Source organism: Orcinus orca, chromosome 7 (assembly GCF_937001465.1).
Source record: "Orcinus orca chromosome 7, mOrcOrc1.1, whole genome shotgun sequence".
NCBI classification, from domain to species: domain Eukaryota; kingdom Metazoa; phylum Chordata; class Mammalia; order Artiodactyla; family Delphinidae; genus Orcinus; species Orcinus orca.
In genome coordinates, this window is record NC_064565.1 from 100,896,552 (window position 1) to 100,968,640 (window position 72,089).

The 72,089-nt window shown below is 45.1% G+C and overlaps 1 pseudogene; it reads left to right on the forward strand.

The window, feature by feature from the left end:
• The first annotated feature begins 29,457 nt into the window (after window positions 1-29,457).
• LOC101283117 (potassium-transporting ATPase alpha chain 2-like) lies at window positions 29,458-32,531 on the forward strand (annotated as a pseudogene).
• Window positions 32,532-72,089: the final 39,558 nt, after the last annotated feature.

Consider the following 72,089-nt stretch of genomic DNA (forward strand, 5'->3'; position numbering starts at 1 on the left):
GCATTTACCACCTGGATGGTAGCTTAGGCTAAAGAGGTCATTGTGATTGTGAGTAGACGGTCCCTTGCTGTACTGTACAAAGGGGATAGATACTTTTTGATGCAGTCAGTAGCTGGTACTTGCGTGCCTGCTACTCTCTCAGATTCTTGGCACATAAACGCTGAAGATCAGCCCAGACTCTTTTGTTCTCAAATGCATGAATCAACAGCACATTGGCCACAGAGACTGCCTAAATGCTATCTTCCAGCTGTGCCTGGCTGTGTCACATGGACTGAAATGCTGTGCTTTTTCATGGTGAGGAAAGTTTTCTTAGGCTCTTTCTGCTGGCATGTGGCTCATTTTCACTCTCCTTATACCAGCCGCTTGAGATCTAGTTCACATTTGCAATGGAAACACGTGGATTCCGGGAGAAAAACAGACTTCAGTTGAAATCTGACTACCCATTGTACCAGCTGTGTGCCCACACCAGCTACTTCATTTTGCATCCATCTCCTTCTTTTGTAATAATCTGTCTTTCAGAGTGGGGTAAGGATTAGTTGAGGCGACACATGTACAGTGCCTTAGCACAAGGAATGGCATATACTAGGTGTCAATAAAAACTCCCTTTCTTTCCATTCCTTCTCCTGGAACACTCTAATCCTGTATTTTCTAGAATGAAGAAGTGGTATATGATAAATAGGGCAGAACCTGGAGTCAGATGGCCTGGGCTTGTCCCAGTGCTGTCACTTACTATCTGTATGTCTTTGGGCAATTTACTTAACCTTTATGCACCTCAATTTTCTATTCTATAAAATGCGGATGATAATAGTACCTACCTTATTGATGATTGTCATGTTTAACTCACGGCACATATAAAACCTGGCGTATCTATTTCACTCTGGATGTCAGCTGCTATTATCCGTTATTAATAATATTATTATTGTGTATTCTAAGTGAAAAACTGAGATGCAAATGCTATCGGGGGAGATCAGCAAATAGGGACAGTGGGGCAGAATATTTGCAATTGGGACAGCGTTAATGTGCCTCTTTGTATCTTGCCCATCTCCAATGTTTGGGAAGAAATTAATATGTATCTTGAGTAAGAGTTTAGGACATTAGAGGCAAGAAGACCAGCAAAGAAAGGGTGAAGAATCTGGAAATTAGAGGAAGAGAGCCTGGATTGGGCTGGTGGTAAGAGAAATGGCAGAACTGGGCCAGATCCAAGGATGGGGTCTTTGAAAGGTCTTTGTCACAGGACACTTCCCATTGGTGAGTTTTTCCATTGCCTAGGGAAGAACCAGTCTGTTTTCCTTCTCTGGGTCCCTGCAGAGTTGCTGTCACCACCAGCCACTTTGTTCATGCCCCTCCCTACCTTGTAAAGTCGTTCCTTCCTTCTTCCCCTTCTACACCCTTCTGGACCCAGCTCCATTCCCACTTCCTCTGGGACACTCCCTAATGGATTCATTCTCCTCTTACCTCCTCCTTGTCCATAGACCCCTATGTGGGCTGTGGTCAGCTCCAGGCCACTTAGCACAAATTTGTCTTCATTCCTAGCCAGTTTGCTGTGGTTTCACACAGGCAAGTCTTCTTGCCCAAACCATCATATGATTCTTCCTGAGGGCAAGGACCACATCTTCCATTGCTTCTGGACCAAGACTCTGAAAGAGGTTAGACTGAGCCCCCAAGGAAACATAAGAGGTCCATGTGAAAGCTTTGAATAACAATAGGATCCTTTGCACAAGGTCTTTCCATTCGGATCTCCATCCCTGGAGGCTTCCTTGTTCTCAGATTCCTGGGACAAGTGAAAATGGAAAAGGAAAATACAACACAGTGTTATTTTTCCAGTGTAGGGACTCGCTGTCAGCATATTTGCCTGGACCCTAACCTCACTGTGACCCCCACTCCCCAGGAAGCTCCGATGCCATTGAAGGTCTTCCTCCAGCCTCAGAACAGCAATGGACAGAGGCGCCAACTAAGAGGACTTTCTCTTCAGTGCCCCTCCATTTTCTCCCCTAGCCACAAATCAGCAGCAAGATGTAGATGGCAGAATCAGGTTGAAATATGGGTTATATAACAAAGATATACGTTAATAAGAATTAATATAAAATTCTAAATTTCAAATCCAAAAACCAAGTGCAGAAGTATAACGTGGTAAGACCTAATGTAAGTTGACTTCAGTCTCAATATAAAATAATAAATGTTATTACAAAAGTTAATGCAACCTAGATACACTGATACATACCTAATTTCCAAAACAATGGAAGTGATACTTCCACTCTACTAAATGCATTAGTCAGAGCAGAACTAGAACACTTGGGATTTTTTTAAGAAGGGCATCCACCATAGACAGGGGAAGACAAAGCCAACAAAGGGTCTATAAGCTGAATCACAAAAAGAATGCTAGAAGGAACTGGAAGCATTTAGCCTGGAGAAGAAATGTCTCATGGGGATATTATCCCTGTTTGCAAATATTTGAAAAGTGTTCATGTAAGAAAGAGGTTATTCTTTCTGTTACTCCAGAATAAGGGAAAGCAGATTTCAATTCAAGCAGAAATTTCCTTTTATGTTCTTAAAAGGATAATGGATTACTTGGTGAGGTGGTGAGTTTCTCACCACTGGAAATATTAAAGAAACACGGTTCCTTTCAGAAACCTGTTACTTTCTCCAGGAGTCCACTGTCTTCTTGCTGTTCTTGGACTGTTCAGGATACCCCCACGGGGACACCCAGGGACAGGAGAGCAAGGTTGCTTCAGCAGAAGTGACTTACCCAGCTCTCCATCCCTTGGCCCATGAGGATGCAGAGTTGCTAGATAAATCAGACAGAATTAGGCTTGCTGATTGACAAGCTGATGAAGACACACACACTTCTGCCCCCAGGAAACAAAGAAGCATAGACGAGGAAAAATATTTCATGGTGACCTGAAAAAGATTTCACATTTGGGAAGAACTCCAGGCAACGAGCAAGGTGATGGTAGAGACTTTCAGAGGTCTGAGATGTCCACTTTGGTCTGATGAATCACACCAGGAGTAGTTACCTAGTCCCCCTTCCATGAGAGAGATAGTAAGGTCAAAGCTTAAGCAAGTCAAGCAGTGGCTACATCAGCTCAAACTCCTGCTCTGCAAACCACTGCTGTGTGACGTTGTGCACAAGACTTCACCCATCCATGCCTCCCTGCCTCTTCTACAAAATAAGGATGCCGACGCTCTTGGTACTTGTGATGGTTAACTCTACGTGTCAGCTTCGCTGGGCTACAGGGCGCCCAGGTATTTGGGCAAACTTTATTCTGGGTGTTTGTGTGAGGGCGTTTTTAGAGGAGATTAACATTTAAACCAGTAGACTGAGGAAATCGGAATGCCCTTCATTATGTAGATGGGCCTCATCCAGTCAGTGGAAGGCCCGAGTAGGACAAAAGCCTGACCCTCCTGCAAATAAGAGAGAAGTTTCCTGCCTGATGGTCTTTGAACTGGGACTTCAACTCTTTCTGATTCTATAGCAGCCTGCTGGCCTTGGGACTTGAACTGGGGCATCAGCTTTGCAGATTTTAGACTTGCCAGCCTCCATAATTGCATGAGCCAATTCCTTATAATAAATCTTTATTGTTACATGATAGATAGATAGACAGATAGACAGATAGACAGATAGATGAGAGAGACCTTATTGGTTCTCTTTCTCTAGAGAACCCTGGCTAATACGGTACCTATCTCAAGAGGTTATATTAAGATTAAATAAGATAATGTAACTGAAGCTCTTTTGATATATATCTGGTATATAAATGCTCAATAAATGCAAGCTTTTTTCTATAAGCCCACTCTTCAAGAGCAAAATCATCCAATCTGGTTTTTTGTTGGTTTGTTCTTCTTTTTTTTTTTTTTTTTTTTTTTTGAGGGAAAGAGAAAGACTTGTAGACAGGGCTGTAAAGACTGTGGACACTTGTGATCCCTCCCCTAGGAAGGGAATGGCTGCAGTCTGGACATCAGCAGTGTCCTCCAGAGCTCCTAAACTCTCCTGTCCAAGGACTTTCCTCAATGGCAAATGTACCCACCAGGTCTCTGGGGAGTTGCAGCCACAGGCCCTGGTCTGGAGAAGGTCCCTCTTTGAGAAAGATAACAACACAGCCCTGAGACAAGGAGGAGATGAGAGGTTCCCCAGCAATGCCTGGCATCCATCTACTACATTTCCCAAAAGACTGCCAGCTGTGCCCATCCTCCCTGACTCCAACACCAAAGCCTTGGTCCAAACTCTGAATACATCACACCTTTACCCCATAACCTCCTCCTCCTTTGGTTGAGTCCCTCCCCACTGAAATCATACCCATCATTCCAGAAGGGCTCACATCTACCTCACCCCTCCCCTGACAGGTTCTGACCATCCCAACCACTATAATCACTTATTTGCCACTTACAAGACCCTCGTGTATGACTTACACAGTCAATTCTCTTTGAATTTGCACCCACCGCCTTTTATGAACCCCTTTACAAGCCCCTTAAGGATAGAGACCCCTGTGTCTTACACCTTTCCCAACACCTAGTGTAGTTCCAAATCTAGTCAATTTCTTTGACTGAATGATCAGTATCCTTGCTACTCCACAGCCATCGGCACCTCCTCAGTTTTTTCTAATCTGGGACACTGATACCTAAACCTGGATGAGTATCAGAATCACTGGGGAACTCTTGTGAACTGAAGATTCTTGGACCTTACCCCAAACCTATAGAATCAGAACCTCCAGGGATGGGGCCTTGGAATCTGAATATTTTAAGGGGCTCAGATGATTGTGATGGTGGCTACGTTTGGGAACCACTGCTCTTAGAGATATAGAAACATTTTCCTATAGCTATGGACCTCCTCTCCAAATGACTCAACTCATCCAAGACTGTGTTGTTAAGCCAGCCTCCTTGTGGCACCCACACACCATTCTCCTGTCCCTTGCCTTTTTCAATTCACCAAACAACCTTTTCTTTTTACCCTCCTTCCTTCTACTTCCCCTCCTTGCCATGAACTTGCACATCCCTCCCCTCCCCAGCACCCCAGCTCCAGCTCCTCCTGAATGGACCCTCATGTGGGTACTGTCTCTGCTTTAGCCTTCTAACTAGCATGCTTCAGAGGAGCTACAGAAAATTCCTTAGTTTATATGCTGACTATTTAAGGATGGTTCATCCATGTGTTTGTTCCAAGATAAACACTCAAGAATATGGCTGATTAGGTAGAATATGCCTAAAATTCTACTTGTAGTCTGTCTCTTATCTTGCAATAAATCCTCAAATGGGATTTTTAAAATCCTCATTTAAAGAACTTTAGTTCCTTTGAGAGCATGAGAAGAGTTTCATAAAGATGTAATCTTCCTAAATTAGGTCTCCCATCCAAAGAGCCAGCAGCCTTAATCCTTGCCTTTCAAGAAATATTTACTGGGCACTAAGTTCTAGAATACCAGATTTGGAAGGAAACTTCAATGCCATCTTCTCTGAGGGCTGACAGAGTCACAAAAAGTTCTTAGAACACAAACCAAGTGTTTGCAACTTTCTTTAAAATGTCTGTTGTCAAAGGCCACACCCCTTGTCTGTCCACTCAGACGTGGAAACATTTAATGCTCTTCCCAGACTGCATTAACCCTTCACACATTTGCGTCAGCTGTTGGAGGAATTTGACCACAGGTTATTGACCCTCTATGGCAGGTCCCTCAACAGTGGCACTATTGATATTTGGGGCCCAAAAAGTATTTATTGTCCTGGGTGTTGTAGGATATTTAACAACATCTCTGAAATCTTCCTACTAGAGGCCACTAGCGCTCCACCTCTCCCCCTCAGGGGGTAGGGGAAAAAATGGTCCCCAGTGAGAGTCATTGCCCTTTAGTGTTCTATACAGTCCCCATCCTCCAGGAGCTCACAGTCTAGCTGGGACATCAAATCCCTACACCATTACCCACCAAAACCCAGGACAAGCTCTCTAACAGGCCCAGGAACAGAAAAGAGGGAGAACCAGCTCTGCAAGGAGAGCCAGAAAAAGCTTCACAGTGGGGGTGACTTTGGGGGCAAGTCTCAGAAACATAAGGCATTTCCAGAGGAAGGGTGTTTCAGGCTAAACGAACAGCTTGCACCAAAGGCATGGAAGAGCGTGGTGTATTCAAAGAACAGAAAAAGGTTCGGAGGACCTGGAGTTCAGAGCCCCTGGTGAAAACTGACAAAGCTTGAAAGGCTTAACCGGATTGCTGCCAAGCCCTCTGACCCTTATGTTATCCTCCCACACCTGATTTTTAAAGTGAATTTGTTTTGGAGCAAATGGAGCATGAGTACTAACGACAGTAAGTGGAGATCAGCGGGGCTGCATCACACGCTATTAAGTCAAGCCTTAGAGTTTCCATCCCTCAGCCTCCTCCAAACCAAAGAGGTTGGAACCACTATACTGGGTGTTAGAATGCTGACCTTAAACAACATCACAGTGAACACCAGCTCCATTCAAATACCTTTCCAGGTATTTCTGTCAATTCTTGGGGGTTGGGAGTGAAGTCTGGGACAGACAGGCATTGCTGCTGCTTGACACTGATGGGGAGGTTAAGGAGGCAGCAGCGGCACAGCAGGAAAGATGGGCATGAGCAAAGGAGGCTGGGCTGAGAGCCAGGCTACCAAATCTAAGCCTGGCTCTGCTGCTGGCTGTCTGAGTCACTAGAATTCCCCAGGCCTGTTTCATTGTCCGTAAATGGAAAAAATTACAATAACTCTCTACAAGGCCTTAGTTAAGCCACATCACCTTGCTGGTCCTCAGTTCCTCCAGATGGTCAATCTAGGGGCTGAACTGGACCAGTGGTTTGAGAATATCTGGATCAGAGTCTCTTTCAGGAGTGATGAAGGCTATACCTTTTCCCCACGCCCCAGAAAAAAATGAACACTGATGTCATTTCTTTCATTTAAGGGCATTCTCAGAACTCTCAGAAACTCCAGCTTAAGACCCCAGAACTAGATCATCTTTTCTAGGATCCCAGCGAACTCTGGAATTCCAAAGAGCTTGCATCCAGGTATGCTTGCGTGGGGCAGTTACCTGCTGATAAAAGGATGGAGCTACCCTGATGGAAGGTACTAAAGGTTTTTCCAAAAAAGAGAAGCTCCCTGTGAGTAGCCATTGCCACTGCCCTTCCCAGCATCCCTGTGCTCCTTGCTATCAAACCATCCCTGCCCTCTTCACAGCCCCTTCTACCAGCCTAGCGGGCCGGCCTCTGTGCCCCTTCCTCTCATCACCCACTCACTCTGTGTCCCCCTGCTCAGGACAGATCACAGTGAAATAACTGCATATCTGTATCTGTACATTTTCTCCATGTGTTTAACTCTCCTTTTCTTTGTCTCCTCCCTAACCCCTCACTCAGTCCCTACGCAGCTCGGGCCCATTGGCCATGTGTCCAGGGCAGAGAGAGGTGACCTCTGGAAGACACCATCCAACTGACACATCTGATTCTATGTCACTGAGGAAACCTAAGACAGGAAAATGTTTATTAAAATCAGTGCAATCTAACAAGGGGGTGGGGACAGCGAGAATGCCTAAATTCCAGCACTCTCCCCATGGACAGAGGATGGAAAAACCCAGGCCTTCCTGCCTGGACGTCCTCAGATCCCACCCTCCCCAGAGCCAGAAATCAGTGGAAATGTATATATATTTTAATACACCCTCATTACAAATAAAAATAGTGTTACATCAATTCAGGGGTTGGTTGAAATGCATTCCAACTTTGCTAAGCAGGGAATGCATCAAAACGCCTATAATAATAACAAGCAAGGCAGTCCCTCTGCCAAACTCGGACGGAAGGGAATTCACACAGCCAGGGAAAATCTGTTCTTCATCAATGTTTCAATATTTGAGGAAGCCGGGGACATTTTTCTGCGATTGAAGCAGATTGCCAGCTGCCAATACTATGATTTAATTCCTTCTTTTCTTCCCTCTCACTTGAAAAAATTGCCGCAAGCATTTGGTGGGCCATCGAGGACCTTGTGTAGCACAGATCGTACCTAGATGGGGGGATGGGATGTGGGGGGAATAAGGAAGAGAAAGAGAGGAGAAGAAAGAAGAAGCAATGGGGGGCATTGAGAGAGTGGGGAGGAGAGGGAACGAGGGTGAACGTGGAGGAAGAATGAGGAGGGGGAGGGGAAAGTACCAGCAAAGTAGACAAATGAGAGAGGGAAGGACTGAGGGAAATAAGAAGGATGTGGGCTGAGGGAAGGCGAGCAGAGGAAAAGGCACGTACAGAGAAGGGAGAACAAAGTCTTAAAGATCATAGAAGTCAACTTCCTCTTAGGTGGCAGGTAGGATGTGCAGGGGTGAAGTTATTTGCCCTGTTGAAGTACCAGGCCCTCCTGACTCCAGCCTGATTCTCTCCACTCTTCAGCAGGTAGAAAGCAGAGTGAAGAGAGGGGAATTAAGAAGACCAAGATGAGAACTTGCATGTATGTACACCTGCATGGGGTGTTTGGCTTCTTCAAACACCCACATTATCTAATATAATCTAATACTCTAAAATCTAACAGGATCTGATATTCATAGAGCCCTGATTCTTAGACCCTGGGAGCTTCTCATGAAACGTACCTCAGACCTAGAGGACACTGCTTGCTCCCTCATCAGATCATAAATTGTAGAATCGGAGAGCTGAAGTTTATCAGGTTGTCACCGAGCTAAGGCCTGGCCTCTGGGTGAACCTCCAAGCCTCAGGTCCAAGCCTCTGGTTTCCCAGGATGGTAAATATGCTGACAAGATGCACCCCTTGGGTGCCTGGAAATCCCAAACTCCAGGGTGCCAGTTCTAGCTTTGGAAGATGCAGTCACCCCCTCAGAGATGAGGGACTTTCTAGCTTAGGCATTAATTACCAGTTTTCAGTCTGTCATTTAGTTAATAGTATTGCCCAATGTTGATTTATTTTGTTAATGGTATTGCAGTCGTGTAAGACATTAATATTCAGGACAACTGAGTCAAAGATATACAAGATCTCTCTGTACAATTTTTGTAAGTCTTGTAAAATTCTCTCAAAATTTAAAAAAAACCTTCATAATGATCTCAAAAGCCAGGTTTGAATTGAGAAGTATCTATCAGTATCTGGGCCCTCAGCCTCTGGACTCTGGTCAGTGACTCACCTCTCTCCTCTTCCCTCCCCAGTTCCTTCCCATACAACAAGGAGACCTACACAGACACATGTGGACGCTCAGGGCTTCTCTTTCAAGCTCAGGCCACAGCCCCCTGACCCTACATATAGCCTCTCCTTGGCCACCCTGGGGTCAAGGAATGTGCACAATGGCTGTGCCACCCCTGGGAGAACAGAAAGTCTCAGGGTCGTTTGGGCAGGGAATTTCAGAGTCTTGGGTGCCAGGAACAGAAGCAGACTCACAGGCTCCACGGAGGCACATTTTTAGCCTCAGTCCCTGAGAAGGGGCACAGGAAAAGACCCTGGAGGTTAAGGATGGCTTATCGGCTTTCTCTGTCTCCATAAAGACAGAGTCTCCGCATGCGGTGTGAGGGGGTAAGTCCCGTACCCTTCAGACCCTGCCCAGACATTCCCCCTCCACCCCATCTGCTTTTGGGAAGCATCCCCGGTTTCACTCCATCCCCAAACACAGAGGTCCATGCCCTTCCGATTCCACATCAACTCCTTGAACTCCTATTGATGCCCTGATTAGAATTATTTGTGTTCCAGTCTGTGTCTCATTCACTAAACTGAGAACTTCTCAAAGGCAGGGACTCTATCTCATTCATTCCCGTGCTACCAGCCCCACATTTAGCACATAGGTAACCGATGGTTAAATTGTTACATCCTCAGAGAGTCAGGAGAGCACAGCAAAGAGGTCAGATTACATTGTCTGGAATCAGGCAATCCTGAGTTCAAATTCTGACCCACACACTTAATCGCGATGTGACTGTGAAGAGTTATTTAATCTCTCTGAGGCTTATCTTCCTCCTCGGGGTCATCATCAGAATTGAATGAAATATTGCTGTTGAACCACTTGTCAGAACATTCAGTAAGCACTCAATAAATGTGCTGAAAAGGCAAGATCAGGCTGCCAGTATCATGGGCCAGTCCACGGATGAGCCGGTCTGCTCACACCTCAATGGCTGTCTCACTGTTATCTTTTTTAGGTACACGGAGAGCCTCAGCAGATAGATGAGGTAAATCCATCCAAGTGACCAGAAAAACTAGAAAATCAGCCCCCTACCCACTCCCAGAAGAAATAACCCAGAGTATGTCCCAGCCCCAGCAGCTGCTCAGCGGTCTCTCTCTGTAAACTCAGGCTAGCACAATGCCGCAGGCCCTCCAAGCCCGCTGCTGACTGATGGGGCCCCAGACACTTTCTAGAGAGCTGACACTCCATAATCTCTGGCTGAGGCCCCCATATCTCAGGGTGGCTGGTGACAATGGGGAGATACATCGGGGAGCTGACAAGGAAGAAAAAATTGTTTTCAAGAGATCAACACATCAACACCTGCTAGTCAAAGCTAGCTAACTCTGGCAGCCTGGAATGCCAAACAAGAAAAAGGCATGAAAGATGGATCCCAGGATGGCAATCACAAAGACTGAGGTCTCAGAGCAGATGGCCCTGTGTGGTCACAGAAGGAGAAGGTGTGACAGTTCAAGTCTGGACCAAATCCATCCCAAATGCGATTAAAATGACAAAAAGCAGAAGGAGTAAGAAAGTAAGAGGTAAAAATCCAATCAAATTCAAACCCTAAAGCCAAAAAAAAGTTTTTTAAGAGAAAAACATCTAAGCAAATTAAATTTACATGCAAGAATGTAACAGGATAAAGAGTATTTCTGAAATGTAAAGTTGAAAGATTACAGACGTAACTAAGCATAGACAGTCAGGGTCTAGTTCTGGGAGAGTAAAGCAGTGGTGTTCTAAAAAATTTGTTCTCCCTCCAGGCTTCCTTCTTCTGGGCCCCATTCGCACATTTGTCAATGTGCTAGTCTACTGCGACCATATATCTTCTAGAACAAGTTCTGATTTCAAATATTCTATCCTTTTTTGTCCATGGGTACCAAATATTTCATGGGATCCTGATTTGGGAGTCCAGAAAATGTATCCAATATGATATAATACTGATCACATTATAGATTGACATTTATATACAAATCTGTCTCCTCCTTTAGGTCATGAGCCCCTTGAAGGCAAGGATATATGCTAGTCTCCTTTTTATCCCCAGTTCTTAGCCTGGAACCCAACATACGGTGGGTTCTCAATAGACATTAACTGAAGAATAAATGAATGAATGAATGAACCATTTTGTCCCTGTAACAGGATATTAGTGGATAGACAAGACACTTTGGGATCAGATAAACCTGGATTTGAACTCTGATTCTGTCTGGCATTGGCCCAACTACTAAGTAAAATAGTATATCTGTAAAATGAGATAATAATTTTTGACTCATGGGATTGTTGTGAAAATAATGAGAGTGTTGTATGTAAAGCACTCTGCAGAGATTTTAAATTGCAGTGTAACTTACATAAAGTGGGCAGATCTCAAGTATACGGCTCAATCATTTTCTACACACTCGTAACCACCATACCACCCAGATCAAACTATAGAAGATTCCCATCAGCCCCAGAAAGTTCCTAGGGCAGTTTTAAAACATGGTTGCAAATCCTTTGACACTTCTGCCTTTGAGAGGTGGGATACATGTTGCTCTCTCTGAATCTGGGCAGGCTCGTGATTGCCTTGATGTGGAATCCAGCAGAAGTGATACTGTGTGACTGCCAAGGCTACACCAGTTAAAGGCCATGGAGCTTCTGCCTTAGTCTCCGAACACCCATTCTCAACGTCCTAAGCCCAAGTAAGAAGTTTGACTGCCTGAAGTCACCGACTGCCTGAAGCCACCGACTGCCTGAAGTCACCGTGGTGATCCAGTTAAGAGTTCAGCTGAGCCCCGCCTTCTAACCAGCTCTGCAGGTGTCAGATATACCAGGAATCTGTCTGGGACCCTCAAGGCCAGCCTACGCATCAGTGCCACATGGAAAAGAAGAATCTCTCCATCAAACCCTGCCTGAATTCCTGACCCACAAAACTGTGGGTTAGAATGAGCCAGTCGTTGCTTTAAGCCATTAGTTTAGGGGGAGTTTGTTACTTGACAACAGACCACTGGAGTTTATACGTGCCCCTGCCCGGTCAATAACATCTTCCCTCCCTCTCTGAGATAATCATGTTTCTAACACTTACCATCATAAATTCATTCTGGCTGCTCTCAAACTTCATATAAATAGAATCATCCAACATGAAGTCTTTGTGACTGGTTTCTTTCACTCAATATACTGCTTCTGAGAATCCTCTGTGCTGTTGTTTGTATCAGCGACTTTTCATTGCTAAATAGTATTCCATGTTATTAATATACTATAACTTGTTTACCTGATCTCCTGTTGAGAGACATTTGCATTGTTTCCAGTTTAGGGATTTTACTAATAAACCTGCTATTGAACATTCCTAGGCAAGTCTTCCTTAAACATATATTTCCATCTCTCTTGGATAAACGCTTAGGAGTGGAATTGTTGGGTCATAGAGTAAGTGTATGTTGATATTTATTAGAAAATTCCAGTTTTCCAAATGGATTCCAGCATTCTGTACTACCACCAGCAGTGTATGAGAGTTCCAGATGTTCCACACTCTGACCAGCACTTCATATTGTCAGTCATTTTAATCTTAGCCATTCTAACATGTACACTGTAATACCTCTCTTAATTTATTTTGCGCTTCCTGATGTCTAATAATATTGAGCAGCTTGTTGGCCACTTGGATATCTTTGTGGAAATCCTGTTCAATCTTGCGCACATGTTTTTAAATTTTTATTGGCGTATAGTTGATTGTGTGTGTGTGTGTGTGCACATTTTTTAACTGGGTGATTTGTTTTGTTATAAATGAGCTGTAAGAGTTCTTTGTACATTCTGGATACTAGTCTTTTGGCAAATATTTTCTCCCATACAACTTGCCTTTTTTACTTTCTTAATATTATCTTGTGATGAACAGAAATTCGTTTCTGAGTTTTGATGAGATCCAATTTATCAGTTTTTTTTTGAGGTTTGTAAATTTGTGGCCAAGAAGTCTTTGTTCACCCCACAGTTACAAAGATATTCTTCTATGTTATCTACTAGAAGTTTTAACGTTTTTGCTTCTGCATTTAAGTCTATGACTCATTTCAAATTAACTTGTATGTATGCTGTGAGGTAGGGGCTAGAGTTTCTTTTTTTTATACTCCATATTAATATCCAGTTGTTCTAGTACCACTCACTGAAAAAAGCTTCCTTTCCCCATTGAACAGCATTGGTGCCTTTGTTGAAAAACAAGTGACCATATATATGTGGGTCACATATATATGGTCACTTGTCCATCATTCGAGATAATTATCTCTGTAATTTGCATGATTTGAGTCTTTAAAATCCCAAATATCTGTCCATGATATAACAAATTAAACTCTGTTCTCAATTTATACCTTGGGGTTCTGGAGTTCATTAAGTCTTGATAGCAGAAATGCCCTGGGCTAGAAGTCAAGAGACCTGGGTTACAGATAATTTCAGTTCAACAAACATCTGCTAAGGGCCTTCTCTTTGCCAGGCAGGATGTGAGGGTGTGTTAGAGGAGGGGAGAGTGTAGAAAAGAAGACACGTTCCTTGTCCTTAAGGACTTCACAGCTGGACTGCAGATTGAATGACCTGAGACCACTTTTACTGATCCCATGTTGCACAAAGAACCCTGGAACCCAGAGTGGGGAATTTGGAGGATTTTTTACTCCTCAGTAGTTACAGAAATTTTAAGACACTAGTCAGTTCTCTATCAGTTGATGTTGATCAATATGTGCCTTAAATTTCCCTGTTGTTGAAGAGGGATTAAGAATAGCCTCACTCCTGCGGTAATTCATGTAAATGCCTAGCTCTGAAGTTGATATCTAGTAAGTGCTTAATATGTCAGCTGTTATTATCATTATGATTCTTCGCAGGGCTGTGATGAGGATAAAATCATAGCATCACATAATCTCAGGGTTGGAAGGAATCTTCCAACTGGAAATAAGCAGTTAATTATCAGAATTGCCTGGAAATATTGTTTAAAAATACCAGGCCCCAAGGATTCCCTTCTTTTGTCCCCTGGTGAGGCGTGTATTTGGAACAAAAATCTCTGGATATTCTGTGACCAGCCAAGTTTACAGATCACCAACTTCTGGCACAACTGAAAAGAAGTGGAGATGGGAAGATGCCTAAATTGTCTTAGAAATGCTGTTATTGTACAAGTGTAATAGGTCTAATCAGATAACGTGGTTATATTGGTAAATACTTCCAAGAGAAATAGCTAGCACTGGACAAAGCTAGGGAAGGAAAAGGTATGAGATAGGAAGGGGCTGGAAAAGGAGGTGGTTGGGTGCCAGAGACACATTTCAACAATTTCACAATTACTTAAGGCCCAAAACCAATTTACATCAAGCTAGTGATGGAGGAAACCAACAGGTCTGTTAGCCAGTTCAAATTTCAATATGAAAAAAAAAAAAAAATCAGAGCCAGAAACAAATTGAGTGCAAGATAAGTCAAGCTGACAGGGCAAACCCCTAGAAAAAATGATTTTAAGAAGAATGGCAAATTTCAAATTCTGACTGAGGCATGGCAACCCAGCAGGACTGCTGGGAGTCAGGGCAATTCCAATGTTGGGAAAACCTGCAGAGGACAAGCCAAAGAAAACTGCCTTCGAGATTGCTAATGGAACAAAGCGGGGAGGGGGGGGGTTGGGGCTGGTTTTGTCTGCAGTGAAATTTTCCATGGGTCACACAGATTTCTCTTTTCTTTTCTGAGTTTCAGGGTGGCTGAGCAGATGGCTGGAGCACCGAAAGAGAGCGAGTAAAGAAGGGTCTGGCTGAGAAAAGCAAAGCGGTGTGAAAGTCTCTAGGTCAAGACTGAGACCAGGAGCCAGAAGGACTCCACCCCAAAATCTCCAGAGGACATTCCACAAGCACACAGGCTCATGGTGTAGGAAGAGAAGTCCAGGGCTGGAAGGTGGGAGGCCTTGCTTCTGCCGCTGGCCACCAGAGTGACCTTGGGCAAGCCAGCTCCATTCCCTCGGCCTCTCCTTTCACCTCATCACTGGCCACGTGTCATTAGATCCTATAGTCATGGCCTAGAAGTTCCCTTGAGTACTAGACGGCGTTTTATGGCTCCCCAAGTCTTACTGAGAGATCAGGGGGCCCACTGGGGTCACTAAAAAATGCTTTGTCCACAAAGCTTCACCCACTTTTCCTCATATCCAGCTGCGCCTCTCAGAATGGCTAGCTGAGCCCACAGTGGGAGCTGGGGAGGGACGGTAGGGCCTCCCCAGGTCTTCCCCCAGCAGCAAGGCTTCTCTATGTCTGAGTATCAGAGGACCTTGGAAACACAGGTGGAGTCTCTGCTAACATTTCCCCTCCTCCAGTCCCACCCTCAGTCCCCAGCATCACCTCCTCACCTGGGCTGGGGAAAATGAAGACTTATCCACCAGGGGCACTTCTGCTCTGGAAAAGTCAAAGAAAGCACTGTCCTGCGTGTCCAGAAAGCCAGTAACATAAAGTGTATTTCATCTGACAGTCTGAAAATGCTTAGGCAGGTACTAGAACGGCAAATCCACAGTTACGGGAAACTAGAGTATTTGGGAGATAACTCCCAATCCTATTCTTTTGGGATTCACATTAAGAATGAGAGTTATCTCTAAGAGACAAAACTTGGCACTGCTGTTCTCTCTCTTTCTCTTACACACACACACACACACACACACACACACACATACATTGTTGACACCATGCCTCACCACAGCCACAAAGTCCAACAAGACTCCCCCAGCACCCAGTAAAGGCTGAGGAAAAAGTTGATTTTGTTCTTTTGAGCGTTTTCTCTGCCTTGATTTAATGGCTTCATGGTGAGGTGACATACATCTTAAAGAGTCCAATTACTGACTAGGCTGCCCGGGGGACTTCCTAAACCCTATCAGCTTTATGAAAAGTGGCAAGACCAACTTGCTCAGTCAAAATCTCTGGACATGGTGATGCCTCTTCATTCTCCCTTCCCATAAAAAGCGTGCCACCATTTTGGAGGCCTAGAGTTGAAGATCAAATGAAACGTAATAATAGTGACCGTGATCGTGATGTTATGGATGATTCATTTAACCCAGCGTTTCAGAAGAAACACTCTCTGGACCCCCTTTCACCCTTGAAAATGTTCCTGTATTTCCCTGGATCAAGCCCACTGTCATATGTTGGGTGGGACACAAGGCAGAGCAGTTGCATACTTTGAGCTTCAGGGCCCTCTATTGGCAGGTCACCAATTTGACTCAACTTAGAGAGACCTGAGGTCGTATCGATCCCTGTTTTCAGCACCTGGCGCAATGTAGGCAGACAATTGTTTGTGGAACCGATTTTCAAGTTCAAGTTGATGGCCAATGTTTTTGGACACATCAGTGCAATGTAATTTCAGAAGACATTAAGACACAGACAAATTTAACCTGTATGGAATAGACACAAAGGCTACCAAACCAAGAATAGATTTCTAGCAGAGTCATCTTTTGTGCTTTTGTCCCTCTCTTAAGAACAAAGTTACAGTATTTTTCCTTGTTTTTAATTTGAATATTCTGACTATCATAAAAGCCCACTTTCTCCTTTTGAGGGAAGGGAGGGGGTTTCCTAGTAAACAGAGAATAACCCAACAAAACCCATAACATGAAATAATTCATAACCTAGAAAGACATACTGAATTCCTCAGACTATATTGCCTATAACTTGCAAAATATCTATAGGTTCAATCTTCTAAAATTACTTCTTTTCCCATGTTTTGAGAGATCAATCCCCCAAATGCCTTTTTATAGTCACAACCATGTCCAACGTGTTCCTGAGGTCTCAAAACCTCAAATCTAATATTGTTGGTAGTGAACCCAAAGGTTCTTCTTCCTCTACCATGAGAAGGTCTACACAGACCAGTTCCACCAAACAAGCATTCTTATCCAGGAAGGACAGGATTCACTGTACACCAACAGGGAGCACTGAGTATTTTAAACATTTGCCATTTTTCCAGACAAGAATTCAACCAGCTGATTTCATACCACACCCAGTCTTCTTCATGCAATAACAACCAAATGGTATATAGGCATCTAAACTGTTGGCACTTGGTACAAGATGCCCCACCCAATGGAGATCGTGTGTGTGGGGGTGGGTATGTGTGTGTGTGTGTGTGTGTGTGTAATGGTGAAGACAGAGAGGGGAATTTTTGCCATCCTAGACTTTCTGGAAATGCTGTGATTTGTTTTGTCCTCATCTTAAGTAAACTGAATTACAAGCTGGAAATATGTCAGTTCCTTGAAGAAGGAGGTGTACAAGGTACATTCCATCCCCAGATCAAATTAAACAATTTACTCCAAAGAGATCCACTTTCACACACACTGAAGCTCATCTGAACTTCCCTGCAGTAAGCAAGGACTTTGCTGGGCAGAGAAAGCCGTATTTTCCAAACACCCAGTCCCTCCTCTGAATCATGTTCATTTTTCCCTGAATATTTTGCCCATTCTTACAATTGAGGGATTATTAAACTAATATTTTCTCCTGCTTCTTTTTCCCCCTCACTCTACTTCTTTTCTAAACCACAAAGGAGAAATTTATTCTCAAAGTTCAGAGAAACTGGGCAATCTGAGGAAAGTTCTTCTGACTTTGAAAAGTATGCCAAGCCCAGGAGAGTTCTAGAGAATTTTCACCACAGTTGAATTCACATGTGGCTAGAGCTGAGTGCTCCAGTTGGCTTCACTTGCCTTCACTCTGGGTTTCCCACATTTGAGCTACTATCGGAGTGTAAGAGACCTCTCCCAGCCTTTTTGAAAACCAGTTCTGAGAGCTGGGTGACTTATAGGACTGCTTTAGACAGCCGCACCAGGACATGAAAGCTCCCTTGGCCATGTGCGATTGGCTCCACCATTTTCATCCATTTGATGGTTTTTAAATCCATGTTCAAACATCTTTCCAACCTACCAGTTTCTAAAGTTGTAAATTTCAGCATTAAAGATTCAATTATTTTCAACAAATCATGTACATACAGTTTGATGCCTTAGCCTCAGAGAACTTCTCTGCTGGACTATGAACAGTCTGAAGATTGAGAGCATGGCTTTTATCTCTGTATCACCAGAGCTTCGCCCAGTGACTGGTACATAGTAGGTGCTTATTAAAGACAGTTTAGTGAAAGAATAAAGCAATGAGTGAAGGCTCAACGTAGACCCAGCACTAGCTAGGCAGACCCTGTAGAAGGAAGTAGAAAGGAAGAGAGAAAGGAAGAAAAAGAGGGAAAAAGGGAAAAAAGGAAAGGAAAGAAGTAGCAGCAAAATATACAACACTGGTTCTCCAGAAAGATAAGATTTTCCTGCATGAAATAATTGGGGAACAATGAAATTCAGCATATATAGTTCCCTGAGCTGAAAGATAAATAAATCAAATGAGACAGTATAACTGAGTTTTTGCAGGCATGTGTGTGTGTGTGTGTGTGTGTGTGTGTGTGTGTGTGTGTGTGTGTGTTTTAGGGGAGGGATGGGTTGGGGAAGGAAGGTAAAGACCACATAGGCTACTGACAAAGGGTTGCTGATCTGATTTTGCCAGGTCAGCTATATCTATTCATCACACTCAGTTAATTGCTATAGTCTGGACTCCTTTTTGCCTGAGTAAACAAAACCTAAAAGATTTTTAAAGTTTATACCTTTGTTTTCTTAGCTCTTCTGAATGTGCTGTCAGCCAAAGGCATTGGCCGCAACCCTCTCTTTCAACACTCCCCAGGGCTTTGCTCTGTTTATCAAGCAAATAACTGGTGTGCAGCAAAGACTGTCTCCAGCTCTGGGGAAGCTGTTCTGTTGACTTGCTAACCTGTTTGAGAAACTGACAAAATCAATCTTCTCTGTAGGAATCCACAGAGGTGATGGAAGCTCCTCAAGTCTCCCTCACTCTTTGTCTCTTTGAATGGATTAATCCAGCCCCTCTCCAGGTGAAGGACACAACTGATGAGTCTCCCTTCGCCATTTCTTTTTTGGTCTCCTCACTGTCATTGCCATGCTGTCAATTTAATTCCATCCCTAGATCCTGAAAATGTTGCTGCGTGCTCACGGCAAACCCATCTATTTGACTTGCATTTCTTACACAAGTGTTGGGTGTAAGGGCATTTCACTTAAACATCTAGAAACCCATCAAATGTCACAAGTGCAGGCACACACACACATACAAACAACCTGAAAAATCCCATTCTTAACAGAATTCTGAAGTCCTGCTTCTCCCCAAGAAACCCTTACACACTACAGAGGGCTTCTGCCTCTATGCCCTAGAAATCGCTTTGAAAGAAACTGCTTTGAAAATTGAGCAAACCAAGAAGATGCTGGTAAGGAGGAAGGTCCCCTTGTACTATAGACTAAAAGAGAATGTGTGTTCCAATGAAATGCCAACATAGTTTGTCATTGTCTAGATTTATGATGACATTCCAGTAACACAAATATATCTTTGAGTTCTGCACAATGTATATATAAATCTTACACATTTTTTCAACATTTACTGCCATTATTTATAATGGTCTGAGTACTGCAGATGTTAAGACCATGCTACCTGTTTTACATCAGAAACTTCTGGAAGATAAGGACCCCACTCTGAGCAATGTCTTCAGACATAGAGGTTTGTAACCCCAATCACACATCAGATTCATCAGGAAAGCTTTTTTTTTAATATTGACTGACAGCCCACCCCCAAATTTCTGAATCAGGAGGTCTGGGAGGGGGAGGTCTTAGGATCTTTGCTTTTAACCACATCCCTCAGTAATCTTCAGCACCCAGCTCAGCCTTCGTGCAGGGAGTAGAGTCAGGACTCACAAGCCAGCTAATGCAGCTGGGGTTGTCATGAGGGTCTTCTACATGGCAAAACGTCTGCCAGCCTCCAGATGTCTCTGAACGCAGTACTCCCCACAGTACTTATGAGGACTAGGTGAGGGAAACCCCACATTCCCAGGGAGTGGAAAAGATCTCAAAGAAGGCATTTCCTGAGTTAAGAATCCAAAAGATATCCATCGTAGAGATCAGCGTACCTTCTCCTTCCAGCAATGTCAACCCCTTCTCCCACCCACACTTCCCCCCACTGTCTTTCCACCTGTGGGCTTCCTGTGGACACTAAGGGGGAAATGCAATTCTGAAAGGTTGTTCAGGATTGCGCCAACGACCCACCCAGTTTCCAAAATTACCCCTGCTGATGTTTGCTCCTATCCAATATCTACTCAAGCTCTAGCTTCTCACCTCTTCTCCATCCCCAAAAGAGACGTTGCACCAGCTCGTGCCATACACAGTGAGGATAATCTTGAGCTGCACACAAGTCTCTTCCCTTATTTCATTCTATGTTATAGAACCCAGGGGAACCCTGGAGGCTAAAACCACTCATCCCCCACCCTCTATATCACCCTCCTCCTGGACCTTGAAAGAGAATAGACATGATGGGCTCTGAGAATCCTTCTAATTCTCACTTCTTTATCCTCTACTCTGGCAACATTAGTCTCTCTTTTGCTGCCTTGGTTTTTTTCTGCAGTTTTCCCTTTTTATGCTGTGCAGACCCCCAGCAAATCCTAAAATGCTATCCTTTAGCAAAGCAAAAAGACCTCAGTCATGATGCTAAACTGACATCATGCTGGGCTTTCAGACCCTTTCCTCTTTGAAACTCTTCCAGAATCTATCACTCCAGGGACATGAACTCTTGTCTCTAAGTTCTTTACTGCTATAGTCTCATTAGCGTCTACAAGAAGATCACTTACTGCCCTTCCCCATGACCTCAGCTACATTTGTCTGCAGCCCTAAATAGTACTGGCTTCTCCTTCTCCTTCGCCCACCCACCATTCCTCATCCCTCAGCCCTGGGTCAGCCAGTGGTAAGTCAAGGGCAAGTACGAAACAAATTGACAGTCCGCCCCTCCTGCCCCAGGTCTCTCTTAGTGCTAATTTTTTCCAGCTTTCTCCCTACTGTTTGCATATTTGTATTTGGGATTCTTGTCTCACAGATGTATTTGTTTGTCCAGTTCCGGGCTGGACTTTGTTAAGTTCCTGTCTCTTCCCACCAAGGAAGGATCTTTAAATTTGGAAAGTTCTGTCCTGGAATCTTTGCTGCTGTCCACCAACACCTCCTGTTCCGGAATCCATACATGGCTTGGAAAGGAGGTTGGAGAGAGGTGAAGCTCTGCTCTCCAATGGTTCAGTCTGCAAGTAACCAGCCAGTCCCCTCCACCACACACACCAATATTGGTGACCAACGTTGCAGCTGCTACGATCACTCCTCCTGGCCTCTGGCCATTTCTCCGGCAGGGAACTGGCTGCAGTGCCTCCCAAAATAATCTGTCCACATAGCAAATTGAAATTTACAAGGAGTCCTATCACATTTTTCCGAAAATATCAAACCTATAACATCTACAGAACTCCTTTCATCCTATTATTGAGTAATTCTGCAAATAGAAAAAGAATAATGGAAAAGAAAACCAACCCATCCTCCACCCACCCATTGAGGTTTCAAAATTTACTCTTTAGTTTGTCTGCAGGACTGGCCTACTGGCCAGGCCTGCCTCTCTCCCTACAGAGGCCTTTGCACTTTCCCCTTTGTGATCCCAGTTGTGTTTTCCATGGTGCTCTGGTGCATATAGCAGAGATCATGTTTGATTAGAGCTCTAAACATTCACCATGCTCTTGAGAATTTATGACACCTCCAGGTTTCCACACTCCCCACCAGCTAGGGTCTTGGTGCCTAATGTATTTATCCATTAGGTATTCTCTGAAATGTGGCACTTAAGGCGTGGCCTGTGGGTCTGGGGGTGTGAGTGTGGGCCTCTGAAAAGGTGGCTGCAAACTGCACTGACTCCCGAGCTCTCCCTTGTGACATCTGTGGGGTTCCAAGTTCTTTTGTACTAATCCTTTTAGCTAAGAAAATAAAATACAGCAGTTTTAGAGGAGAGAAAGCACAATGAATCCAGTCTCTACCATTTCACAAATTCGGAAATTTGGGGAATTTCTGTTCTCTGGAATGTCAGTGGACCAAGCTGACAAATGGATTGTTCTCTGCCATCTGGGTAGTTGGCATCCTGGGGACATAATTGGTATCTGATTCTACTGTCTTGACAAGTACTGAAACTATGCAGATCAAATCCTATTATAGCATCCTCCAAGGCCTGTCCATATATATATATCATGTTGAATTTTGCTGCATTAAAGGCTTTATGAAAGAGGCCAATTGCTTTGAATTCTTGCTGCTGCCCAGAGAGTTTCTAGGAGAGCAGGGAGGGTCCCCTGAGAAGCTAGACTCCTGGTGCCGCTTACCCTCATGGGCAGACCTACGAGGCCTTCAGAGGAGCAGCACATGCCAGCCACATTTTCCAGCCCACGAGAGAGAGAGAGACAGAGAGATGGAGAAACAGACAGAGAGATTAAACGCGAGGCATTCAGACCCTGGGCTCAATCGTCCCACCCCAGTTACCTGGAGCAGAGTTTAACAGGCTATTCCCTGACCCAAGTATTCTGGTCTAAATTCCATGGGTTACCTAATTTTCTTATGCTTAACTAGAAATCCCAAACTCATCCCAAGCTGGAACTCTAGATTCTGGGCCTGTGTGAGGCCTGGTGACTGGTGAGCACCTCTGGCCTGGAGCGACCCCCACCTTTCTAGTTTGGATCCTAAATCTTGCCTGTCTCTTCCAACTTGACAGCTTTCCACCTTGTCCTCAGGACTCAAGGCGCCCATGCAAATCCAGACTGTCCAGGGCTCCCAGGCCTGAGGCTGCCTCAGTTCAGTGACCTGGAACTGGTTATTTTTGATGAAGGCCTTAAGTTGTGTCATATCTTTCCTGTATTCCAGCCCAAACTCTTGTTTTTAGAAGCTCAGTGACAAAGAATACACAACTGGAGAAAAGTATCTCCTTTCTTCATGTTTTATAATTTCCAAATTAAAAATTGCAAGTCACAGTTCCAGTGAGGTATCTTGGCCTCTTGACAGGGACACACACACACACACACACACACACACACACACACACTGTCCATTGTGAGATGCAGTAGAAAAAATGCAAATGTTTCTAGATGTCTAGAAACCTGGGTTCCACTACTGGCAGTACCTTGCTAGGTGAACTTGGGAAAATCACTTCACCTCTCTGGGCCCAGGCATTCTCTTTCAACTTTACTATATAAGCCTGTGAAACCCAAGAAGTTATAGCCTTGCCAACCTGACCACTCATTTAGCCTAAAAGCATGATCATGATTTGCATAAAATTACTCTTATAGTCCCTGTAACAGTGAATTTGTGTGTCAACTTGAAGGGCATGGTTGTTGTTGTTTGTTTTTTTTTTTTTTTTTGGACAGGTTTTATTCATTGAATGCAGCTTTACACAGTATTTCTTATGTGCCAGACACCACTCCAAGTGCCTTAGAAATATTTGACCCATTAACTCCTTATAACAATTGAAGGGTGCTTCTAGATGAGATTAACATTTAAATTTGAGTAAGCAGATTGCCCTCCATAATATAGGTGGGCCACATCCAATCCCTTGAAGGCCTGCATAGAACAAAAAGAGCTGCCTCCCCAAGTAAGAGGGAATTCTTCAGCAGACTGCCTTCAGAATTCATCTGCACCATCAGTTCTTCCTGGGTCTCCAGCCTGCAAGCCCACACTGCAGATTTTGGACTTGCCAGCCTCCATAATTGCCTGAGCCAATTCCTTACAAAGATCTCTTTCTATATAGACACATCTTATTTGTTCTGTTTCTCTGTAGAAGGCTGACAAACACAGTCCCCAAGGACTGAGCATCTGCCATGTACTTAGCCCCATGGCAGTCACTGAGACAAATTGTTCTGCCACCAATAAGCACAGCACCTAGTTGGAAAGACAAGACTAACTTGGATAAAATAATTCATAGCAACATACACAAGTGGCAAAGGCTATGGGCTAGTTCCTGGTGTTATGGTTCAGAGGAGGGTTCAGAGGGAAAGTCAAGAAGGAGACGGCACTTAGTCTCTAGGGCAGTTGGAATTTCCCAAGGGAAAGAGAAAAGAAAGGGTGGCTCAAAGGTGGTGACATACTTGGTATGTCTCCTCCCCCTGGCTCTCCCATCTCCATGAATGCCATCACCACCCACACAGATGCCCAAGTAAAATGGGCCTCATCCTTATCTCTACCAAAGCCTCACTAAGCACTCCAGCAGTCCACTTTCCCTCGTAGTCAATCATCTATCTTTAGACCCTGCTCCTAAATATTAATGAACCATTCCTATGCTCTTCATACCCAAAGCTACCTTCCTAGCCCAGGCTGCCATCTTTGCTCTCCTGGGCCACCAATATACCCTTATATGTTTACCCTTTCTTTAGTCTTGCTCCTCCAATCCCTTGCTCCCCACAAAGCAGAGTGATCCTTCAAAAGTGAACATCAACTCATGCCTCTCTCTGCTTATAACTCTTCAGTAGCTCTCCATGTCCTACAGAATAAAATCCAAATCTAGTATAGCTTCACCATGCTGTGCTCTCGGCACTGCTGTGTCTCCATCCTCATCTCTTGCTGCTAGCCCTCTTATACCTACTAAACTTCCAGGTCCTCAATAGTGCCATCATTTTTCCCACCCCAAGGCCTTTGCACATGCTATCCCTTCTGCCAGAACTCTTTCTCTCTTTCTTTGGTTAATTTCTACTTTCTTTGGGTCTCAGTGCTTCTATTTTCCAGGAGGAAGCCTCCTCTAACTTCTGCAGACTTGTCTGGGTGTTTCTCCAGCAGCTCCCTGTACTCCCTCTCTCAAAGCACTTATCACAAGTGCTACTGACAAATTTTCTGTCTTCCCAACTAGACCTTAAGTTTAAGAGTCTGGGTCCAACTCACATCCCCAGAAATTACGAAAGTACTGAAGTGTGCATGATAGACTTAAATATTCTAATTATAATAGGTTGGTCCTGTACCCTGAAAATACAGCAGTGAACAAGACAGGCTTGCCCTCATAGAGCTCACACTTTGAGGACAACAAACAAGTGAATAACGCATAAATGCAATTAGAGTTGTGAAGAGGGTCAGAAAAGAAAGAACTAGAGGGCTGTCCTAGAACATATAGGGGGAGGTAGAGCTGAACACCTACTTTAGACATTGAGTGGTCAGGGAAGGCTTCTTTGAGAAGCTGACCTTGAGCAGGGACTTGAAGAATAAAAACGAGTCAGTCGTGCAATGACCAGGGCAGTGGAGTGTGTAGGCAGGAAAAATCCTGGTATATTCTAGGGATGTCAGAAAGTTAAGATGGCTGAGCAAAGAGGGTAAATAACATATTCTTCATAGTATCAAGCTTACTGCACCAGAAACTTAGACCACAGCCACTTTGTCACCTGCAGGATGAGTCACTTTCGAGGAGTGGTTTCGTTCCCTCCAGTGGGAATGGCATTTGGTAATAGAGGAGCCCTTACGACAATGCCTTTTCTACAAAACTTTTCAAAGTCCTAAGGTCCTGCCTTTCAAGCCCAAATTCCAATTCAGTGAGGTGAACCTGTTCTTATTAAAAATTTTCCATAAGCTAAAATTAATTAACAATCAGCAAGGGAAAAGGAATGAGATTATTCGTGGTCCTTCTTTGCCTGGATGGGGAAAGGCTGGGATGGGGAGAAAACAGGACTTCTAGTGTCCTTCTAATCATCAAATTAGGATGTGTCTCTTTGCGAAGATGGGCCCTGAAGGTATCCTTGGGATGAACATATCTCTTTCCAAAGATTAAATTTAGGGACCTCCTATAAAGTTATGGCATCCCCAGCCATGTCCACTGTATTCCAAGGTCAAGTTTATACCTATGTACCAGATCTGGAATGTGCCTTGTCATTTGCTCCTGGTTTGGCTCCACTCTTTCCCTGCCCTAGAACAATACCCACGATACGTTAACTGTGAGTAACTGTGGATAACAGCAAGGATGCTGGATTCAAGGACTGCTTACATGTCCTTCTAGACGACCTGTTCGCTTGTTCCACCACCGGAATCAGAACTCCCTCCCTCTATTACCCTCTTCCTCCAGCCCTCAGAGACAGTCCATATTCCTAGCTTAGGCAATGCATTCTTGCTGCCCTGACACATATCACCAGAGTGGGCCAAGCAAGCCATTGAGAGAGCCAAGCTACCCACCCAACACTTGGCTTTGGCTGAGGGCATCAAGCCAGGCCATGGTGTCATAGTAGCTAAGGGCCCTTGATAAGCCACATCAGCTCAACTCTTAAAATGTATCATGGCCTGTTGATGAAGTTGATGAGGGTTACATCAGACTGTGTCCCTCCAGAGCCCAGATTGAATGACTTTTAATTAGAACAAATCAGATGTTTAACCCTCTCTTCCCTGTGGAGGCAGCTGCTGGATCCAAATCTGGAACGGGTTCAGTGGGCACAAGTTTGTTGGTTACAGGATACATCATAACATAATGAGAACTTCCCCATATGGAAAGGTCTCTAAGGAAGTTTTGGGGTTCAATTCCATCACTTCTAAATCACCACTGATTCTGAATTATTTTGAACCAATGTTCAGTATCAATGCCTTCCATGAATAGGATTCATTCATTCATTCAAAAGTGTATTTAGGGTTGTCTTTTGGTCTTGTTTATGGTTTCCTTTGCTGTGCAAAAGCTTTTAACTTTCATTAGGTCCCATTTGTTTATTTTTATTTTATTTCCCTTTCTCTAGGAGGTGGGTCAAAAAGGATCTTGCTGTGGGGCTTCCCTGGTGGCGCAGTGGTTGAGAGTCCGCCTGCTGATGCAGGGGACACGGGTTCGTGCCCCGGTCCGGGAAGATCCCACATGCCGCAGAGCGGCTGGGCCTGTGAGCCATGGCCGCTGAGCCTGCGCGTCCGGAGCCTGTGCTCTGCAATGGGAGAGGCCACAACAGTGAGAGGCCTGCGTACTGCAAAAAAAAAAAAGAAAAAAAAGGATCTTGCTGTGATTTATGTCATAGAGTGTTCTGCCTATGTTTTCCTCTAAGAGTTTCATAGTTTCTGGCCTTAATTTAGGGCTTTAATCCATTTTGAGCTTATTTTTGTGTATGGTGTTAGGGAGTGTTCTAATCTCATACTTTTACATGTAGCTGTCTAGTTTTCCCAGCACCACTTATTGAAGAGGCTGTCTTTTCTCCACTATATATTCTTGCCTCCTTTATCAAAGATAAGGTGACCATATGTGCGTGGGTTTATCTCTGGGCTTTCTATACTGTTCCATTGATCTATATTTCTGTTTTTGTGCCAGTACCATACTGTCCGGATTACTGTAGCCCCTCAGAATGGGAGAAAATATTTGCAAATGAAGCAACTGACAAAGGATTAATCTCCAAAATTTACAAGCAGCTCATGCAGCTCAATAACAAAAAAACAAACAACCCAATCCAAAAATGGACAGAAGACTTAAATAGACATTTCTCCAAAGAAGATATACAGATTGCCAACAAACACATGACAGAATGCTCAACGTCATTAATCAATAGAGAAATGCAAATCAAAACTACAATGAGATATCATCTCACACTGGTCAGAATGGCCATCATGAAAAAATCTAGAAACAATAAATGCTGGAGAGGGTGTGGAGAAAAGGGAACACTCTTGCACTGCTGGTGGGAATGTGAATTGGTACAGCCACTATGAAGAACACTATGGAGGTTCCTTAAAAAACTACAAATAGAACTACCATATGACCCAGCAATCCCACTACTGGGCATATACCCTGAGAAAACCATAATTCAAAAAGAGTCATGTACCAAAATGTTCATTGCAGCTCTATTTACAATAGCCAGGAGATGGAAGCAACCTAAGTGTCCATCATTGGATGAATGGATAAAGAAGATGTGGCACATATATACAATGGAATATTACTCAGCCATAAAAAGAAATGAAATTGAGTTATTTGTAGTGAGGTGGATGGACCTAGAGTCTGTCATACAGAGTGAAGTAAGTCAGAAAGAGACTAAGACAAATACCGTATGCTAACACATATATATGGAACCTAAGAAGAAAAAAAATGTCATGAAGAATCTAGGGGTAAGACAGGAATAAAGACACAGACCTACTAGAGAATGGACTTGAGGATATGGGGAGGGGGAAGGGTAAGCTGTGACAAAGTGAGAGAGTGGCATGGACATATATACACTACCAAACGTAAAATAGATAGCTAGTGGGAAGTAGCCGCATAGCATAGGGAGATCAGCTCGGTGCTTTGTCACCACCTAGAGTAGGGGCATAGGGAAGGTGGGAGGGAGGGAGATGCAAGAGAGAAGAGATATGGGAACATATGTGTATGTATAACTGATTCCGTTTGTTATAAAGCAGAAACTAACACACCATTGTAAAGCAATTATACCCCAATAAAGATGTTTAAAAAAAAAAAGCAGAAACTAACACACCATTGTAAAGCAATTATACTCCAATAAAGATGTTACCAAAAAAAAGTGTATTTAGCATCTCCTGTGTGTTCTAGGTGTGCAGGATAATGAGATGAAGGGAACATGTTCCCTTCCTTCAAAGAGCTCCATAAAGGGTGATGCATATATTTGTTTCTCTTGAGAAGTGTCTGAAAGACCACCATATGAACCTTCCAAAGTCAATAACTACCAAAAATGTCATCGTGAGCTAGAATGAGCACTCTATCTGCAGGGACAAAGATGGTGCTGCTGGTGGCTAACCATCTCTGGGTTAGTAAGTTATGGTAAATCAGACAAATGTTTGTCCTCCTCCACAATTTCTCATGTGTCATAGGCAGTTAATAGTTGACAAATAGAATAAAATAGAGCTACAGGATCTAGAGTCCCTACAAGACATTACTTTTTTATTATGATCATGTATTGTAATATTAACATTAATAACTAAATTTGAGTGCTTACTAAGTACAAGGAATAGTTCTAAGTGCTCTATGTGCATTATCTCATTTAATTCTAACAACCCCAAGAGGTAAATATTGCCTTTCCCCTATTTTCATCCTGACTTTACAGATGCAGAAACTGAGACTCAGATTGACTTGTGTACCTCATTCCCTGCAAAGATTTCCAGAGGCTTCAGCTGAGAAATGCTGACCTAGTTCAAGTTCCTCTCTTTATGAAGCACATTCGTCCAGGCTTTATCTCTTCTAGTCAGAGGCTAATATTACTTTGTCAAGAGATGGCCAAAACCCACAGGTCCCCAATTATGAGATCATTTAGTCATTCAACAAATATCTATTTTGAATCCCCATGTGTTGAGAATACAATGGTAAACAAACACAGGCTCTGCTCTCAGGAGGATTTCAACCTGGTAGAGTAGATTTTTAAATGAGCAGAAATAAGATAGAAAACTATGAGCAGGCACTGAACCCACTGGGCTTCAGCAGCGCAGGGTCCAGTCTGAGACTGGCCCTTCAGGTCTCCCACCTCAAACTACTGCAGCTGGACCCCTGAGTTCCAGGCCCTTAGTACAGCTCACACCCTGGAACTGTGCCCTTCTGTGACCAACTTCATTCCACAAGCACCCATGTCATCAGCATCATGGGCAAAACAACACCAAAAACTTACTCTGTGAAGCTCAGTGGAACTAAAGACATAGAGAAAACACCCAGTAGGGATGGCCAGGAGAAGTACCAGATCCTGAAGTACAACTGCTAGGAACTCATAAAGAATCACTAGAAAGAGGAACCCAAGAAAGAATTCACCTAGATGATCAGAAATTGAGCAATAAGGAATTGGAAGAGAACTATGGTCCAAATGAGATACAGTGCTGTCCAGCATGAGAGCTGAAGAGCTTTTGGTTCAGGACAGCCCCAGTACACTCAGGCCTTTCAAAGATACATGAGGGATTGTCAAATTTCTCAGTAGATGGTGTGGGGCTTCCCCATCCTTCTATGGACAGGAGCTGTTCCATGCTGGCTTGCATTTGGAATTCAGTACTCCAATGATAAGTGTGCATGCTTAGATAGTGTGTACTTGGGTTCTGTGCTTGCTCTGGTTGGGGTGATATTTGCTTATTTCCAATAAGTGAAAAGCACCAACATCATGTTAAGATTCAGTAAATTATTCCTCTCCAAGTTTTTGTCATCTGGGATGCAAGGGAGAGTACAATCCCTGAAGAGCAGCTAATGGTCCGGAACATGGTGGAGATTAAGGGTGGAGACCAAATTCCTAGGGATATCAGGTGGCTGGCTTCTCAGTGAGCTAAAACAGATAATTTATCTCTCACTAGGAGGTCTGAGCCCCACTCCTGTTCCCGTGACTTTACTCATGGCAATCCCCTTGAAACAAAGAACACTGGCTTCTCTTCTACAACTTATTTTAAAGGTGTGGCAACTGGCACAATCACCAACACAGACAGATTGCCTCAATGGCTTCAGGAATTGGCAATAGGAAGACAGCCATTGCCACTGAGATTGAGCACTTCGTTTGTTTGTATTGTGGCAGAAGTGACCACTTCACCAGCATCCTTTTCTTTGTTATCACAGTGTCCATGAAGTATGCCCTGGACTCCACCACCTTCTTCATTGGTGTCACTGTGGCCCATGAACCTGAGGACCTCCTGGTGATTGTCACTGTCACTCCATTAATGACAGAAAAACAAGTGGCCAAGAACTGCCTGGAGATGAACCTGGAAGCAGTGAAGACCTCAGTTCCGCCTCTATCATTTGCTCTGACAAGATCAACCCTCAGACTCACAACAGAACTCATGTGCGGTGTGACAAGCTGATCTATGTGGCTGACACATGACGAACAGAAAAACCAACTCCTTGCCTGAAGCTCTGGAATCTGGGCCTCCTTATTCAAGATAATAACACTGCATAACCAAGTTGAGTTCAAACAAGGACACGAGAAACCATCATGGAGAAAGTTGTGGTTGGAGGTCATTTTCAGAGGTCATTTTGGGGGATGTGATAGAAATTAGGAAATGAGACTGCAAAGTGCCTGGAATCCCTTTTGATTCTACCAACAAATTTCAGCCCCCATACATGAGATGGATGACCCCAGTGACAGATGCTGCCTCACGATGATGCAGGGGCCCCTGAGAAGATCCTAGAGAAGTGCAGCACCATCATTATTGATGTCCTAGAGCAGCCTCGGGTCGAGAGCACAGCTAAGGCCTTCCACACCATGTACGTGGAGTTAGGGGTTCCGGAGGAGCCCCATTCTGGGTTTCTGTCACCTCTTCCTGCCAGCAATCAAGTTCCCAGAAGCCTACTCATTTGACAGATGTCATGACCTTTCCCACCTCCAGTTTCTGATTTGTGGGCTCTTGTCAAGGACTGATCCCCTTCGGTCCACTGTGCCTGAGATACTTACCAAATACCAGAGTGCTGGGGTCAAAGTTGTTATGGTCACAAGTGATCATCCCTTCACAGCCAACACTATTGCCACGTATCATTTCAGCCAACAGTGAGATAGATGGTGAAAGACATTGAAAAAGCCTCAACCTTGCTATGGAGCAAGTACACAGATAGGGTAAAGCCACTGTGATGTCCAGTATGGAGCTGAAGGACATAAATCAAGAGCACCTTGGATGAGCTCTTAACCAAGTACTTGGAAACCACCTTTGCTCAGACATCCCTCCAGCAGAAGCCAATCACTGATGTGGGCTGTCAGAGACAGATGCACTTGTTCCCGTGACAGAGGATGGACTTAACGCTTCTCCAGCTCTAAAGAATGCAGATGTTGGGATTGCCATGAGGGTAGCAGGTTCTAATGGATCCAAAAATGCAGGCCACACAGGCTTACTGGATGACAGTGATGTCTTTGCATCTCTAACCACAGGGTAGAGGAAGGCCACCTCATCTTTGACAACCTAAAGAAGATTATTGCTTATACTCTGACCCAGAACATTGCCAAGCTTTGCATTTTTTTGATTTACCCTATTGTCGGGCTTTCCCTGATCACTGGCATCATTACTATCTCGTTCATCAATCTGGGCACAGACTTAACTCCCTTATTGCTCTATCCTATGGGAAAGCTGAAAGTGTCATTTTGAACCAGAAACCCCACCATAAGAAAATGGACAGATTGGTGAACAAGTCACTTGCCATGTAGTCCTGCCAACACACTGGCCTCATGCAAGCCCAGGAGCTTTCGTTGTCTATGTCACCATGTATGCACGGAGGAGATTTAGGCCCAGCACTCTCATTAACCTCTGGAGCAATGGAGGAATAACAGCATGAACGATGGGGACGATTGCTATGGACAAGAATGGACGAGGTATCAGAGGAAATACCTATAATGTACAGGCTACACAGCTGCTCTCCCTGGCATCATGAACTACCAAATAGCATATCTGATCATGAAGAAAACCTGGAGCAATTTCATCTTCCAACAAGGTCTTTCCAGAAATAAAGCCATCTGGCTAGGGATTGTCTCACAGCTTATCATAGCAGTAATTCTCTCCTATGGCACTGGAAGTGTCACAGCCCTAGATTTCACCAGGCTCCTGGCTCAGGATTGGTTTGTAGATATGCCACATCCATATTCTGCTTTGGGTGTATAATGAGGTGTGAAAACTTTTTATCAGACTTTACTGTGGAACCTGTTGGGATAATATATCACTAACACCATCTTTTTGCCCAAGTGTCCCCACTTCACATTGGTGATGATCTTCAGTTCTCTTGTGTAATAATGACATCATCCAAATTTATACCAGAGAAAGACAAAAACTATATGAAAGGCACTCAATTGATGTTTTGTACTTTACAGCTGAGATTTGACTATTTATGTATAAATTTTATCTCTATCTCCGGTTTTTAAATATGTAAATTTCAAGGTGATGATGTAGAGAAGAAACACTTATTTGTATATACATAGATTTCCAAGATATTAAGTAATCTTGCGTAACTCAGATATCTGCTGGGGTCTCCCTGCTTTTAAGCTCTAGGTAGGATTTCTCATACCTCTATTGTACATCCTGTTGAAGATCAATGCCTTTCTCAAGATGTCTATGAGTTCCTGGGGAAACTGTCCACTTTGCTCAAAAATCCAACTCAAGGTTTGCAGGAAATGGAGAAGGGGGCAAGGTTACATCATGAGAACATGGACATGCCCCACTTTGACTCTCAGATGTTGCCAGAGGATGCTTTCCCTGCCATGTCACCCCTCACCCCCAACTCTCAGCATCTCACTGGTCCATCCATTTTTGCCTCACCTCTTCTCCTCCCTCCCAGACGGCCCTTCAACCCTACTACTGGAACGCCAGTTGGACTTCTTCCAATTCCTGCTCCAAATCTGAACTCCAAGTCCACTTTGCATATTCTAACTCAAGGGGCTGTACTGAACAAAAGGGTCTTTCATTCACCAGGAAGCCATATTGGTTTGAAATAGTAATATCTATTTCTTGTAAAACATTTGCAAAGCACTTTCCAGCACCAACGTTATGCCAATCATGTTTCATGCTTTCAACTTAGGTTTATTCATGTGTGGAACAACATCTATGTTGACAGGCCCAGAGAGACCTCATTTTAAAGTAAAAGGGAGATCAGCTCAGTGCTTTGTGACTGCCTGGAGGAGTAGGATAGGGAGGGTGGGAGGGAGGGAGACGCAAGAGGGAAGAGATATGGAAACATATGTATATGTATAACTGATTCACTTTGTTATAAAGCAGAAACTAACACACCATTGTAAAGCAATTATACTCCAATAAAGATGTAAAAAAAAGTAAAATAAAATAAAAAATAAAGTAAAAGACATTTTAGAAAACAAACCAACTAAGATAGAAAGTATTAAGTGACATAAGAAAGATCCAGGAATCAGATTATCTGTAAGTGAATTTTTTTTTTTAATATATAGTGAACTTTTTTTAAAATTTATTTATGGATGCATTGGGTCTTCATTGCTGTGTACGGGCTTCCTCTAGTTGCAGCAAGCGGGGGCTACTCTTCGTTTCGGTACGTGGGCTTCTCATTGCAGTGGCTTCTCTTGTTGCAGAGCACGGGCTCTAGGCGTGCGGGCTTCAGTAGTTGTGGCACATGGGCTTAGTTGCTCCGCAGCATGTGGGATCTTCCCAGACCAGGGCTCGAACCCGTGTCCCCTGCATTAGCAGACAAATTCTTAACCACTGCACCACCAGGGAAGTCCCTGTAAGTGACTTCTAATGTCCCTTCTCAATCCTAATTTTCCGTGATTCTAGGTCATGTACCATGATGTCCAGTCAGGGACATAGAAGAGGCTTCAAGGAGCAGGTGCCTCTGGGCTGGACTTAAAGAAGAGACAGTGTCAAGATAAAAGAGACAATGTTTTAAGAGAAGTTTAACAGATCCCATTTTCCTTTGAATGAATCAGAAAGCTTTACAAGAAATCAATATTGAGACTTTGAAGTTTCTGAGACAGTCTCAATTATCTTTGAAGTTTCTGAGACAGTCTCAATTATCTTTTACTCTTTATTACTTGCAAAATTAGAAGATTTTACTTCCTATCTTTCCATCCTTCTTTCTTTTAAACAACATTGATTGAGGGCCTTTTATATTTCAGGCAGTGTGCTAGGCACTGGAAATACAAAGGTGGAGCCACCAGAGGAAGGAGTTCAAGTTCAATGGGTGAAATAAACAAAGAAACAAATGTAACTCAGGTTCAGACTGATAGTTCCTGCATCCCTGCCACAGTCTCTGGCCTCTACCCCTCAAGTTTAGGCACAATATTCAGCCCTTCTCTAGTCTACTCATCCCTAAGTCCATAATGTGAGTTTAATAACTTACTTATACATTAAACCTTCCAGGAGTTAGGAGCACCCTCCAGGTCTCTTCCATATCCTGGCTTCTCTCTCACCTCTTTCTACTCTTTTCTCTCCTCTCTCTCCTCCCAGGAACACCACAAATCCCCCTCCATGTCCTACACGCACGAGTTCCGAAGGCCTCTTTTGTTACTTGAGCATACCCTTGGGTGTCACCCTGCACCCATAGTGACTCAAAATATTTCTTCCAAATACACACAGGGCCCTCTCCAGGAAAGAATTTTGAAGAGGGAGGAAAGGGGGTCTCCATCTGTGCTCAGACAACTTTGCTGTGCTCAGAATAGGGTCGGTCTTGTCCAATAAAGACAGAAGAGGCAGCCTGGGTGGTAAAGACTAAGAGGAATTCTGATCCATAAAGTGTATTTCTAATTCTCAGTGAGACATTCCAGAAATGTAGGGAGTTGGCCCCTGGACTCACCAACGTTTGGGTTATATTTCAACCTTGATTGAGCACCAGAATTGCACACACAGTGCCAACTCCCAGGTGCTTTGAGGAGGGCTGGGTACACTACACCTCTCTGTTTTAGTTTTTGGGTCTTTTCCCCACATGTCTGGGGTGTTTCTTCCATTAAAGCCAGGACTTTTCCTCCTTCTAAGCCTCTACCCCAAATCCAGCCTAAGCTGATACTCCTAGGAGATGCTAAATTCACTTTGAGGCCAAAAAGTAAAAATAATTTATTCGAAAACATGCCAATAACTCCATGGAAAACTTTCAGGGGTAGTATCATTTCACTCCAGATTCTCTGATGGGAAGGAGATTTTTTGCTTAGTAATGACGTGGCAAGGACAGGTTGTTCCTGCATAGGAAGCAAAGGTGGGTCCAGGGCTGTCCCTCTTCCGGGGCTGCTGGCGTGGGTGCCTCTGCTTGTCCTTTGCTGAGCCACCTCTCCCTCTCTTTTTCTCTATTTTCTTCTCTCATCCAGGGTCCACGTCTTAGTTCAGGGCTCCAGATGAAGTCTTCTCAACAGACATGGCCTTCTTGCTAAGCCAGCCTGGATAGAAGAGTCCAGAAAAACATGACCATTGTCTTCAAGTAGCTGAAGCCCTGTCACCAGAAGAGGCATTAGATTTGCTCAGCTCAGCAGAAGAGGAGAAGAATGGGGACAATACACAGAAGATGCTAGAGGCAAAAACATCTTCACTATAATAATAAAAAAAAAAGGTTTTAGCCAAAATTAGAATTGAACTATCACAAACATCTGAAGTTAGGTATACTCCTCCAAGCCCAAAATTTATTTACAACACTAATTTGCATAGAGTGTTAGAATATTCTGGGGAAAGAACTTGAGCCGTAGAAAAACTTGGTGTTCAGACATAGAAAAGGGCATGCTGAATTTCGGGTGTGCGTGAAGCACATGCCAAGAGAAGCTAAATTTGAAAGGAAGAAGCAAAGGAGAATCTGCAACGAGGGTAGAAAAACCCTGGAGTGCTGGACATCGCCCCAGGGTCTGGGCGTCAAGGGTGAGAGTGGAGGTACTGGGAATAGCATGGTGGTGGCCTTGCTTTAATCTGCCTCAGTCCCAGGCACCCTGGTGACATGTGTATAAAGAGTAAAGTGTCTTGTGTAAACATTAAAAAAGCCATGAGATTTAAGGACACAAGCAATTCTTCAGAGAGAACCGCAAAGGAGTAGACAACCAAGAAAAAGAAACCATTCATCTTGGCAGGAAAAAAAAAATTACAATCAAGAAGCTTGGGGCTTCCCTGGTGGCGCAGTGGTTGAGAGTCCGCCTGCCGATGCAGGGGACACGGGTTCGTGCCCTGGTCCGGGAAGATCCCACATGCAGCAGAGTGGCTGGGCCCGTGAGCCATGGCTGATGAGCCTGCGCGTCCGGAGCCTGTGCTCCGCAACGGGAGAGGCCACAACAGTGAGAGGCCCGTGTACCGCAAAAAAAAAAAAGAAGCTTGGAGCACAGGGAGCACATCAGCAGCCTGGGGTGGAAAGGCCTTGACAGACTTCAGACCAAATGCAGCTTCAGAGATAGAGCCCCGGACAGAGCTGCTGGAACATCAGAATTATTGGCCCATCAGAGAGTAGAGAGTAGTGGCCAGGTTTTGGCAGCGGCTCCGTGGATTCAGGCCCTCGTGGACGGGAGCCCTTGTAGATTTCCAGAGCAGGGGTCCTCTCATTACCATTCTCACCATGAGGACCAAGCTTCTGCAGCCACACAGATGGAGGCCATCCAGTGATTCAGTTTTGTATCTGTATCTTCTTTTAATATTATCCTTAAGTCAGACTTAAAATTAGCTTTTTAAGATGTACAATTTAATAAATGTTCACAAGCGCATAAAGTTGTAAAATCGCCTGCACAGTCAAGATACAGAGCATCTCCATCCCCCGAAACATCCCCTCAAGCCTCTGTGAAGTCAGTACCTCGCTTGCGTCCCCAGCCCCTGACAACCACCCATGTCTTTTGTCCCAATATATGTATACGTTCTGTTTGTTGTCTCTTCCAGGATGTCATATAAATGAAATCATAGCATATGTAGCCTTTGAGTGTGATTTCTTTCCCTTAGGTAAGGCTCTTGGGATTTATTCATGACATTGTACCTATCAGTCCTGTGTTCTTTTTTTCTTGCTATGCTAGTACTATCCCAGGTATGGGCACACCACAGTTTGTTTATCCATCTGCCAATCGGTGGACTACTGTTGTTGATGTTTCGTTGTTTCCAATTTTGGATGATGAAGAATGAAGCATTCGCATACAACTTTTAGTGTGGACAAATGTTGTCGTCGGGGAAATACCTAAGAGTGGGACCACTGGGCCCTATGGTAAGCATATATTTAACTTTATAAGAAATGGCCAACCTGTATTCCCAAGTGGCTAGACCATTTGGCATTCCCAAAGGGTCCCAAAGTGTTTGACCCTTATGGTGGCCTCATTTGCATCTAAAGGAACTCAGGCTGAGAATACTGAAGTTCTACTTCTATTGACCAGAAGTCAGAATGTCCAGAAGCAGAATTCACAGGCCCTGAAAATGTGAATTCCCTTTCACTGTGCGTATTGGGCAGGAGCTGGGCGATGGCTTGGCAGGGATGCAGTAAGGGCTAGGCCCTCTGACTTTCCAGATCCCTCCCTACTCTGGAATCTGTGATCCTATGAATAGGAGCATCACCCAGGCCAGCATTCAAAGACGTCACCCACCCACATTTCTTACACTTGACTCACTAGACAAACATGTGTCTTGATGTTTGACATCTTTATCAGTTTGACTGACGTGTTTCCCTGAGTTGATATTTTTCATGCAATCGATTGGATCTCTTGGCAGTTTTTGCAAAGAGGGAATGAATTAATGGACCACCCACATCTTGCTTTATTCTGTTGACCTGTTTGGGACCGTAGATATTTCACTCAAAATCTCTATGCTCTAGCTTCTCCACCTGGGGCTAACAGCACCCAGCGCTCAGAATCCCACAGATCACACCAAGCACAGGGATAACTGAGCAGTGATGTTGGTATTCATGACTAGAAAGACCACTTCTACTCTGTCCTCTTTGCTGTGGGTTCTGGAACCCATCAGACCTGAATTTGGATTCTGACTCTGTTCCTAGCTATGTGACCCTGAGTAAGTCGCTTAACCTCTCTGAATCTTGGTACTGTAAAATGGACGTTCATTCTCTGCAGAGGGTTAGAGTTAATGTACATAAAGCACTTTGCATGCCTGGTGCGGAGTCCACCCTCTGGGGAGCATTATTTTTGTTTTGACTGTCCTTGAAACTTCTCTCCCTGTCACCACTACTTAAGGGGACTGTGGTCATCTCAGGCTAGTACAATGGGGAGACTGGGGCCGTGAGGTAGCACGAGTCGTAAAGCAGAAGGCAGGGTTGGGAGTGGGGAAAGTGGCAGACAGGGCTGGACAGGGGAGTGTCCAACGTGCTGACCCATCAGCAAGCATTGAAGATTTTGTCCCTCGTGGTGAAGTTGGCCCCAGGTTCCAAATCTGCAGCCATTTCCTATCACTGTCTCTGAGCTCCTGGCTCAGGACATCTTTCTGGTTAATGGCTTTACATTTCTTCCCAGGGCTCCTTGACTCCTCCCAACCATATGGGGCCTTTGGGAGATTTCCCCCAAATTCTCTGGGGACACCAGAACCACTGATGGTGGCTAAAAGGGCAGCTGCACAGTCCTAAAATGCTCTTACAACCCTGAGATATAAGTGAATCTGACCGAGCCCTGCTGACCAGCCTTCATCAGAGAAATCAGAAACCTTTAATACCTGTAAATTTTGTTTTTAAAGAGAATTCCCTCCATCATCTCCGAGAACACAGGAAAGACCGAGTGAACATGCCCCTCACCTTGAGAAATATCTGTAAACAGTCCTCTAAACCAACACAGCCAATTTCTCACCTCCCATCTCCACCCCTGGTTCCTCCCTTGGCATCCCTCTGCCCAACCACCTCTACCTTTCTGAGGTTTGGAAGACAAATTAATCCATTTCCTCTCCCAGCCAAGCGGTAGACCAGGACAATGGATTCCAGCCAAGAGTTGTACACTGAAGAAGCCAAGAGCTGGGTGAGCAGTGGACGTCTCTCTTCCCTGATCCTGACCTGTCCTGGATCTGGGGGAAGATGGAGATCGTGAGTCTGCCCAGAGCACCATGGGGAAAAGCACTCCTGACTTGGAGTGAAAATATGTCCACCTGGATCCCAGTCTCAACATTTCTGAGTCATGTAAATTTGGGCAAGTGACAACTTCTTCTAGACTCTTTGTTCAGACCCTTCGTCTATAAAATGAGGGTAATGACAACTCCCTCGCAAGAGTGTTTGGGGATTAGAGATTATATGTATAAAGCATCTGGTGCGTAGTAGGTGTTTAATAAACCATAGATCCTCCTGTTGTTATTGTCTTTCTTCTTGTGGTAAGAATTAAACAAGACAATCCATTTGAAATTCTAGCACCAATTTCCCCAGATTCTCAGATGTACACCTGGAAGGAAGGGTAAGGGCTGGACTCTCTCTCCTGTCTCTATTGCCTGAAGAGGGGCAGAAACATTCTTTGCTTCTCATCAGCTCTGTCCTTGGAGGGCAACCTCAAAGTGATGGACGAGTTAGAACTGAAATCGTTTGAATGTCACTTTTCAGCTACTTGACTTTAGAAACATCTTATTCAGGGGGAAGTTAAGGCAGGTGGCTGAGTTTTCATAACCATTATTAATTCTGGGTTACAGACATCATTTTTCTGGGCTCTTCACATGTTCCCTCACCCTCCCACACCCACCCCAAACTGTACAAAATCAGGAGTTGGCCTTGGACACCGTGTTCTGCGTCTGCTTGCAATCCACAGGCAATACCTGTTTGTGGGACAAACAGAGGAATCCGGTTTCCAAGGCTGTCAATCTGGAAGCCAATCCACTTGCTAAAATGATTGGAAATGGCGTCTCAACAACCTGCAGCTAAGCACAAAGGCCTCGGCCTCCAGAGAAGCTCTCACATTACAAAACTTGACAGAAACCACTTGCATGGAGGCTTGGACAGACAAGGACCAGGTCACTTTGTTCCCGCTGCAGAAATCTGGATGGGAGACAGACTTGTGTCCAGATCCCAGCCTCAGATACCACCCCAGGCAGCAGACTGGCCCAGCAGAACTGGCTGCTTTTCCTGAATCAGCCACCTCCCTCTTCCCCAACTCCCCACTGCATCTCTGTTTCCAATCACCACATTAGAAATCCAGCTCAGCTCCCCGTCGGGTCACCAGGAGTCGGCCCCAGTAGAACAGCATGCTTTGAGTGCAAAATAGGGGGAAAGGGCAAGATGGTAGCAAGAGCTTAGATGGATCTCAGGGAATGCCATCTCCCTCTGCCCCACGTTCTAGGGTCAGGATCATAAGAACCCAGGCCCTTGGAGACTCCCTGATGGTCTCAAGATGGACGAGGAGGGACAGACCATAGCAGAATGCAGGGGGACACTTGAAAGGAGACTCAGATATGGGAGTCACTGAAGTGGACATGCTTTCAGACCACTGAGGATGCCTTTTAGACCAAACCGTCACAAACAAAAAAACAAAACTGGAAGGAGCAGGCTGACGAGAGTGTTGACCCTCTGAAATCAGACACGCCTGACGCACACTCCACCACATCATTCCCAGGAACACGATCCAATACCTCTGCTGATGAAGGCGGTTTGAGTTGGGATTCTGTCACTTGCAAACGCGAAAGCTCCAGCTATACCCTAAGTCACTTTCCAAAGTCACAGTGTGAGTTAGAAAAATCTAGCCTGTTAACTGAGCAACTCTAGGCCTGTCTGATCCAAAGTCATGACTTTTTTTTTCTGTTTTCCATATTGCCTTCCATGTCCATCTTTCCCAATGCCAAGTTCATCAGCTTCTCCATCAGGGGCAGGGGGAAGAAAAATTAAGTTCAAGTATTTTGTTTAATAACCAACTGCCAAGAATTGCTCTAGTGTTGGGACTATAATGAGAGGACCACATCGAAAAACATAGGTGGGGCTTCCCTGGTGGTGCAGTGGTTGAGAGTCCGCCTGCAGATGCAGGGGATGTGGGTTCGTGCCCCGGTCCAGGAAGATCCTACATGCTGCAGAGCGGCTGGGCCTGTGAGCCATGGCCGCTGAGCCTGCGCGTCCGGAGCCTGTGCTCCGCAACAGGAGAGGCTGCAACAGTGAGAGGCCCGCGTACCACAAAAAAAAAAAAAAAAAAAAAAAAGTAACTACTGTTCCATGCCTACCGCTCTCCCAGATCTGATGAGAGAGCAGACTAAACAGAGGTCTGAAAAGCTAACAGCCCCACATAAATGCAAGATGGTATTATTCAAGGAGGTGGAGCTGATATATCTCTGGTTGAATCATCTTTTTGCTATAGTCTGGGTGGAATCTGGGACTGAATGATACATGGCTGATTTCTATAAATCTTTGTTTGGTCAGTAGCGGTGACAAGTTAAGATTAGCCTATCTCTGTTACATAAACCCTCTCAACAACCAGGAAAACCCCAGGAATCCTAAAACTCACAGCTCAAAATACCTAGACTCTCCAAAGCCCACCTTACAATTGGGGCATAGGATAGAATCAGGGCCTCCAGTGAGAAGTCGTCCCAGCGGGACACCTGGAAGGAAGGAAGAAAAGGGTTATGATATATTCTCATTTGGGAATGCAAGTTTCTGTTCTTGAAAAGATTAACATCTTCAAGAATATACCAGTCCAGTTTCTTGGTTACAAATTATAGAAATGAGCTAAAGGTGATTCTGCTTGTTTCATCCTCAGGAAAGAAGCTAATGGAACAACATTGGGTAACTCAAAGAATCAACAGGAAGGACAGATAATTCCGCTCTTCAGGGAGAATAGCCAAGTTTATGCCTCAGAAACCATCTGCTTAAGGTGCCATTCTTACTGTCACTTGTCCTGGGACACCACCACCATTGCACCACCACCATTGCACTATCACTACCACTAGACCCTGGACTCTGGGAGTCACCACCACCAGAACGAGTTCTACGCTGTCCCTGCTTCTTTCTGTCAAGCTTCTTGAGACTTTAGTCCTCCAGTGGGAGCACTGAACATTGCATAACCTCCAGGGTCACAGGGGAATAGGGTTCTGATTCTTTGAGCTTCCTATGGGGGGACAAGAGCCACGCTTCATACCTAAGACTCACACAGTGGTAAATTCTCCTAGCAGAGGAGAGGGTTGGGATGAAAAGCAGCCAGGGTGGTAACTAGTGTTCCCTCCCCGTGTGTCTTCTTGTTAATCACTCTACATCTCTGCAAAGCTACAACCAAACCAGTCCTGCCAGGACCACCTCTTTCCTTCTGAAAAATAAATTCTCCAGGAGAGAAAATTCCACTGGATACTGATTGCCATGTCTCGTGATTTTCTTCCTGGTGTCTTATTCTGTTCTCTTCTGCAGATGGAGACTGCAAGTAAGGAACACACCACCAGCAGCAATCCTTCACTGGGGTCCATCCAATCTCCTCTGGCAATTTAGAGGACCACTGCTCAGTTGGGTCCATGCCACCCGACCCCCAGTTGTATCTTATGCTATCCTGTTAGCTTACCCTAATCCTTCAAATTTCTCACCCCAACCTCTCAGCTTGCTGTCCCATCCTGCTCTTCTCCTGCACATAGCCAAGCCCTAAATGAAACCCAGAATTTAACAAGTGCTCTGATAATGAATTCACACATTGGTGTGAGGCCAGGATTGCAGGGGAGAAAGGGTCCGGTCTCACGCCAGCCCAGAAACCCCATACCAGTGTATCTTCCTGTTTTTAACAAAATCGCTCTGCCTTCTCTAGAGAACATGCCTACCCAAGCCAGAAACCAAATGCTCCATCCTTTAGGCCTTTAGCCTTTACCCTTCAGGACTTTCTTGACTGTCAGGAAGATTCCAGATCTCAGAACAGAAGTGTCTCACACCTCCAGGCTCTGCATGCTAACTCGTTTCTCATGGACAAATTAAGTTCCTCTGGAAAAGAGAATTAAGCTACAGGTACCCTAAACTCAGTTCCAAAAGCCCTCCAGGAACAAGGCTCAGAGAAAGTCAAGAAAAGTGGAGACAGGGTGGCAGGGCTGGGAGGACGGGAAATGAGCTTCTGCCCTTGGGTCAGTTCCCAAGAGTGATTCCTTCCAGGCAGACTGATTGGGATGGGTACAGCTGCCTCCCTGCTGGGGTTTCAATGTTTCCTCTCCAAAGCTGCAGCTGGAAAGGACAGTCATGCAAAAATGAAAACAGGACTAAGAATCCCTCTTCAGCTTCCTTCAGCCCAAATGAAGTAGAAATGCCATAAACGAAAAACAGCGGAAAACAGTATCATTGGCAAATTAGTAAATTCAGCACAAGATTACTCAATAATATTGCTGAAGAACTAATTGTTTGTGTTTTACATTCCTAGAATCCTGGGAAGCAAATCTATTCTAAAGAGAAAGAAAGATAGAGACTTTGGGATTCTGATGGAAATGTCAGCTGGACACTATTTAAGTCTGTGTTAATGGTCATGATTCTATTTAAACTATTGTGATTTCTTTATTAAAGAAGTAATATATGTTTATTATAGGAAAAAAAATCAAAATTCAATTGAACAGAAAATTTTCCTTTAAATTAAATCCCGCTTAATTTCCTCTCCCACAAAATCTGCATAACTTACAGATTTTTTTTCTATGCACTTATTAGTGCTTCGTTTACATAAAAATTACACATATTTTGTAGTCTCTTCTCTTCTCAGTTTTAACAATAACATCCAATCCAGACCATCATTCTAATTGGCTATGTAGTGTACTATCATATGGCTATTCTATAATCTAGTCAACAAATCCCTATTATTGAATATTTACTGTGTTTCCAATTTTTGATATTTATAAACAACACTGTAATAAGCTCCCCATCTTGCATATACAACTATGTGAATTTGCCTGGTCACTTCTTCAGAATACATTCCTAGATGCAAAATCATCATGTAAGAGTTTATTAATTTTTGATACCTATGCCAAATTGCCTTCTAGTATGGTTGGACCAAACTACGTTTCCACCAGTTCATGAGTGCCTGCCCCCCACACTCTCAATATCATGAGTATTGTCATTCTTTTCCTTATTTCTTAACTATACCCAAGTTTACTGTTTTCATTGGCTTTGATAAGAGTATTATGAGAATTCCTTTTCTTTTGGTTGCATTTGCAACATAGATCAAACTTAATCATTGTCAATTAGTAGAAAAAAGAGAGTAGGAAGGAAACAAGGTGGAGGCCACTCAGGTAAATGAGCAAGAATTAGAAGTAACATGGAAAGACCAAAAATCCCCCCAAGGGAAGAAAAGGAGGTATCAAAAGATGCCTTTGGTTCAGACAGTTTCCTGTGCCTTTGCCAGGTAGCATGTGGGACCGAGAACTCTTTCAGTGTCATCCAAAGTGGCAGGAGGCCCTGTGCCAGTGATTAGCCTTATAACTCCATTTTAAATTGATGTGTCCAATTCAAGTGATGTGTATATTCAACCTACAGATAATGGGCACTTGAGCAGAGTTGTATTTGCTTGGTCTGCAGAAAAAGACAACCCAAGAAACATGATGAAGGTCCTAAGGGGGTGATGGAACTGGGCTGCATCCTCACCAAATACAGGACCCCAGCCCCTCCATTGATTAGAACTCCCTTAATGACACAACTAGAACTCTCAGCCCCAAAATACTAAAGACTTGTTGGAACCCGGGTGAAAGAAACAACGCCATCTTTAAAGTGCTTCTCCTATGCTTATGATTTCCTTTCTTTTACATTTCACATTCATCATCTCTTTTAATTCTCACAACAAACTTTTGAGGTAGATTTCATTATTTTTCCCATTCACAGGGAAATAAACTGAAGCCCAGAACACTGTGACAAAGCCAGAATTTGAATGCACGTTCTCTAACTGCAATCTTAAACCCTTTATGCTATCAGCACCTGGTAGGGTTTGCAGTAACAATACTTACCTCTAGTACAGTTGGAGTGAAGTCTCAAACAGGAGTCCAAAGATGGCTAAACTTCCTGTTGCGCCAGAAAGGAAAGAAAACAGCAGGGATGTGACAATACCCAAAGTCCCTTTCAAGTTCTGGGCACAAGCGAAGAGTATCTTCCTCCACAGGGGAAGAGACTGCAATGCTTACAGGCCTTCTGAAAAGTGTTAAGAAGTCAATCTCTTGAAATAATAAATGCTGGAGAGAATGTGGAGAAAAGGGAATCCTCCTCCACTCTTGGTGGGCATATAAATTCGTGCAACCACTATGGAAAACTGTATGGAAGTTCCTTAAAAAACTATAATAGAGTTACCATATGATTGAGCAATCTCACTCCTGGGCATATATCTGGAGAAAACTCTAATCCAAAAAGATACATGCACCCCAATGTTCATAGCAGCACTATTTAACTTAAATGTCCATTGACAGAAGAATGGATAAAGAAGATGTGGTGTATATATACACATATACAGTGGAATATTACTCAGCCATAAAAAAGAATGAAATAAGGTCATTTACAGCAACATGGATGGACCTACAGATTATCAAACTAAATGAAGTAAGTCAGGCAGAAAGACAAATATATATCACTTATATGTGGAATCTAAATAAAATGATACAAATGAACTTATTTACAAAACAGAAACGACACAGAAAACAAACTTATGGTTACCAAAGGGGAAAGGGGGGTGAGGGATAAATTAGGTGTTAGGGATTAACAGATACAAACTACTCTATATAAAATAGATAAACAACAAAGTCCTACTATATAATACAGGGAACTATATTCAATACCCAGTAATAAACTATAATGGAAAAGAATCTGAAAAATATATATATATGTGTGTGTGTGTATATATATATATATATATATATGTATGTGTATATATATATATATACACATACATATATAACTGAATCACTGTGCTGTACACCTGAAACTAACACAACATTGTAAATCAACTATACTTCAGTTCTTTTAAAAAGTCAATATCTTTTAGACAGTTAAATCTAAATGAATAACACCTAATCTGCTTCTCCCTGGAAAAGCCTATCCCAGGCTCACATGGCTTAGAATGAGTTGCTTAGAAATTGTGAAGATCACTCAGGGACACAGGATGCTAACGCAAGACACCAATCATTTGGTCTCCTCCTTTCCATAGCAGCTTTTCTCCAGGAGACTGTGAGAAGGTCATGGCCACCAGATGCTGCCGAGGGTAAGAAGGCGAGCTTTGCCAGAAGCCTACCCCTGACCGTGCCACACCCATGGGGCTCTCTGATGATCTCCATGGTGCTCACATCAAGAGCAGCTTCTCAAGTGCTTTGGATTGCCCATTTGCCTGGGCCGCAGGGCTCAGAGGGGGTGTGACATGGAGACACAGATCATCTGGAACTAAGTGTTCGCTGAGGCTAAGTTGAGTCTGGTAGGCAGCTTTGAGGGCTGCTGTCTGAAACATCAAAGCAATGAAAAAATTAAACAAATAAGCCATTTTAAGATGTTCTCCGAGGTGGGTGTGCTCTCATAAGCAAAAGCTGGTAGAATTCCAGCATCCCATCCACCTCCCCTTTCACTCCACCCTCCCCATATTTTGTTGAATTCTCTACCGTTAGCCAAAGCCTCTTTCAGCCTAAATTAAACCTTCTACGGATGGAGCTTCAAAGCATTCCATCTTCTGGCCTCCCCTACCTTCTTGAATTTCTTTTAAAGGGCCATAAAACACCACCTCTACCCCTACAAAGACAAATGCCACACAACTCCATTCTCCAGCCTTCCAGCACTTTCTCAAACCATCTCACATGGTGAATTAGCTCTCCAGCTTCCCTCTTCCTAAGATGCTAGAATCATATTGAATCCCCAGTGCCGGGAGACCTTCTCAGATACCTCCTTTACCCCACACACCCACTCCAAATGCCATCATCAGCGCGCACTCAAGCTCACATTCCAGGACAGGTACTGACCACAAGTGCCCCCAAGCCACATCTGCTAATCCACAGATTCACATGTCACGTTGGAAGAACTCAATTACTCTGTGACTAAAATCAAGTTGAAAAATCTGGTCTTCTCCACATTCCATAGATTCTCTCTTCCTCACTCACCAAACTGCCTCATTCCAGCAGATTCTGAGACTCTCTACGTTCTAAGAACTTACAGGTCCTCCTGAGATCTTGGTAACAACTAGATGAGTTAGATATCATTATCCCCATCTTACAGGAGAATAAGTTGAGGTTCAGAAAGATTGGGTGATTTACCCAGGTTCATGCAGCTGGCTGGAGCCTGCCTGCAGAGATTGGAGCTCAGCTCTAGTCATTACAGCCTGAAACACACAAGACATGCCCAAAATCACACAGGTGTTCATAGGGGTTAGAAAATAGAAACACGAGGAAGATCGAGGCCTGAGAAAGGGAGCGGCAGGGATGAGATAAGAAGGTAGCCTTACTGGCAAGGTAAATAGTTGAAGTTTTACATTATAGACATTTAACCATGGCAGTTTTTAAAGCAGAAAAGTAAAACTAGTCAGAAGAAGGAAAAACTTAAGCAGAAAATAATCTCTAAAATCATTCGGTCCCGCTGCCTCCAGAAAAGACTTTCCTTAAGCCACCCAGACTGGGTGGAACCATTTCTCAGAAATCTAAGCCACACAGTGCATCTGGGGCATGAAACCCCGTGCAAATGCCGTTCAGCCCTCACCCAAGTCTCCCTCCTGTGGGCTTGTCTCCGTCTCCAGCTGCCCCAGGACAGCCCAGCGGCAGCACTGGCTTGGTGGGGGCAGCTCTGGTTGGAAGCACAAAGCTCGGCACGTCCACCTGACTCTCAGCCCTGACACGGCTTATAGGAAAGCCCATGCCTCCCCACATCAGAACTCAGGTGCAGGATAAATCCCGCAAAACCTCCCACCCAAACCTGCATCTGGACCGAAATCCTGTGCTGTTCCTGTCAAAGGCAGAGCTGAACTTCTGGGTGCATATTTGCACAGAACTCCCAGGAGCTCAAAGTACCCAGAGGCAGAAACCCTATGGCTGGGAAGCCAGCATCCCCCAGTCTCACTGGCCAAGCCAACACTCTGTCCCCAGGACACCTGTGGTCAACAGGACACTATGACTGGGAATCAGGAGATCTTGGTTCTTACCCCAGGACAGTCACCAACTACCTGTGGGTCCTTGAACAAGTCACTGACCTTCGCCAGGTCTCAGCTCCCTCATCTCAGGATGATGAGGGAGCTGAGACCCTCCCCACACTGCAGAGCTATCCAAAGAACAATGATACAGAAGCCACAACAAGCTTCAGGTCTTTTTATACTTCCTGCTTGGTGGGGGAGGAGAGGGAAGATAGGTAGATAAGTAGATAGATAGATAGATAGATAATAAATCGATACACAGACAAATAATAATCCAGATTTCTGGCAACAGTGTGGATAACAGATGTTCTTCCTCAGATGCCTCATTAGCACATTCATCCATTTAAAATGGCATCTCGTAATTTCTTGTCCAGAGAATAGGGAAGATAACCCTCTCTCTCTCTCTCCCAGAGAGACCGTCACAGCCCAGAGTGGTGATGAAGGATGTGTGCTTTGCAGTCCTAACTCTACCTCTGGTGAGCTCTATGACCTTGGACTAGTTATTCAACCTCTCCGGGCCTCAATTTCTTCATCTGTAAAGTGGAGACGGTAACAGCATCAACTGGTTGACTCAGTCCGCAAGTAATGGCGACTGGTGATGTTATAAAGGAATTCTGACTTGAAGGCTCTGGCCTTCCACTCCTCCTCATGCCACACGCCCCAGTTATGTCTTGTACGTCTGACCCTGGTTGTGCCTTGGAGAGTTTGCCTCTTTGTCCACTGTGCACCCCTTGGAAAAGAGCAGACCTCCTGAGGCAGCCTTAGAGGTAGCTTTGTGCTGCCTCCAAACTGCTGGGACTGTAAATGGCTGCTGGAGAGACTGCCCAGAAAAAGCAAGACCCCCGGAGGGACAGGCTGCTTCCCCAGCATCTCCCAGCAAGCTTCTGAGTGTGCAGCTCCACTGGGCTCAGTCACCGACCATCATCCGTGTTCACTGCCACCATTGTCTGTGTCACTTGTCAGCATGAGAGACTCCCCGTGTGGCTTTGTCTGACTCTCCTAAGCCCTGAGAGGCAAAGGTTGCATCCAACGTGTGGAAACAACCAGTTGAAATGCAAGAGTTTGGTCAGACTCATAATTTGAACTCACATAGCGACTCCACCCATCACAACCTTCGAGAGTTTTATTCTTCATTTAGATCAGCTAACTTGTAATTGGTCCTACAGCCCAAACACGGAACCACAAACAGTCAAGATCCCAAGCCACCGTAAACACCATCTGATCCAAAACCCTCATTTTCCTGATGGAGAAAGAAAGTCCCAGAGAGGGGAAGTAACTTGCCCAAGATTATACAGTTGACCAGAGAGTAGCATGAGAATCTAGAAGGGTAGAGATGTCTTCACAACTCTCTTTTGGGAGAAAATGCAACCACAAAGAGGGGGAAGGGGTTGGGGGATAAGGATGGTGCTGGTTGAATTTCAGGGGCACCGGGGCAGGGTGCAGTGGGCAGCGGAACAAGGGTTAGAAGACAGCACCCCAACTTGGCTCTGCCTCTTACCAGTTGAGCCCCTCTGTGCTGTCACTGCACCGCTCCCACACCTCTCATAACTGTTGAGGAGCCCATGAGAAGGTGTCTTGAAAACCATAAAGCTCTACATATGTACAAGCAAGTTCTGCACATCTACGCAGCTGCCTTTAGGACTGGGGGAGAGTTAGGCGTCCTCTCTGAGCATAGCCAAGGATGGGGGTGCTTCTCTCAGCAAAGGGAGCCCAGAACACCAGGTTAAATCCATGTCATTCAAGCAGGGCTCAGGTTGTGTGTGTCTAAGCAGCTTTGGTTTGAAAAGATTAGGAGGGCAGTGGAGTGGAAAGAAAAGCTCATGAGGCAGCGGAGTCCTGCCCACGGTACCACACTGCCCTCTGCAGGGCACCAGGGAGATGTACCCAGGCTGGGCTGGGGCAGGTGAATGTAATTCAGACCTCCCAGGGTCATGGGATCTATACCCCTGCCTCCATGCAGGGCAAGCCCCCTCCAAGTTGAAGCAGGGACAGGGACTGCCCTCACCCCAGGCAATCTGTTCCGCCTGGCCTGAATCTTCCACCTGCCCTGATGTTCACATTCTCCAATCAGCCCTCGGAGGAGCCGGCAGACAGGCCTGGGCGTTTCTCACTTTGTAGCCAGAATCCAGACTGTTCTGGGAAACGCAGCAGCCCCCAGCTCCTGCCCGACTCACTGTATCCTCTCTGCTGCAGAATGGGGTGTCTTCTCCATACTCTGGACGCTCTCCAGTCCATGGGGAAAGCTGCCTCAGCGGAAGGAGTCTTGACCTGCCTGCATCAAGGAACGAGCCAAGATCCTGCAGGCTTCAGGGATGAAGCAGACGTTCTGTGACTCGAGACCATCAGACACAGTCCCTGCAACTGATCTGGGATTTGGAGAGAGATGTCCAGGGTCCCAGAGCCCGCACCGTGGCACCAATGTCCTCAAGGGCCTTGCTGGGCCAGGCTTTCCCCCACCCCCAGCCCATTCCCTGTCCTTTCCCTGGCTGTTCGGTTCAGAGCAGGGCACCCTGCAGCTGGTTCACCAGCCTCCAGGCGTGGGCTCAAATCATGCTCCCCTAGTGCCCTTGTGTGTCCCCAGGGAGCCGCTGCAGCAGGCCCAGCCACGTGACATGAGTGATTCACACGTGCAGACGTCCAACCAGCTTCTCCAGTCTTCCTCTCCCAGGCCATCACAAAAGGCACAGTCTTGGCTGCTCGGGCTGAAAACCCTTCAGCACAGAGCTGCTTTGTTCCCAGGGTCAGCAGGGGCTGGAGGCTGAAGGGAATTAGGAAGACAGGGAGCCTGGGCCCAGGGTGGTTTTCCATGTGGCATATGCCCCTCGTGCAGGCCAAGCCCACTTCCTGTCCTGGCCCCAGTTCCAGAGCTCAAGTTCACATCGCCCTCCTTTAGAAGTGACTTTGGGTTGGGTTATTGGTTTCTTTTATTTTCCACTCCCTGCATGTGTGCTTTTCTTTGAAAAATATGTACATGCTCTTTCCTTTCTCCTCTCCAATACACCTCTTTCTTTAGAGACCATAGCGTAAATTTGGAGCCCAGCAGTCTTGGTCTTTGGAAGCATGTTTTATCCTCTCTCTTCTGCCCTATCCCTCACCAAACAGAGCCCGGGCAGGTGCATGGGACTAGAAGGTATAATTATGGGTGAAAGGGAAAGAGAGGAATCCGGTCAGCATTTGGCAGGGGGAGGGTAAGGAGAGGAGGGATGGGGTCAAGATTGGGGCTATCAGGGATTTGGGAAATTATTCCAGGTCTTCTGATTCTCAGGTTATGAAAATATTCTACTCCAGGTTGTTGAAAATAAGGTCCTAGTAAAGAAACACTTGGAATTAAAGGGCTCCTAGAAGCTACCTGGTCCCATTCTGATCACCTGAGAGGTAGTCCTTCCTCCAGAGCAAGCCCGTGGTGGGCGAGTCTGTCTGTCCCACCACTGAGCAGCTCTAGATCGTTTAGAAAGTGCTTCTGAATGTCAAGTCAGAATCTGTACCCTCTGTGGTAAACTGTAAAAATGGTCATCATTCTCCACTCCTTGTTTCCATGCCCTTCACATGTGACTTTGCAGGATTGATCTTATGACTTGCTTTGCCCAACAGAATGCAGCAAAGTGATGCCATGCCATTATGGAGCCTAGGCTTCAAGGGGTCTTGCCTATGTCTACTCTCTCAGAACCCTGTCAACACCATGAGAACGAGATCAGGGTAACCTGCTGGAGGATGAACAAACACGTAAAGGAGAACTGAGTCATGCCAGCTTGAACCATCCTAGACTAGTCAGGCCACAGCCAACCTGCTGGCTGACCATAGATGCACCATTGAGATCAGCCCAGCTGGTCCAGATCAGCAGAACCGCCCTGCTGAGCCCAGCCCTAATTGCACACCCTCAGAATCATGAGCTAAATAAATGGTTGTTTTAAGTCATTAAGTTTTGGGGTGTCTTCCTATGCAGAAAATATAAACTGATGCACTCCATAATAGCCCTCTAGAGCTATACAGAATAATCTTGATTCCTTGGCCAGGGGGAAAGACCTTTAAATATTAAAATAGCTAATTATCATTGCCTCTAAATACCAGAATGGCTCTTGGGAAGGTCACACACACTAGCCCCTGTCTTAGAGGAAAACCACACCCCAAAGCATCCTTTGCCACTTCTTTCTCACCCAGTGCCAGCCCCAGGAGCTGCAGAAGAAGCTCTATTGAAGTTGGTGTCAGCATCCTTCAGTAGCATCACGTCCACTCACCAGGAATTCTGAGCACCCGAGCAGTCAAATATTCTGATCTTTCTAGCACGTTTCATTATCGATTAAGAGAAATTGAAAGATCAAAATGAGGAGGGTGCTCAAAGTACAATGAAAATACTTAAGTCAATTAGGTTTCCTGAAGCCACTTCTGACCCAGATCTAAACTGCCAAAAAACCTCCAAAACAAATGTCCTTGGCAGGTTTCCAACAGAGCCTTGGCTCCACGGAGCACAGCAGTAGGAGGGTGGTCAGAGGCTGCTGGCTTCCAGAATGTGCCACGTGGAGAAAACAGCAAATGCACTGAACTTTGTCTTGGGGTCTGATGGGGAAGGTCACCATCCCCACCACAGGATATGCATCAGGCCAATGGCAGGCTCCACTCTCAACCAGACACAGAGGGAAGTGGTGTTGTGGGCAATGGCTGCAAGCTGAGGACTTTCTGGCTGAAAACTTTGCTGCAAAGTTTGCCAGTTCAAACGAGCCCTTGCAGCTGGGTTTCCTGTTTTCAGTTTGCGCTCCCCGTGTGTCACAGCACAATAATTCTGGGAGATGTTCTCAAAATGGACACCGTCTCCAATTTTCTTGCCCTAATAACAGTGCGGGAGATAGGGGTGAGGGAGGCAGGGAAAGGGAGAAACCCCAAACCTCAGAAAAGGAGGAAAACATTTCTAAACTCTATTTCAAAAATGAGAAAATCAAATTCGCCAAGTCACAGTACACAGCCCTCTACTCATCCAATCTGGTCCCCTACTCTGGGCAGGCTACGGAAGAAGAGACACTTTGGGGAAGTGAGGCGTGTCAGCTCTGCTTTCACAGCATCAAGAATATTTTGAAATTTCCTTCCCAGAGAGCCTAAAAATCATCAGCATGGCATCAGTGGCAACAGGGTCAAGGGGCTGGTGATGGGCTCCTGGAAAGACGCTGTCCCCCAACAATTATTTTTCAACTACCTAAATGACACTGGCTGTGGCTCAAAGCAGAACAAAGAAAGGACAACTCTCTCTTCTAACACTTTTCTCTCTTCCACCAGACAAATGCATCAGCCCCAGTCTCCAAGTCCATTCTTTTTCATGGCCACGAAAGAAGCCTGGAGTTTAGAGTATGCATATTTTAAAGGTCTTCAGAGCCATCTTGCTTTGGGATTTTGGATGAAAAGATGAGGGTATGTCTGTATGTGCGCAAGTATGTGAGCCTGAGTGCATCCACGCTTTTATCCATGTGCACAGGTACATATATTTGTGTCCGTGAGAGTGCCTAACAATGTGTGAGTGTGGGTTTATGTCAATAAATGTACCCAGAAAATGCAAACTTGGTACAAATGCCCGTGTGAGCCCATGAGTGTGTGCAGTTGTTGGTGGCACGTGCATGAAGCTGTCGTGTGTGCATGCAAGTGTGTGCGCGCTCTACACATATTTCCCCCTGACATGTCTGCAGGACTGTGTTCCAGGTGAGGGTGAAGGTGTGTACGTGCTAGTGCATGCCGGCCTGTGAGAAGGTGTGCCTGTGTGTGTGTACGTGTCCTTTGCACAATCAGGGTCCCTCGTCCGCCCACCTCCTCCCCCTTCCTGCGAACCCACAGCAGCCTTTGTCCGCCTCCCTTTGGGATCTGCCAGCTGATGACAAGGGTCCCTCTCCCGGGAAACAACGCTCCTTCCCCGCTCATTTGTGTCGCATCGGAGGGCTCCAGGCTCCAGCCCTTAAATGGCAGCCCAGGACTGCAACAGACAACTTTCTTAATTGCCCGTGATGCTTGCGAGTGCAGCACAAACTGAATGATAGCTATTAGGCTGCACGCGCTGGAGCGGGGCTGCATTTTGCGCCTGTGTGAATTTAGTGTTCCTGGGAGTTGAGAGGCCAGAGCGGGTTAGAGCCACCGACAGGCTGTCATTATGGCCTGGCACAGGCCTACCGTTAGCTTCTTGAGACCCTGAGGCGCTTTCACCACATCCCAGAATTGCAGCACCCCTAGAATTTCCAAACCGGACCGTCCCTCGGCAGCATCCTTCCCCTCCCCGAGCACGGGATTTCTCTTTCTCCTTCTTTCCGTGTCTCTTTCTCCCCCTCCACTGCCTTTCTCTCTCTCTTTCCTGCTCTTTTTCCTCTGTTCTCTCTCTTCCCTTCCTCTCCTCTCTCTCTGCCTCTCCTCCAGTTCTCAGCTCACACCAGCAGACTGAAAGCTGAGCAATGACTAGAGCATCAGTACGCCCACCACCAGCTGCATCTTCTCTATCTCCTGCCTGCCCCACCCTACCCCCACTCTCTCCCTGTGGTCCTCATCCAGCCCATTCCTTCAGAGCACTGCATCCCCAAAGCAGATCTGTTATTTACACTTATCTCCAAGGCTGTGCAGAGGTTGAGATGGCCTGACGAAGGGCTTTCTTGTTCCTCTATTTCCTTCTGCTCACCCCGTCCTAGGAGCCTGTGACAGCCAGTGCTCGGCCCCTGGTCATTGTTTTAGCTCACACGGGGGAAAGTGAAGATCTAGAGACAGAGAGGAGATACAGAGAGACCCAGAGGGCAGGCTGCGGGGCCTGAACTTGGAGCTCTTGGGTCTGTCACTTAAGGCACAGAGCTTCCTCTCTAGGCATAGATTGGAAGGACATAGGTTGGAATCCTCCAGTTGCAGCATTTGAAGGAATTTGGAGCAACAATAGCAGACTGCCTGATTTCCTCCTGAAAACTGGGAGAAGTGAGTCAGGGCAGAGTGATAAGGCACTGTTTTATAAATGCGTCAAACTACACTCCTTCAAGCTGTTCTTCAGAAATGCTGCTTGATCAGTAAATGTTTATGAGTGAGCGAATGAATGATGAGTGAGTGAGTTAATGAATGAATGGAAGGCTCCTGGGTTCCCCTCTCTAGAGACTCCTGGGACTACAGTGATACTTAATCTGGGGGATGTCTCCTAAAAGTAAGGAAACGTGTGAGGTGACATCAGCTAGGCTTTCCAACAGGGGGAGAGAGCAGTCCTTGGGTAAATCCCCATCCGTCGTTGCACCCAAGTTTTCTCATCTATAAAATGAGCCTCCACTAGTGATCTTAATTCATCTTCCCATCTTGGAGATGAGAAAGCTGTGGCATTGTCAAGATGAAGGAGTCACACACTCTTTCCTGGTTTTGATCCCATGAGAGCAGCAACCTTTCTGGTCCTTACCCCAGCCAGGACCACTGGAGGCTCCCAGGTGGGCCTGGCACAGCCCCTCTGGCACAGCTGGAAAAGCACGGAACTAGCAATGCAGATGCCCAGCCCTACTGCCCTTCCCTTTTTGCCCACCTTGCCAGGTGAAAGGGGAACTATTTGACTAACTGAGGAGGAAGTATGAAAGTTTGGGTCCCTTACCGCTAGATGGGACAAACTCTGAGATGTCACTCCCTCATTCCTCAGAGGGATCAGGGTAAAGTCTCCCCCATGCATCTTTGCCTGAAATTTCACGCTTGCTTGATTCCTCCCTCTCGTCTGTCCTGCATGCCCCACTCCCTCTCAAGTTTGTACCAGGAGCCCCTCATTAATAAATCATTCATGCACTAATACTAGTCTCAGGATCTGCTTCTGAAAAACTGAACTGAGACAACAGCTATTCAAACTAAAATGCACACATTTAGGGGGTGTAAATAGAAGGGGCTGTCAAAACGTCCCATCCATCTAAATGGGGTGGCCACTCTCTAGCTGTTTGTTCCCAGCAGGAACAGCAGCCATGCTGCAAGATATCCTGACTTTTTTTATTTTAAAGGAATCCATGGTTTTGCAGGAGATCTCTTGGTTTTTAAGTGTAAGAAACACGTGAGATCATTTTTAAAACACTGTGCACAAACAAAACACATCCACAGACTGGATTCAGCATTCTGACTACTAGGTTCCAACATCTAATCTATTGGTTCAAAGGCTCCAGGGAAGAAACGACTGAGGTGACTTCTACACTGACACATTCAAAAGATCAGGAAAATATTACCCATAATGAGATCAATCAACTTACCAAAACCAATCGGGAACTGACACAGGTGTTAGAATTCGCAGACAAGGAAATTGAAACAGTTACTATAGCTGTGTTATAAATGTTTTAAAAGTCCAGTGGAGACATGCAAGATATTTTAAAAGACTCAGATCAAACTTCTAAAGGTGAAAACTAAAATGTCTGAGATGAAAAATACACTAGTTAGTATGTATGGGAAATCAGGCACTGCCGAAGAGGATTAGTAAACTTGAAGACATAGCAATAAGAACTATTCAAAAGGACACAGAGAGTGAAAGATAGTTTAAGAAAAATGGGCAGAGCACCAGTGACACCTTCAAGGGACACCTTGAAGGGACACCTTCAAGCAGCCTAATACATGTACGATTGATGTCACAGAATTGGGCGGGGCGGGGGGGGGGGGGGAGATGACAGAAAAAAAAATTTGAAAAAATCCTGGCTATTTTCCAAATTTAGTGAACGCTACAAAGCCAGGAAACCCAATAAATGTGAAGCAAAAGAAATGTGAAGAAAAACACCCACAGAATTAATTGTTCAAAACCAGTGATAAAGAGACGACTTTAAAAGCAGTCAGAGAAAACCAGACACATTATAAACAAAGTAACAAAGATCAAAATGTGAGCAGGTGTCTCATCCCAAACAGGTCACATGAGAAGGCAGTAGAGCAACACCTTCAAAGTATTGAAAGGAAAAATTGGAATTCTATACTTAGTGAAAACCTTTCTTCAAAAAAAAGGATTAAATAAAGATGTTTTCCAGCATAAAAACCTGGAAGAATCCATTACCAACCAGCAGACTCGTACAAGAAGAAATGTTAAAGAAAGTCCATCAGTCAGAAAGAAAATAAAACCAGATGGAAAATTAATCTCCCAAAGGAATGGGGAGCAGCAGGAATAGTACCTCACACCAGGTAAAAAAGATTAACTCAAAATGAATTATAGACCTACAGGTAAAATACAAAACTATAAAACCATATATAGAGAAAATATAGAAGGAAATTTTTATGATTTCTTAAAACACAATACCAAAATTACAAGCAATAAAGGAACAAATTGATAAACTGGGCTTCATCAAAATTAAGAACATTTGTCCTTCAAAATCAGGATAAAAAGATAAGCCTCACACTGAGAGAAAATATTTACAAATTATTTATCTGTCAAACAACTTCAATACAGATTTCTATCGAGATCTCTCAAGACTAAATAATAAGAATAAACAGCCCAATTTTTTAAAAATGGGCAAAAGGTTTGAACAGACACTTCTCCCCAAAAAAGATACATGGATGTATCTTTTCAAATAAGCACATGAAAGGAAGTTCAATGTCATAAGTCATTAGGGAAGTGCAAATTAAAACCACAATGACATACCACCTGTTATTATTGTATGAGAGGTATAGTCTGGTATGGAAGAGGAGGAGTCCATTAGACTCAGGTGGCTCTAATGACCTAGCAGCCTATGAAAGAAAAGGAGGGGCAGGGATAGTTAGGGAGTTTGGATTGACATGTACACACTGTTATTTTTAAAACGGGTAACCGACAAGGACCTACTGTATAGCGCATGGAACTCTGCTCAGTATTATGTAACAACCTAATTGGGAAAAGAATTTGAAAAAGAATAGATACATGTATATGTATAACTGAATCACTTTGCTGTACAACTGAAACTAAAACAACATTGTTAATCAACTATACTCCAATATAAAATAAAAAGTTTAAAAAAAATCTAAGCCTGTAAATGCCTCAAGGTTACAAAATCCGGACACTAAAGGACAACCAATCACAAACAGCCAACTAGCCTTTAAACAGTAGGCAATCAATAATTTCCTTACTTTGCTTCTGTGAAAGTCTCTCCCAAACTCCTACCGATGGAGCACACCTAACCACTTCCCGTGTGATGCTGCCCGAATTCATTTTTGCTCAAATAAACTGTTAACATTTTTAATATGTCTCAGTATATATTTTAACACAGTGAACAACTATTAGAATGGCTAACATTAAAAAGATTGACCAGGGCTTCCCTGGTGGCGCAGTGGTTTAGAGTCCGCCTGCCGACGCAGGGGACACGGGTTCGTGCCCCGGTCCAGGAAGATCCCACATGCTGCGGAGCGGCTAGGCCTGTGAGCCATGGCCGCTGAGCCTGCGTGTCCGGAGCCTGTGCTCCACAACGGGAGAGGCCACAACAGTGAGAGGCCCACGTACCGCAAAAAAAAAAAAACATTGACCATATCAAGTGTTGATGAGGATGTGGAGGAACTGGAACGCTCCTAAACTGCTAGTGGTTTTGTAAAATAGGACAAGCCCTTTGGAAAGCTGTTGGCAGTTTCTTTAAAAATTAAATATATATCTACCAAACGATCCAGTCATTTCACTCTTGGGTATTTACCCAAGAGAAATAAAAGCATATGCCCATGCAAAGACTTGTACATGGATTTTTATAGCAGCTTTATTTGTAATAGCCAAAAACTTGAAACAACCTTTCAACAGGTGAATGGATAAGCAAACTGTGGTATATCCGTACAATGCCATGCTACTAGCAATTACCAGGAATGAACTATCGCTATGCACTACAGCATGCATGAATCCTACAGTAAGTATGCTGGGTGAAAGAAGTCACACAAGAGTACATATAATGGATAATTCCATTTGTATAAAATTCTCAGAAATTCAAACTACCCTATAGAGACATAAAGCAGATCACTGATTGCAGTGGAGAGAGGAGCAAGAGAGAAGGATTGCAAAGGGCCACAAAGAAACTTTTGGGGATTATGGACATGTTTATAACTTGATTATGGTAGTGGTTTCACAGGAATATACATGTGTCAAAATTTGCCAAATTGTACACCTTAAATACATGCAGTTTATTGTGTGCAATTATATCTCAATAAAGCTGTTTTTTAAACAATGTCTGGCAGGTGATGGGCACTCAGTAAATGTTTGTTGAATTAAAAACAAAAAGAAAAGCATGGTTGCAAAGAGTGAAGTGTTCCTCACCTGGACATCCTTGGGGGATGTTGGGGGGAGGGGGATACCACTGCCCATAAGCCAGCCCGACGGTGGTCCCAGAGCTCATTCATCCCTCTCCACAGGCCTTCACAGGGATCCAGCTGACAGTAATTTACTCCCAGTTTATTTAATTAATATCCATGAAGAAATAAGAATGTGCATAAATTTCCACCAGGGACCAGAGCTGCATCAACTCTTTATTTTGTATAACCCGCATGAAAGTTTGCCTTTTCTCAAGTCATAATACCTTACTTAGGCTAAAAGAAAATGTGCTTATCCTTTACAACAGACGCACGCGTATACTATAGGCCAAATATGACACACAAGTGCGCCATTAGTTCATAACTGCTCAGCACCCTGATCTCGCCAGGGCTTACCAATAACCTAATAGTGAGTGTTCAGTATATTTCTGTGAAACGGCCTTTTCCTCTAGGTAGAAACCTTCAAATTATCACTTCAGGGTCTCATTCACAACCCTGTAGCCAATGGCAACTTCATTTATGTTCAGTTATATTAAAAGCATTTCCCACTCGGGTTTTTACAGCAGCCCTGCAGGAGTAAGCAGAACGGACACGGCAACCCCGCCTCACAGATAAGAAAACCCAAGAACAGAGGTGAAGCAATCTGCCCACTAGGACACAGCCAGCCCCCAGACGGAGCTGTAGGCTGACAGGTCACACGGCTGCCCACATGGCCTGCCAGAAAAGTGAGGGGAGGAAGCACCGTCTCCAGCCAGTACCTCACAGAGACCATGACCCTCACCAGCTCTCAGGTCGGAGGGGTTGTTCTGTGAGGTCATCCCCAGCGTCCCAAGCCCTATGAGCCACAGAGACTAACCCCCTGTCTTTGCTCACTCATCAGCTGAGAAAGATTCCATGGGTCTGGAAGCCAAAGTGGGTGCCTTTTTCCAACTCGGCTCTGTCCCCAGAGCCAACAGGCAGTTAAATAGATCTCAGACAGCAACTGTGCTGGGAGTCCAAGGTCAGGGACAAACTCAGCCGCAAGACCTGCTGCTTGGGGCTGGGGTCTCAGAGACAGGAGGCTTCTCCGAGGAGAAAAGAGGCAGGAGGAGGGCTGATCTTACAGCACGAGCCCTGGACACCTCGTCCCCAGCATGGTATTTCAGCATCACAGGCTCTCTCCCCTTCAGTAAGGCCACAAGCCCAAGAGGTCAGTTAAAATGCCAAAGGCCACCAAACATAAAATAGACAGCTAGTGGGAAGCAGCCGCATCGCACAGGGAGATCAGCTTGGTGCTTTGTGACCACCTAGAGGGGTGGGATAGGGAGGGTGGGAGGGAGACGCAAGAGGGAAGAGATATGGCAACATATGTATATGTATAACTGATTCACTTTGTTATAAAGCAGAAACTAACACACCATTGTAAAGCAATTATACTCCAATAAAGATGGAAAAAAAAAGGAAATTTAAAAGAAAAAAAAAATGCCAAAGGCCAACACATTAAGTGCCTGACCCCTTATCTCCAAACGGCTTCAAAATCATCCAGCCAGACACCAACAGGGATCTGCAGCTCCAGAATTTGAGAAGAAGTTCAGGAAGCTGGTGGAGTGTGGTGAAAAAGACCACCAACCGTGATGTCAGACAAACCTACTTTCAGACCCAACTCCTCAGCTTCCTAGCTGTGCAACCTTGGGCAAATTACTTTGCCTCTCTGAGTTTCCATTCTTCATTTAGAGAATGGGGAAGATGGAAATGCCTAACTCACTGGGTTACCATGAGGATTCAATCGGTTAGTGCATGAAAGAGCTTAGTAAAATGCAGGGTACACAGTAAGTGTCCACTAAATAGTACTTGTAATTATTGTAGTTCTGACTGGAGACAAGTAAAGGAAGGGGAGAGCCTGGCCTCTTCAAGCTTTGCTGGACGGGTCCCCATGGAGGAGGGAGGTTGAATGAGGACCCAGGAGACATGAGGCAAAGGGAGTCAGGACAGAGCACATGGATGCTAAAAGTGGACATGGGAGACCACCAGATCCTCTGAATCCTTCTTCTGTTGTCTAATTATTAGTCTCCTTTGGCAGGTGATAAAACTGGACCCAGCTGGTTGCATGGCAGGCCCCCCTACCAGCTCCAGTTTCACCATGGACCCTGTCCCTATGGTCTCACCTCCACTCTTTGTCGAGACTGGATCCCCTCCCACATGGAGAGCCACTGGGGACAGGATGTGCCTTTCAACAAGACTCTTCCAGCCCAGCTCAGAAAATAGCTGACCTGCTCAGGACCGCTCCTGCCCCCACGCCGCGGCACCTGTGGACATGCATTGGCGCTGCACCGTGAGACCTGATGAATGACCCCTTTGCCATCGGGAGAGCCTCACAAGCCCAGCCGCCCACTTGCCCTGTGCTAGGATCACAGGACACAGACCTTCCAGCCTTCATTCCAGCTCTGGGTGTGTTGCAAGCCAGACCCAGGCAGCTCGGTGCTAAATAGACACTTGGGGTGAGAGTGTAGAAAGGTGCACAGAGATAAATCACTCCGGCCCTACTCACCAGGAGAACAAATGCCACCCAAGTCACAGGGTTGGCTGCAACAAGTGTCTTAGAGGCAGTGGTACAGATGAAAGGCTCTGGGAGTTCCAAGAAAAGGAGTGGAGCCTTCCAGCTGGAGGGCAAGGAGCAGGCATTTGACCCAGGTGGCATTTCTGTGCCCCAGACAGCCAAATCCATGGGGATTTAGCTCCTGACTTTCCCGGATGAGACACAGGAACAGGTGAGGGAGGCAGCTAAGAGCATTTCTCTTAAGACCTTGAAGGGGATCCAGAACCAAAATGTGGGCCCGTCTCCTCAAACCCCACTCCTCCTCCGGGCTCTGCGACTCCCCGTGCCAACTTCCCACAGCCCTGAGAGCTCCCGGCAGAGCCTGGCTGGATTTGCACAGAAAGGGTCTTGCTCAAGACCCCTGGTGACTGTGAAGCCAGCGTGACTAGGAGAAAGCGCTGAGATCTTATCCCCCTCTGCCCTCAGCTGACCACGAGTAGCTGGGATCAGGGTTGTGGGAGACATGGGGTGCCCTCTAGTCCCTCAGTCATTCAACAAGCATGAGCGGCACTCCTCCACTCCCCAGCACTGGGATCAGTGCTGGGAATTCATTTATAAGGTGGGAAGAGATGGGGTACATAGGACTGAACGGGAAACTCAGACTTGACCTCTCCCTAAAATCTCTCCTGAACGACTCCAGGCTTTTCAAATCCTCTAATTCATTCACGCATTCATTCATTTAACAAAGATTTCTTGAGCCCTAGTTCTCTGCCAGGCCTATGGTCTCCTCCTTTTTTCCAAAGTTTACTTTCTTTGCAGCAGTGCTTTTCAGATTGAGGTGGATTGATCCTCTGCCGCAGAAACACGAGGTGGCCATAAGATAAGGACTTCCCAGGGTCCCTCTCATCCCACCCCACACTGCATCAGAACCTCACCAGTAAATCTGCGACCACAGACATAAGCAATGGTCCACCCACATCCCGTTCCTAGATGTGTGACCTGTGCAAGCACATGGGGTCTCTGAGCTCGGAAGTGCTCCACGGAGGGTTTGACACTCTGCTGTCACCGTCTTGCAATTCTTTTTTTTTTTTAAGTATAGTTGCTGTACAATATTATGTAGATTACAGGTATATGATATAGTGATTCATAATCTTTAAAGGTTATACTCCATTTATAGTTATTATAAAGTATTGGCTATAGTCCCCGTGTTGTACAATATATCCTTGTAGCTTATTATTTTTTTCAATTTTTTTTTTTTTTTGGCTGCATTGTGTCTTCTCTGCTGCACACGGGCTTTCTCTAGTTGTAGCGAGCGGGGACTACTCTTCGTTGCAGTGCTCGGGCTTCTCATTGCTGTGGCTTCTCTTGTTGCAGAGCGTGTCCTCTAGGTGCATGGGCTTCAGTAGTTGCAGTGCATGGGCTCAGTAGTTGTGGCACACAGGCTTAGTTGTTGCGCAGCATGTGGGATCTTCCCGGACCAGGGATCAAACCTGTGTCCCCTGCATTGGCAGGCAGGTTCTTAACCACTGTACCACCAGGGAAGTCCCTTGTAGCTTACTTTTATACCTAATAGTTTGTACCTCTTAACCCCCCACCTCATATTGCCCCTCCCCCCTTCCCTCGCTCCACTGGTAACCCCTAGTTTGTTCTCTATATCTGTGAGTCCCCTTTTTTGTTATATTCACTAGTTTGTAGCATTTTTAGATTCCACATATAAGTGATATCATACAGTATTTGTCTTTCTCTGCCTTATTTCACTTGGCTTATTTCACTTCCCTCCAAGTCCATCCATGTTGCTGCAAATGGCAAAATTTCATTCTTTTTATGGCTGAGTAGTATTCCATTGTGTTGATGGACACTTAGGTTGCTTCCATATCTTGGCAATTGTAAATAATGCTTCTACGAACACAGGGGTGCATGTATCTTTTTGAATTAGTGGTTTTGTTTCTTTCAGATATATACCCAGGAGTGGAATTGCTGGGTCGTATGGTAGTTCTATTTTTAGTTTTTTGAGAAACCTCCATACCGTTTTCCACAGTGGCCGCACCAATTTACATCCCCACAAACAGTGCACGAGGGCTCCCTTTTCTCCACGTCCTCACCAACATTTGTTATTTGTGTTCTTTTTGATGATGGCCATTCTGACAGGTGTGAGGTGATATCTCATTGTGGTTTTGATTTGCATTTCCCTGATGATTAGCGATGTTGAGCATCCTTTCATGTGCCTGTTGGCCATCTGCATTTCCTCTTTGGAAAAATTCTTAATTTGAAATTCTTAATAATTTTATGTTTGCGTTTTGCAGGTGAAGCCCAGTGGGACACTGGGGTGTGCATGTGAGCAGAGCAGACATGGGCATAATGCTTGGCCACCATTCTTTGCCTCTCCATTTGCATATAGCATTTGCAATTCCTATGAGCACAGAATTCCAGTGGACACACTCTATATGGCAGCTCAGCAAAACTCAGAGTGAGTATGAGAAAGTGCATTATGCAAACAACTAAGTGACATAGGAGCTGACAGCCTCGACAAGCTACATCTTCCATTCAAACCAGAACTTGCTTTGAACACAGAGAGAAGGAAATGTCTTCTAGGAAACATGAAAAGCCAAGGAATGGGGAAGGCAGGACAATTCATAGACCTCTTTCCTTTCCATCTTTCCTTCCTCATCAGTAAGCTGAAGGAAGGTAGGGAGAGCTCTTAGAATGTGGGCACATTGAGAGGTACAATAAAAACAGTAGAGTTTGTTCTGTGAGAGCTTCCACTATTCACATGTGAGCTATGAATAAAGACTGTGTAATTGTGGTGGTTCCACTAGTTAAACACTCTTAAACTTTCATCCCAGACTGGCATTGTACAATATAACGACAAAATTCATGCTAATGGTTTAATTTTTAAATTTTCATTTACTTAGAACTACATTAAGTAGAAAATTAAAAACACCTTGAGATGGACGGGACTGTAAATTGGTGCAGCCACTATGGAAAACAGTCTTGAGGTTCCTTAAAAAGTTAAAAATAGAGTTTCCATATGATCTAGCATTCCCCCCGCCACTTGCATATATACAGAAAAGACAAAAACTCTAATTTCAAAAGATATATGCACCCCAATGTCCATAGCAGCACTCTTCACAATAGCCAAGACATGGAAACAGCCTAAATGCCCATCGACAGAAGAACAGATAAAGGAGACGTGGTAGATATATACAATGGAATATTACTCAGCCATAAAAAGGAATGAAATAATGCCATTTGCAGCAACATGGATGCACCTAGAGATTATCATACTAAGTGAAGTAAGTCAGAAAGAGAAAGACAAACATTATATGACATCACCTATATGTGGAATATTAAAAAATAATACAAATTACCTTATTTATAAAACAAAAATAGACTCACAGACATAGAAAACAAACTTATGGTTACCAAAGGGAAAAGGGGAGGGGGCGGGATAAATTAGGAGTATGGGATTAACTGATACACACCACTATATATAAAATAGATAAACAAGGATTTACTGTATAGCACAGGGAACTATATTCAATATCCTATAATACCTAAAATGCAAAAGAATCTGAAGCTGCACACCTGAAACTAACACAATTCTGTAAATCAACTACAGTTAAATTTTTTTTTAATTAAATGAGAGAGAAAACTTTAAAAAAAGAAAAAAGAAAAAAAACAGAAAACACCTTGAGAACTTCATGTTTTAGTATCTCTCATGGTACTTATTTTCCTGCTGTTTGAATAAAGGGCCCACATTTTCACTTTGCCCTGGGACCCACAAATTATGTAGGCATCCCTGGGTATACCTGCACAGGTGCATAGCAGATGAACATTGGGTAACACACAGCTGGATAAGAGCGGCAGAGCCTTGCCGGTGCCAGAGTCAGAAGCAGCGATGTGCGGGGCTGGCTCTCAACAGTCGACGTAGCAACTCTTTCCAAGTCTGCGTTCAATGGCTTAACATTGAAATCTGCCAGGGTGGGAGTATTGACACCACAGAGATGAGCAGATGCTACAGATCAAGGCCTTTTTTCCCCCAGAGAACTAGTGTTAAACTTTCACCAGCACACAACTGGTCAGAGGCCAACTAGCTCAACCTCCTCATGAAATTGAACGGGATATGACTGTCCAAGGTCCCACCATTCTTAATGAGGGAACTGTCATATTCTGTGTCTGAGGTCTTAACATGGAAAAGAGTGATCCAAGAGTCCGTTGGAAACCAGGGGCCAGAATCCTGGCAGATATCCCTGTGCCAGGGTTGGTGCAGGCTCTGCTGGGATACTACAGGGGTTAACTGGGACTGATGGTGTCCTCCCTGGGTTGTCCTGTCACTAGGCTGAAAGGGTAACCTTTGCTTATAAATGCTGGGTCTCACTCCAGAACATGCCGCCCGGCCCGTAATCACTCTCAGAGCATGCTGTTTCCACTTAGGGAAACCTGAGCTTCTTTCCAAATAGCACCGGGCATGACCTGAAATTACATGTTTGCCTTCTGAAATGGACACACAAGTCAACTGCCCCGTAGTCCCAACAGACTGGAAGGCAGGAGACACTGGAGGGGAGTTGGCTGGAGCTTGAGCAGCCACGGCACTGGCTGAAGACAAACTAGAAGCAGGGCCTCCTGCGGGTTCAGCTGCAACGCGGAAGCCTGCGTTTGCTGTCCCCACCCAGGCCCGGACCCACCTGAAGCACGGCTCTGCAGCCCGCTGGGGACTGATCAGTGGCACAGTCCGCCTAAAGTCTTCATTCCTCAATGCAAAACACATTTGCCAATCGCCTGTCCTGTGGCAGGCAATCTCCATTGTTGGAGATGCAGTCCTGGATGAAACGTTTATCCTGTCCTTCTGGGGCTCACACAGTCTGGTGAGTGAAACAGATGTGAGAGCAAACAATTACACTTTAAAGGAGACTGTGATGTGATCCTTGAAAGAAGGAGGAAACAACGTGATTCTTTCTGGCCCCGCAGAGAAAGGTGGGGTGGGGTCCAGGGTGGCGGGACAGAGGAGATGATGGTCAGTCTTGACACTGAAGGATGGATAGGACTGAACCCTTTACGGTTTGAAAGTACTTGCATAAACATCAGTTAATTTGAAGCTAATGACCATGCTATCAAACAGAATAAGAAAGATAATATTAGTTCCACTTTGGAGAGGTGGAAATTAGGGTTCAAGGTGACTTGCCCATGATCATATAACTGGGGAAGAAAGAAAAGGGCTGAAAATAGAACAGCTGGGAAAGGAGGTTAGACATTAGTCCCCATCTAACAGGAAGAGAATCTCGTCTTAGAAATCGATGTGGGAGATGGCTGACTCATTTCCCCGGATCCTGATACAAGGGTGACCTCCATTCTCTTTCTCCTGGGAGTTACTGCCCCTGACCTCTCTTCCACTCTGGCCTTTCTCTGCCCCACAAATGTCACCCAGCTCATGGCCACCAGCAGCCTCTGACTTTTGAGCCACCTCAGTCCCAGTTACCCCCCTGGCCCACTTCATCCCCACAGGCCGGCCCCAGCATGCAGGTGTGTGGAGCTGGGTCCTGGATGGAGGGTCTGGGGGCTCTCAGATGTAATCCCAGCATTGGCTCCGTCCATAGGTGTGCTCTGTCCCTCTGCCTGCACTGAACCACCAGGAGAACTCGTGAAACACAGAGTCCTGAGCCCCACCTCTGCTGATTCTGGTTTAGTAGCCTGAGTTAGGGCTGCGAATCTATGTGACATTTAAAGTTGCCAGGCTGAAAATGAGAGGAGTACACAGGTACTTTTAATTCTACCTGTACTGTTTCATCTCAGCTAAACCTGTAGGTGCAAAGATACTTTCTGTGGTATTTTGCATTTTCACTAACATAAAAGGGGGTGGGAAAATTTTAAAGTTCTCCAAGTAATCTGATGTACCCAGACTTGGGAACTAGTTTTCAAGGCCCCATGGGAGTCATTCCATCCACTCTATCTTCAAGTAGTACTGCCCTTTACTCAAGCCCCAGAGATTGTGGCCCACTTCTTAACCAGATTTCTGGGAAAGAAGTGGTGACATCCTCCCTTCCCAACCATCCCTACTGCCTCACCTCCCCCTACCCAACAGGTGGCCCCTCCCAATGGCTCCTCTCCATCCCATTGACTGCACTTGTATTGCTGTGGTGAATTGACCCTTGACACCAACGAAGAGCCATTTTCCTTTTATACTCAAGGGGTGTGGAAGCTTGCAGTGTTGAAGGCATATGAGTGACAATAAAAAAAATTATTTTGGCTGTGCTGTGCGGCATGCAGGATCTTAATTCCCCGACCAGGGATCGAACCTGTGCCCCCTGCAGTGGAAGCACAGATTCTTAACTACTGCACCACCAGGGAAGTCCCAACAATACATTTTTTAGATAAAAGTAGTATAGAACTTTGAACTGAGCTTGTTATGGCGACATAGGAGTGGTGAGGGGAAAGAAGATGGGGAAGAAAAAAGGGAGCAGGGATTCCCCTGACACCTTTACGGTGAGAAGAGACAGGAGACAGAGTGTATCACCTTGCTTGAGCTGGAGGCTAGAAGTCTAAAATCAAGGTATTGGCAGGGTTGGTTCCTTCTGAGGGCCTTGAGGGAAAGATCTGTTCCAGGCATCTGCCCTGGGCTTGCGGATGGCCGTCTTCACAGCATCTTCCTTCTACGTGTGTCTCTGTGTCCAAATTTCTCCCTTTTTATCAGGACCTGAGTCATACTGGATTAGCACCTAATGGCCTCATTTTAACTTCATTACCTCTGTAAAGACCCTACCTCCAAATAAGGCCATATTCTGAGGTACCAGGGGGTTAGGACTTCAACATATGAATTGGGCCGGGGGGACACAACTCAACCCATAATACTGAGCTAAAATTCCATCTGTTCTCACGGCACCCGCTGGCCCCTCTGCCTGTTTCACAGAAGGGCAAAACTGAGGCCCAGGCGCGGCAGGCTGCCCATCCACGGGAGCTACAGTGAATCATCGGTGGGAGCCAGAAGCTGACCCAGCAACCCGGACTCCCAGCCCGAGTGGTCACCACAGGCTCCTGTAAAGCCAGAAGGCAGAGGCTTCCGAACTGGAATCTGAATCCATCCAATACTGTGTGGTTTGCTCAGAGAGCCTTTTATTTACTTTAAAATATAGACGTATAGGGAGCTGCATGTCCTCCAACATATGTGCAACACCCTTGGTTCAGATGATCTGCAAAACCCCAAATTGTCCCCATTAGGTTCCCAGGAACCTCTTTGCTGAGCACAACTGGACCTCAAACCCCACTGCCTGGACAACCTCCAGTTAGTCATTCCGGTCACTCTGGAGTCTGAAAATCCCTCACATGACCCCCATCCCAGCCCCTCCTTTGCCACATCATCAGAATTCACTAAGTCCATGCTCAGTTCAAATTCAAAAATCTTTCTTTTTCCCCCTTTTTTCAATATCCTAAATTATCTTCTAGGTCACAGGGGACAGTCTCCTCCCAGGTCTCCCAAGGGTGATCTGACAATACAGGGACTTAGACTGGACACTAGAGAAACTTCCAGATGCACCCAGCACAGCTCAGACAGCTCTGATCAGCCTCTGAGCTGGAATTAAGTAGACTCGTACTTTAGCTGTGCTGGAAGGAGATTATTGGCTATAGAAATTCTGAAGGTATACCTGGTTCTCTCTGGGACTCAACTGAGTCCCTAAATAATGACATCAACTTCCTGTGGATTCCCCACATGGGTGTAAAGGCATTAAAACATGTCCGAGGAGAATCAACCTATTCCTCCAAGGGAGCAGGACTTCTCAGGGACGGCCATGGTAATCGCTACCACCAGCAGTTCTTTGTGAGGAGCTTCTAGGAAATGGCACAGTGCTCTTCCTGCAGACGAGGATTCTTGAGGTTCACAGTCAGAAGCACACACAGTGGGAAATTCTAATTCAAAAAGATACATGCACCCCAATGTTCATTGCAGCACTATTCACAATAGCCAAGACATGGAATCAATCTAAATGTCCATCGACGGATGAATGGATAAAGAAGATGTGGTGTATATATGGAATATTACTCAGCCATAAAAAGAATGAAACAATGCCATTTGCAGCAACATGGATGGATCTAGAGATTATCATACTAAGTGAAGTGAGAAAGACAGATATCATACAATATGATATCATACATTGAATCTAAAAAAAAAATGATACAAATGAATTTATTTACAAAACTGAAATAGACATAGAAAACAAACTTATAGTTACCAAAGGGGAAAGGGGGAGAAGGGATAGATAAATTAGGAGTTTGGGATTAACAGATACACACTACTAGATATAAAATAGATAAACAACAAGGACCTACTGTTTAGCACAGGGAACTATATTCACTATCTTGTAATAACCTATAAAGGAAAAGAATCTGCAAAAGAATAGATATATACATATAACGGAGTCACTTTGTTGTACACCTGAAACTAACACAACTTTGTAAATCAACTGTGCACCAGTAAAACATAAAAATAAAAAGCACACACAGTAACCCGACTCTTCAACCACCAGTGTGCCTGTCATTTGCCTGTTTGCTCCCCACCCTCTGTCCCCTCTCTGCTCTGCTCCACGTTGCTGGAAATCATGTTCCGAGACTCCCTTGTCCTCTGACTCGGGGACAGCTCTGACATGGAAGGCACGAGAGAGGCTGAGGGGCAGAAGGAAGTGGGGGCCACACTGTTTCTACCCCTCCCTCTCTGCTTTGGGTAGATCTCAAGCAGCCTTCACTCTGCAGCTAGCTCCCACCACACGGGCTGCCCACGGTTTTAGCTTCTGCCAGGCGACCCCCATCCTGGTTGCCAGGAATGTCACACCCCGGACCCCTCCAGCCCCAGGGGTGTTAAAAGCTTCCCAGTGCCATTCATCCCTGCTTGGTTTCTCAGCTGTCCCCCCTCTGTGTAACCAACTCCCTGTGTTCAACTCTCCCTGTAAAATACTCAGGGTGGTTTCTGTTTTCTCTCTGGCCCCTGACTAGTACAGCAGATGACAGAAATCCAATTCAAACCAGCCAGGAAAGAGGAGGAATGTACTGCCTCACAGAAGGAAACTGTGGGCAAACCAGGGATGCAGCTGGATCTCAGGAGCCATGGCTCCCAGAGTCCTCTCATTGCCGGCTTCCTTCCCCCGGACGGTTTTCCTCCACGTTCCCTGGGAACGGTCCCCAGCAGCACCAGGCTCACATCTTCAGGTTCATTGCCAGAACAACTGTTGCTCTTTCAGTCTGAATTGAAAAGACGCAGGTAAGGACTTCTACTGGCCTAGCCGGGGACATGTGCCTTCCTCTGTGGCCAAGGGACCAGGAACTGGTTGACAGAGCCCACTAGAACCACATGACTGGGGGCAACTAAGAAAATAAGGCCTGAGGCACCCCTTACGTGATCACGTCCATCAGGGGTGAAATCTCAAGGCAGTGAGAGGTCAGGAAAAAGAAGGTAAGGAAGCAGGTACAAGGGATGCATTACTAAGTTGTCCACAGCGTCACGGAAGGCCACGCCTGCCTCTCATCACACCGGACACCTTGACACATGTGAGGCATCATCACTGCACCTAAGGACAGTGATCAGATGGCAAGAGGGAGAGAAATGTGTCTACTGAATCCCTCCCATCTCCTGTCTCTCGTAGGTCAAAGTTGTCCACACAGGGCATTACCTCCCTGACACTACTGGGTTGTCGCATCACTTGGCATCCTGGGGGAGTCGCTGGTGAAGCCAAATGCCACACTCTGCTGTGTGAACTTCATCAGAGACCAGAGTGGGGGAGATGAGGCCCTCCATGGATCAGGTCCACCATGGCAGGAGTGACGGAGGCCATGCTGGAGCCCAGACTCATCCCAGGGAAGGGGATCACTGGCAATCCTTGCAGGTGTGGCTGCAACAGGTGAGGATCTCCATGAGCAAGCAAATCTCAGGTGATGCTAAGGTGGTGGGCGTCAGGGACACAGATCCCAAGAGAAGGAAGCACTGTCCCAAGAAGGAAGGGGTCCTAGACAGACAAAACAATAGGTTTAGGGATGGAAGCTGCTACGTGTGATCCATGAGGGTATTTCTATTCCATACTCATCAGGGCAAACAAAAGAGGTGTGGGAGATGCAGACAGAGGCTCAGAGGCCAGGTTTCTGGAGCAGTGAGTGCCCTGCCCTGCTCTCCAGGCTCTCAGCCTCCCACAACGGCCCTCCCCTCTCC